At 48.1% G+C, this 71,150-nt stretch overlaps 2 protein-coding genes across 3 annotated transcripts; both read right to left on the minus strand.

Annotated features, from left to right (window-relative positions):
* Positions 1–808: 808 nt before the first annotated feature.
* CSNK2A1 (casein kinase 2 alpha 1) lies at positions 809–34,277 on the minus strand. Of its 2 annotated transcripts, XM_084646018.1 has the most exons (14): positions 34,135–34,234; positions 33,309–33,493; positions 14,263–14,474; positions 12,676–12,787; positions 11,413–11,514; positions 10,878–10,928; positions 9,626–9,685; positions 8,554–8,637; positions 7,723–7,833; positions 6,679–6,780; positions 5,590–5,690; positions 4,493–4,641; positions 2,686–2,772; positions 809–2,133 (listed from the first exon to the last, which is right to left on the minus strand). In XM_084646018.1, the coding sequence occupies exons 3-14, from the start codon at positions 14,361–14,363 to the stop codon at positions 2,018–2,020; spliced, it is 1,176 nt and encodes a 391-aa protein (XP_084502144.1). In that variant the 5' UTR covers positions 14,364–14,474; positions 33,309–33,493; positions 34,135–34,234; the 3' UTR covers positions 809–2,017. The 2 variants fall into 2 exon arrangements, with proteins under 2 accessions (XP_084502144.1, XP_084502143.1); XM_084646017.1 differs by lacking the exon at positions 33,309–33,493 and having other exon boundaries at positions 34,135–34,277.
* Positions 34,278–55,523: 21,246 nt separating this feature from the next.
* TCF15 (transcription factor 15) lies at positions 55,524–63,031 on the minus strand. The gene is made up of 2 exons (XM_084645448.1): positions 62,292–63,031; positions 55,524–56,075 (listed from the first exon to the last, which is right to left on the minus strand). Exons 1-2 carry the CDS (start codon positions 62,766–62,768, stop codon positions 56,001–56,003), a joined length of 552 nt encoding a protein of 183 aa, XP_084501574.1. The 5' UTR covers positions 62,769–63,031; the 3' UTR covers positions 55,524–56,000.
* Positions 63,032–71,150: the final 8,119 nt, after the last annotated feature.

Below are 71,150 nucleotides of genomic sequence, written 5' to 3' on the forward strand. Positions count from 1 at the left end.
AGTTACATCTTTTCCATACTTGGTGCTTTTAGCTACTGCCCATCAAGGAAACAGTCAACATGGTCCGATTTTCACATCATTCTAGGATATAAAAAGATTAAGTACAATAAATTTCCACTGGATGACATCATGGAGAAGAAAGCTACCCTGGTGTGCATTAAAAATTCATCTCCCATTTAGGTGATCCTAATGTAAAGGGGGCTATGGGTTCCATGCTGGCCAGTTTCTCTCAATTTAATCCAGCCCATGCACTCAACTGCCTTACTTTGCAGAATTAATTGAAGCACTAAGGAAATAATGGTTGAAACCCCCCACAAAAAATTAAAGTGGTAGATGCTTATAGAACAAGCAGGGGTGAAATGCCAAGGCTTCAGGACTCGTTGCAAGAACTAGAAGAGTACTCAATGCCCAGAACAAGCAGCTGATGCAATGGCATTAAAACGAGGATCCAGAAGTGATGGGTGCCATTGTGCTTAAAGTTTATCTCTCCAGTGGAGCACCTGACAAGCTTAAGTGGTTTGATTTCAGTGAACAGCAATGCACAAAAAGCTGGGAATTGTTTCCCTACCACAAATCCCAGCATGGCTGAGAAACAAAAGGAATTCTATGGCAAAAGATCCTTATCCCAGGAGATACTTTGGCTTGTGATGCTTCTATAAGGCTTCTCTGCACTGCTCACTAAAACAGATCATACAAAGGTGCATATGAATAGGAAAGCAGCTCCCTCAATACGTGCAGGCCTGCAGGCCACTCCTGTGTAAAAGTGTGCAACACCAACCCAGTGAGACCTCTACACAGGGAACTTAAATCTAACCTTGATAAATAAAACCAAAATGTTTATTTACACCAAAGAATTCCAACAGTGGATCTTTCACATATGAAGGACAAAGTATATATACACAGCAAAGGGTAGCAAGGCTGTAACAAGGGTGCTTTGTCATCAATAGTAATATCTGTCCACAATTACAGGTCTACCATTTCAGTTTAAGTTAGTCTACTCGCTCCCTCCTCTCCGTGCATATTTACAAGACTGTGAGGTAACCAGTATTCTCACCACATGGCACATGAGGGCGGGGCTGGTGGGGGATGACTCAATATGTGACTTGGTGCAGTCTGATTTTCCAGCTCTAAGTAGCCACCATTTTGAAATCTCTATAAACAATTAAAAAAAAAAACAATATACGCAGTAACAAATTAATTCCAGAATTCCAAGCCAAGGGATTGGCCGGAAGAACCTTATGTGGAAAAGGTACTGATTAGAGTATAGCTTACCCTACTGGAGCACCTTCAACAGGAGATGGCAAGAACGTCAACTGGATCGGTAACTTTATGCTTTAAGACTAAAATTACATGCAAGGGAGAGAATCAGCGCTCTGGTTAGCTCCTAGGGAGACATGATTCATACAGGACAGAATAGGGTTTTAGGCCTTATCTGCACTTATTTCTTAGAAGTTTTTACCATCTCTACAAACTGAAGTTGTCTCCTTACTGTACCCCAGTTGAGTCATATGCAGAATATGGTGTTAAAGTGACTGGTACTTTAAGAATTCCCCTCCCACTGCCTTGTGAAGACTTGGTCTGGTAGACTCCAGAGAAAAGCACAAGGCAATCCCCCCAAAGTGTGAGCTGGTGGTGGACTAATGGCGGGACTGTGAAGAGAAGAGATTTCCAGCAGGATACAACGGCCTGGAAATGTAGTTGGTTCATCTTTGTTCTCAAGTGATGAGGAGTTTGGGAAAAAAATTGTCCGAGAAATATTCCATCTGCAGTATTTTCAGGGATTCCCCTGAGTTACGAAAAGTTCAAGTAAAAAAAAAAAAAATCAGCCTATAATAATTTTTTTTATATAATGACTGAACTACTATAAATCCACAAGCAACTGTTCAGACACGGAGCCTCCGAAGTGTTCCATCCCCTCCCTTCCCCTGCCGGGTGCAAGCTGCATCCTGGGGAGAGGTAGAGGGGGAACCTCTTCCCCACCTGACTCAGCTCAGGCATTTGGAGACAAAACCCATCACTACTGCTGAGCTCCTGCAGCAGCTGGAACCGGCATCCCCAGAGTATTGGTGGCAGAAATCACGGGTGAGCCCGCTAGAGGTCCAAGGGGTGAAGGTGTTGGCACTGAAGAGATCCCTGAAACAAGACAATTCAGCATGAATTAGAGCGAGGATGGCACATCATACCTGAGGCAACCCAACATGCTTCTAAAGGCCAGCTACTTTGGGAGGCCACTTTAGTGGGAGCGTAACAAAATGCAACTACATTCTAAAGAATAAGATGTGACTAAAGAGCTTTCACTGGCCTCTGAACAATCACCACTGGTCTCAAATGGTGTGGGGAGAATCACGTTTGTACACATCTGCTTTTGGGAGCGGACACGTGACTCTGGATAACTACTATCCTCCCATCTTGACATCTTTCAAACCGGCCCCAAAGGCATTCAGAGCAGCAGAACACTTCCCTGTGAAACAAGCAGGGACTACGGCAGGTTAAGTTAGTGAAGCCATCCCAGTCTTTCCTCCTATTTCATCCCCAACTCCTTTGTAGCCCCCTTACGTAGGCCATACCCTGTACCTGACAGCTAGCAGCACTGCCTGCAGAATTCACTAGTCCTGATTGCTTTCCTCACCTCCCATCTAGCTGTTGTACAGGAAGTTTTACAGCATTTACCAAGAAGGAACTGACCTGACATCATACTGGCGCTGCTGACAGGAGTGCTGCCACCTGGCATGCTGGATGAACCCATCCGAGCCTGGTCCTTCACAATGGGATCTAAGAACAACATACGAAGGGTTAGGTTTTGTTCTGCCAGACAGCATCTCAGAAGCACAAGACCTGCATGATGGAAAATGTATTTGCACGACTACCTACTGTATAAGTATGCACTACTAAGCATTCTTATACGAAGTGTCAAATTCCGCCCTCTGGTACACAGAAGCAAGTCCCACGGACTTTGGTAGGAGATGCGCACAGGTGTAAGAGGGTTGCATTTGATCACTGATAAGCTGCAGTAATGCAGCACTCTAGTCTCAGTGAGTGTGCTTAACATGATAAAAGGCAGCTGAGGGAAATGCATCCAATTCATCTCATTCCGGCTCGAAGGAGACTTCCGTTTGGGGGGGGGGGAGGGATAGCTCAGTGGTATGAGCACTGGCCTGCTAAACCCAGGGTTGTGAGTTCAATCCTTGAGGGGGCCATTTGGGATCTCGGGCAAAAATTGGGGATTGGTCCTGCTTTGAGCAGGGGGTTGGACTAGATGACCTCCTGAGGTCCCTTCCAACCTGGTATTCTATGATTCTATGATTCAAAGTTAGTCTGGGAAGGAAAGACGACTTCTAATAAAGTTGATCTTTGAAAGTGAGTTTAGTGGATCAGAGATTTATCCCAAATTAACAGATAATTTCTAAATACAACCCTAAATTGTTCAGTGTATTGAGGGTTTAACACGATACTATAACTTCAGGGTGACAATTGCTTTTTAGGTCTTTATCTTCCAGAAAAAGCCTCTTTCATTAACTGCCCCTTTTCTTCCCAGCTGCAGACAGACAGTGCCACACCCATGGCTGATAATAAAAGACCCAGAGCCCTGCTTCTGCAGCAGCAGCACAAGGAACCATAAATGTTTCCCTGGTTGCTGCTGACTACAGCTGAGCAAATCTTGAAACCATTTTTCTGCAGATACTTGTTCATATTTGGAATCAAATTCTCTTCAGCTCTTTCTAGAAGTCTTTTGCATTCGCTCTTCATGAAAGTTCTGCACTCAAGCTTCACAATTGCTAAGAACCAAGAAAATCAATTTTTTAGCTCTAACATTTGCCAAAAACAGTTGTGTATTAAGGTGCAAAATTTTCATTGTAGACCGTGTTGGTTAATTGTATGAGTCAATCAGGGACCAAGAAAACAATGTGACTAGCGTTACTCAATAAATAATCAGATTTAACATTGTTGCAACTATTCACGAAAAATCCTCGGAACAAGAATTATTTGTGGAAGAAATCGCAAATAGGTTTGAACAAATGTGTGAGAATTTTGCCATACTATCAAACAAAATATAGGCAAAAACTAAAACAAGATATTCATTCAGTTGCACATTAATCAACAAAATGGGATGAGATACTATTCATCTGGTTTTATTAAAAGACAGGCAATAGATAAACAATTGCAGCACAGATGTCTAATTATCACCAACGCAACACCACTAGGTGTCTTCATTAACAAGGCAGCTGATTGACTGGCTTGACAGTACCATATACCACAACTCATTCTCCCTCCTGGGAGTGCCTTCCCTTCCCAGCAGGGCAAATCCAGGCTGGCTTAGGTGGTAATGGACTACCCCATCTACCACAGTCAGAGGCAAACACTCTCTCAGATGCTATGCAAGTATCTGGAGAGACAAGGCTCAGTTTACAGCCGCTTGCCCCATCTCCATCATCATTAACCAACAGAACCAGCAGCTCAAACAGTAGCAAAACATGAGACTGTTTATACGTACAGAAGTATGGGTGTTCCATGGCTTCTCTTGCTGTGAGTCGTGACTGGTGATCATACCGCAGCAATTTGTCTAAGAAATCCAGAGCTTCTGGGCTCACCAAGTGTTGGTTCTCACTGTGAACAAAGCGCTCCCATCGCTTACGGGAGTGCCTGTAGAGTTAGGAAAGTCAAATGAGCGGAATCTGCAACACCCCTGCTGAATATGGCTTTTCCTCTTTTTAAACAAGGCCTTCTGGCCAGGGGTATGCCACAAGAGATACCATCACTATTCAGTGTGGCAGCAAATATGATCAAAACTGTACTGTAGATTATAAAGTTGAAGTACACCATGCCACCGCTCGGTGGCACAGTAGTCAATGTTACTTCTTACAGCACTCTGATTCAGGCTGTGAAATTAACTCCCAGCCCACACTTCGGGCTGGTCTACACTACAGAGAGATCGATCTAAGTTACGCAACTTCAGCTATGTGAATAATGTAGCTGAAGTCAACGTACTTAGATCTACTTAGTGCGGTGTGTCGACGGGAGATGCTCTCCCATCGATTCCCCTTGCATTTCTTCTTGAGGTGGAGTACTGGAGTTGACGATAGAGCAATCGGTGGTCAATTTATCGCGTCTATACTAGACACGATAAATCGACCCCTGCTGGATTGATTGCTGCCCGTTGATCCATCCGGTAGTGTAGACAAGCCCTCTCTCTCCACCTCCCACAAGGTAGTTTTGGTGGATGTCACCGCTGAAAATGATCACTGTACTAGAAAAATCTACCTCCTCCTAAGCAGTGATTGATTTGCTATAACAAAGTCAATGGCTGCCTCAAATTCCTCTAGTCACTAACTCCAACTGTACATTTATTGCCTACAAGATCTCCCAGAATCTGTCAGCACCTGTCCTCAGCCACATCTGCAGAGAGAAGATTCTTTTCAAGGCAGCACTGCTCTACTGGATTGATATCACATAAGAACCAGGTTAGTTTTAGGAGCCCTGCAGCTGCTTTCTTCCCTAGACAGTGGTCTGTGTCTAGACAAAGCGCTGCTGCCAGGGCATTAGTCTACCTGCTCAACGATTTTGGGTAGATCTGAAAGGTTCCTGGCTCACCTGCCCAAGATGTCATTGAAGCGTGGATCCAGTTCAATGTTGTATTTGTCGATGTAGTCATATAGATCTTCTGTCCCCAGCACCTTGGCTATCCTGACCAACTGGTATCAAACAACAAAAAATAAACCACTGTGAAGGGGGAAGGATGTGATACAACCATCATGAAAGTAACACAGTATATCCCCTTATGAGCACTGAAGTGCTATTCCAGAACACAGAATCCATGTTCAGGGGTGATCTTGTGGCTCCTACTCCCAGACTGCACAGGATTGCAAATACTGCAAACATACCCGTACCGATATTCAGCTCTTCTTGTCAGTCACGGCAGTCTATTAGAGGAGGGCATGCAATATTCTAATTCAATTTGTAGAGGAAAAGCCCCAAAATAGCAACTGTGTGTGAAGGCAAGAATAAAACCGGGGAAAAAGCAGAAGCCCCAGAATGAGCCACTGAAGGGCAATGCACTATCTTAGAGGGCTCTGGAATGAAGGTCTGAACAAGAAGGCCAACATTCTTTAACTTCTCATATCAGTTTAGGCACCTGATCCACCCACAGCTCCAATGGATTTAAGGGCTTAATTTTAGACATGTTCCATTTGAAAGTTTTGACGCATGGTCCTAGAACCTATATAATTCTGGTGCATAAGTACCCAAAGAGGATAAATAAGGAACTTGGTGTGAAGTCAGTCTCTTTATTGAATAAGAGAAACCATGAAGATACTGGGTAAGTCTGAGAGCAAGACTGATGATGGTATCAGGAAGGGCTTTTCATATAATGTTACTTGTCCATGCTGTTGTTCTGAAACACCTGAAACACACTGTCTACTAGGCTAAATAGAACCATTGCTCTTGGTGAGCACAAATATCTTCAGATACACCTGCTGAGACAGGGCTCAACTGAAGTACTGTTCCTGCTATCCATACATTTCCACTGAATCAGCAGAAAATGTTACACATTGAATAGAGACTAAAACATGGCTTCAGATTGAGAAAAATAGTGATGATAAATGCTTATTCTTCAGCCCCTTGTAATGGCTGGAAATGCAAACTAGAAACCTGGACCATGGGGATTGTACCTGCCAAACTCACCTGATCATAATTGTCATGGCCATGGAAAAATGGCTCCTTTCGGAAGATCATACTGGCCAACATGCAACCCAAGCTCCACATATCCAGACTATAGTCATACATCTGAAAAAAGAAAAGACATGATTCACTCCTTCTGGAAAGCTAACTTACGTGACTCCAATGCTAAAGAGTGTTGTCCAAATGATATATAGGCCAGATGACATTGGGGATAAAGAATGAAACATGCTAACACAATACGATCCTAGAAAACCTTGTTTGGTTCTAAAATTCCAGTTGCTCAAACTGGGCTCTGGGAACGTAAAAGAACAGTGGCAGATGTCCTCAGCTCCATCTTTCTATCTGGATGGAACTGCAGCCCTCACACGCCTTGTTACATTTACTGGAGGTAGATATTATGGAACTGATCAATTGGCACGTTGTGTTGCCAGAGAAGTAATGTGGGGTAAGCAAGAAAGAACAGAAACAGGTTGTTTCTCCCCTAGGAAAAACTGGCAGGTGAGAAGTTGGCTTGGCCCTGAACCAGAACAGAATCTGGGAGTGCTGTGCCCCTTGGTCAGTCAGTAACATCTTTCCATCCCCAGCACTCAGTTTGTAACCCTTCACAATGGAAACAGCATGTAGTTAAAATGAACTACAGCAATAACCTCTCTTTTTAGGATTTTAATGGCTCCATTCAGTAATTTATACCATACATTTAGTTACCCTGAGTGTAAACATGGGTCCAGTTCAATTCTTTGTATGCTCTTCCTTAGTACAAGGCTGGTCCCCTTATCTTCCCTTGCTTCTGAAATCAAGGAAGCAGGCCTTTAAGTTGTTTGGCTCTTCTCTAGAGCCTCTTAGAAACATTTGTCTCTCCAGTACACTGATGCTGAATGCCCTCTGCTGCTTTTTTTCTGCATTGGAGGACAGGTCCTCCAAGGTTCTTGAATTCTGTCAAGTCTTCAGATGTTCTAATTCCTTAGTCTCCTATTTTGGTATGGTATTGGGCTTCTGTATAAGCCAAAGTTAAGCAACTTTGGTCTGAACCTCCCTTGTGATTCTTACCTGATAATCTACAAGGAGTTCAGGTCCTTTGAAGTATCGGGAAGCCACTCTGACATTGTACTCCTGGCCAGGATGATAGAATTCAGCCAGACCCCAGTCTATTAGCCTCAGCTAGAAATGGAAGAGGAAGAGGTAAGAAGGCCTGGTCTGGGCCTTGGCTCTCCAAATGACTCTAGACACCATGTCTCAGAAAATTTTAATTTGGTGAAATTTTAGAGTAATACTGGGTCTTTTTAATCAGCTAGAAGTGAGATAATGAACATTTGTCTAAACTCGACACCACTACCCATCTGTCTTTGTGCTGGAAATACTTAAACCCCACCACACACTTGAGACTATTTGAGCAAGCCAGAGCATTGTATTTCAGTTCCAAGATCTAAGGTAGCGGCAAGGAAACATTTCTTAGCACAAGCTGCTTCTGTCTGGGTTAACAGGGTAGGGATGTCTCATTAAAGATCAGTTTCTGAGGGACAAAGGAACCATTATAATCACTAGCATAGCTAGACTTGCAAGTAAAAGCAGTGGCCACATTCCAACCACACAGAGGAATCACATGTACATGTAATCACCCCGAGCTGTACATGTTACAGTATGAACTACAACACGTGAGGAAGAGCCATCACTTAAACAGTTGTAATTCTGTATAAAGTTTAACTGTAGCTATTTAGTTAAAGGCTTTTTACAGATTTTCATTTTAGATTTATTCACATGATGGAAAAGCTGCCACTTTGAGCCTTGATTTCTGGCAGCACAACAGCACAGCGATGGCATGATGGAGGTGCTGTAGATCTGAAGAAAAAAGTGAAACCCACCCAGCATTCTGCTCCTTACCTTTCTGTGCTCATGGTCAATCATGACGTTGTGGGGTTTGACATCTCTGTGCATGATTCCCATGCTATGACAGTAATCCAAAGCCTGTATATAGAACAGAGGAAAGGAAGAAGTCATTCAACACAAGTTAGCAGCTTTCTTTTACACCCACTCTGACCAAAGCAGGGGTCACAAAGGAACTCCATCATTTTGTGTTCCTTGAGATCTACTCCCTTGACAAGGCTCCCATGCATAGGAAAGAAGGAAGCTGTATGAGAAGGGATTCCAAAAATAGATAACTGCCCTACTTCCGACAGATTTATGAACCGAACCATTTGTAAAGTTAATACTGGTTACAGGACTAATGTCTGAGATACAGTTTTTTTCAAATGCAGCAGATGGGGAAGCATTTTCATGCATACCCCAATCTCACCACACAGCAGACCTGACTATGTTCTACTCAGACTCATACTAAAAAGAAAACCTATAGAACATGCCTTTCAATACCTTCTCCCCAGGAGTAGGTCCACCAACATGTTTTGGGGAGAGCAATGCTTCTAGCTTCACCTCAGATGCCTCCTAATGTAAGTGGAATTTCAATAACATCCATAAAAGCAGAGCTATAAGGCACCATGGACCAAACAGGTCTAGCTTCCTTCAAACTCTGATGAAAGGAGGAAAAAAAGGACACCCCCAATGTGCATAAGAAAGGGGATTTTGTGCTGCAAATGCACTCAGTTCACAGACTATATTAAGGCAGGAAGCCAGCAGCTTCCGGTCCAAGTTTTCCCCTTTTGCAGGCTGTACACAAATCTGATTAGTATTTCTACTTGTCTCAGTGTACCCAAAAACTCAAAGGCAGCACCAGTCTATACCCAGCAGGGCTAGAATATGTGGGAACAAGATAGGCCAGTTCCTGTAAACTTGATATCAGCCCTCATTTCTGTCATTCAGAGACCTGATCCTTCTCCCACCTGCATTTGTTTTCTATCACTGACTAGTCACGCCAACCACTGTAGGACTGTATCGGGGCAAATCCCAGATCCACACAAAACTGATAAAAAAATTAATGAACTGGAGATCGTCCACTTACCTTCAAAATCTCATACATGTAGAATCTAATATCATAGTCTGTTAATGTCTGGTACAATTGCTGTGGGAGACAAAGACATCACTTCAGTGTTAACACAGCAGGAAATCACATCCATGCCAATACAGAACAAAACAACCAGATTCCCTGCAACTCTGTTTTTCCAACTGCACTGATGGTGGTAGCAACATTTCCTCAATCCACCAGCCATTCAGCACTGCCCCCTTCCTCACATAATTCAGCTGTATTGTTCACCTCCAATTCTGGCCAATGTAAAGCTAACTTCCAAGGAGTACAGTTCTGATTCCATTTCCCACAGACACCCTCAACCCTCCAATGCAGTGTCATAAAAAGCAGTGGCTTGCAGGCTGGCTCTCAGAGGCTGAAGATTTCTGCAGAATTAAGACAACTATTCCAGATGGTGTTAACAAAAGAATAGCCATAACGGGTCAGATCAATTGTCCATCTAGGCCAGTATCCTGTCTTCCGACAGTGGTGAGTGCTAAATGCTTCAGAGGGAATAAATAGACCATGGCAAGTATTGTCTGATCCATCCCCTGTCGTACAGTCCCAGCTTCTGGAAGTCAGAGGTTTAGGGACACCCAGAGCATAGGTTTCATTATTGACCATCTTCAATACCCATTGATGGATCTATCCTCCATGAACCTATCTAAATCTTTTTGCAATCCAGTTAACTTTTGGCCTTCACAAAGTCCCCTGGCAACAAGTTCCACGGGATGACTGTGCATTGTGTGAAGAAGTACTTCCTTTATGTTTGTTTTAAACATGCTGCTTATTAATTTCTTTGGGTGACCCCTGGTTCTTGTGTTATGTGAAGGGGTAAATAACTCCAGAAGTAGGCCAAAAGAGTTCACAGCAAGCAGCACTTAACTCTCTCGCCACAGAACTGAAGCCACAGAAACACGCATTTTCACATTTCAAAATTGGAAAAAGACCAATGAATGTTCAGGAGATTCACCTGATGTACAAGAAGTGTTTAACAGAATGGGACTTGGGATCAGGATTCCTGGGTTCTATTCAGTGCTCTACTACTGAGTCATTATGAATGAGCAAGTTACAAACCTCTGCCCCAGAATTAGCCATCTTTAATGTCAGGATAACATGTCAGAAGGAAACAGCTATTGAATAACCTGCCCAAGACCCCGGTACTAGTCCCTCTCCATAAATAAAAGTTAAGGGAGGTGGCTTTCAAATGGAAAAGAACACAATTACAAGCAGAAAACTCAAACTGTACCTTAAAGTCTGTGTTGTTTACATGTTCAAAAACCAAAGCAGGGGTCCGGGACTAGGAAGAGAGAAAAGTATTTAGCTATGTTAAATCTTTGATAAGCAATCTTTGTAAACACTTATGAATGAATCTGGTGATTTTCTATGATTATGACTAAAATCCCTTTCCCCTGGACAATTTACATGCTTCAGTTGTTTTCCGGTATTGATAAAGAGATGGCAGAGCTGAAGCCATCACTACTTTGCATTGGCCCTGTGTTTGCAGAATGAATTCACACATTTCAGTCCAGTGTTACTGCCCCTTAGTCAAGAAGGGTAAGGGCTGGTTTACACTGAAAACTTACATCGGCACAGGGCACAGCTGTGCCGGGCTAGGGTCAGGGGGGCTGGCTCTGAAAGAAGCTAAACTGATTAGAAAGCTGATCTGATTAAGCAATTTAAAGACAGGATTTAAGAGCAGAGGGGAAAGCGGAGTGAGGACAAGTCAACACTGAAGTCAAACCCAGCAATTTGAGCACCATCTCTAAGCCATTTATACTCACCACAGGGTCTTTTACTATATCTGCAAGGGTGATTATATTGGGACCACCTCGCAAGTTCTCCAAGATCTTGATTTCACGCTTGATTTTCTTCTTTTTTACTGGCTGAAAGAAAAAAACCCAAAGCATTGGTAAAATAAAATATTCCGGTGAGTAAGACTAATGGAAAAGCTTCAGCTCAGCAGCTGTCCCTCTCTTAAAAGTGGCTGTAGGAGCTCTTATGGAATTAGGTTAAAAAGCCAAACTTTCCAGTTTCATTATCTGATTTTGCATGCATTAGAAGGAGGGGAGTCTCAAACATTTGTGATACCAAACCATCTCTCCTTCCACTCTCAGTTGTACAAGCATCTGATGAGGGCAACAGCTAAAGCCACTCATTACCTGGAAAGATAGCCAAAAATACAAAATGATTCCGATACTATCCATATGATCAGACAGCTGGAAATGAGAAGTAGCACCATGTGAACAGCAAGCTCTGAGTGGAACACGAGCAATACAACCAGTTTGAGAAACACTGGATTACAATAGTTCACCAATTAAGACTGTAAAATGCGTGTTCCAGTGCTAGTGACCTTTTATTAGCTAGAGACAACATGCCAGAGTCTTGAGCCTACCTCTTGAATCCGCATTTTAGATGTAAATCTTAACTATGGGGACATTCTGTAGAGCAGAAAAGCAATGCTCTAAGGTTAGTAGTCACTAAAGTTTAGCTAATCCGTGGTCTTAAAGAGGAACAATTCCAGCTTGACTCTTGAGTGTTTTGCCTCTCTGTTCGAAAGGGAAAAATAGCCAGAGTGCTCATGGGGGAGGGAGCTCATGGCTTCCACAGGCAAGAGAATTTTCTAATCATCCCTTTGGTGTCAACAAATTAAGAGCTCAGCTCTAAAAGCTAATGTCTGGTGTACTGGCATTGATCTCACAGAAAACCTAGTTTCCTAATGTAGTGGGGAGAAAGCCATGGCAGCACACCGTGATACAGAGCAGCACCTTGGAAGGATGGATAGGCACAGAAGCGGATGCTGCTAGAAGCAGCAATATCCGATAGACAGATTTGACATGGTAAGCAAGCATGGGGCTTGCCCGGATGGACTGCGAATAGTGCTGAGTTACAGGAAACTCCAAGGGGTTCCAAGTGCCACTGAGTGACATTTCCCACAACAGAATTATTTCAGGAGGCTCAGATGTTCTATACCAAAGCGCTGCACTTTATATCCACCTAAACAGCCCAGGGACAGATTTCCATCTTCCACATGGTCCCTTGCTCACCTTGAGGATTTTAACTACTACTTTTTCATTATTTGTGATGTTGATGGCTTCAAACACTTCGCTGTATTTGCCCCGGCCTAATTTCCGAACTAGTTGGTAGTCATCTTGATTTCTGTGGAGAGAGAAAGGTACAGAGTCCCAAAGAGCTCAGTCAGTCCTTTTTCATTCACAAAATTGTCCCTCTACAAACATCAGCTCTCTGCCTTGTCTTCTATACAAGCTAGGTAGAATGGCTGACTGGACTCCTCTTTCTAAAATAAAAGATCAAAGACTGGTAGAGAAATGTGGAACCTCACCTTTCCACCTCAATACAAATCCAACCCAGGTGAGTAACGACGAAGAGTAGCTGCCATTCGATAACTGCCTATTTGTAATGACCTGGTCTCCATGTAGTTCCTCCTCAACATGAGTTCATCACAAAAAAAAACCACCTTCAGACCTGGAGACCTTGAAGCATTCTCAGTAAGAGAGGTCAAGGACTGAAGGGGCCATGTAGACAGTTACCCTCACACACACACAGAGGTGACCCCTCCTGTTCAGGGCTGAAGAACATTGGGAGAGGAGTGTAGGAAACCTTTCATTGTCATTGCCTGTTTTACACCTTTTCTTGGATAGGGGATTTATTTCCTGGGCTGTCACAAGAACCATGTTCACTTAAACTGATCAGTTTCTCCTCCAACAAGCGACAAAATAAGCCTCCTACCCAATCTTTTCCTTGAGTGAAGGGCTGGGAAAAATGGTGTGTTTCAATTGAGACCACCCCAATACATTTGTTCAGTCCTTCCAGCATAGACTTGATGTGTATGACTTCCATGCACATCACAAAATCAAATGTAGACTGTTAACATCAATTAAAATTACTAAGGGAGACAGTGCTATAAAACCTGTTTAAAATGGACTGAGTCTGGGACACTGCTTATGCTCAGAAGACAACGTATATTTCAGAGTCAGGCACAGGAAGGGCCTACACAGCCGAGACACTGCTATATCAGAGCAGAAATGCTGCAATATCAGCTAGCACCAATGCGGTCTTAATCTTGGGAGGTTTCAGTTCTAAGCTCAATTTAAACACTCCATTCCTTTGAATGAAAGGTACAAAACTTCTCCAGAGCCTTGAAGAGAGCTCAGCAATGAGACTGTTACAAAGTGATAGATACAGAGACACTTAAAAAAAAGTCTATTACGTAAGTCCCTTCAATTGTCACCCAGTTTACAGAGGTACCTTGACGCCTTTTCAAATTATTCACCCAAGCCTAAGATCTTAGTTTCTCCATCACCACTGAAAAGCAACTAGACTAAAGGAAGGAGGGGGCTGCTCAAAGTTTTCTTATACTGCAGTAGTTTTAAAATAATGACACAAGAAAATCTTTTAGACACCGTGAAGGGGCACTGTGCTATTTCTACAATTGATGGTAACAAAGTTTACAACCCTAATGTACACCATTCACACTAGAATACTGGCAAAACGCAAGAAAAACCTTAAGCATTATAGAAGCTTGAACTGATAGCTTCCCACACATCACTCAGCCAGATACAACAAGGATCAACCCCCACTCAGCACAGTCAATATGAAGTGCAGACACTTACCCCCATTCAACAACATGTGACTCATAGTCCCAGTACTCTCGGGGTCTGTGTGTATTTACATCAGTGTAAACTCTGGCCCTGCTTGGCACGGGTCCTGACATGTCGGACAGCTTGCTGGGTGGAGTTATATTAGGCGTTTAGAGTTCTGATAGCCTCCGATCTTGAAGCCGGACACAGGGTGAAAGCCTTGGATGGGCCTTTGGTTTTTCCAACTACAGAAACAAAATGAACAAAGGTTAAAATCTCAAGGTAATATTAAAATGTTTAAGTTAATCATTAAAAGCTGTCCAGCAGAACTGGAAACTGGCCATGTGCCTGAGACCATTCCTCAGGGCTTGAAAAATGGTATTTGCTTGCTCATCCTGAGTAAGTGGGAAGGAGCACTACCCCATGAATTTTGGCAGATTCAAAATTTCACTTTAAAAAAAAGTTCTCTAACTTTCATAGTTGCAAATTGGAATCAATGCAGTGTGGTCTGAATCTGCAGACAGACTCCTAGTTCAACCGTATTCTGAAAGCAACACAACATCCAACTTCCTAACCCTCCAGTACAGAAACAATGCCCAAGTCACCGTATGTTGAAGGGCCCAATCTACTATATCCACATTACAAGATGACATATGATGCTGCATAATACAGGGGGATGATGGGTAGATTGACACGTTTTCTGGAGTAGACTTTTTATAAAAATATCAATATTTTGTATTTAAATATTTCAATCTTTACTTATAATCGTGTGTCTAAGAACTATAAATGCATCAGGGCAAAAGTAGCCTATGATTTCACTACTTTGTAGTGCATCAAATATGCCTGAAAGAAGAGGCTTAAACATTTATTTTTATTCTCCCTTGTCCCTATTGCTTGCTTTTTATTAAACTCAAGCCCAAGAGTTTCAAACCAATTCCAGAAAAGTAGTTTTCCATCTACAGCCAACATACCAGGGAAAACTGTAAAAAAGTAAAGTTTAGAAATGAAAGGCCTTTGCGGTGTCTAGAAACGCTTTCTTGCTTTGGCCTCTGCCAATGGCCCAAGACATTGATATTCAGAACAGAGATCCACAAAGAGGTCTTCTGTGGATGGGGCATTTCAAAGTGGTGAGAGACTTTCCCAGCATATATTTAGTAAATAGCGTCTCGTCTTATCGCAGCTATTGAGAGTACAACCACTCAACCAAGAGCAGACAAACCTTGCCCAAAGGGATCCCTACCCTAATTTAAAATAGTTTGCTACTGATTTTTCCACATCCAACAAATCCTAAGTCTGCAAAACGCAAAGAAAAAAGGCACAGAACATCAAGACGTGTGCACATTTCACTGATCATTCAACAAACTTTTATACTATCTAGAGTGAGAACTCAGGGCAGAGATTGTCGCTTTTTTTTACCTCTAAAGCATCTAGAACACTGTGGATGCTATGTTAATGAACAAAAATATTGATGCTTAGTGTCCCAGCCAACAATCCTGCAGTAAAACAAATCCTTCTCTACTGCTCCCCAGTGCTTGTCATCTGTAATTTATCCCATCTCATCCACAGAGAACAGACATAAATCCAAGCATTTTATCTAGGCTAACATGCAGAAGCTGTGCTTTTATGACCACATATATTCATTTGGTGGAATGAAAGGAATCACTGGCCCTGAGTCACTGCTGTGGCTTCTCCATGCCACTTAAGAAATTAGCTAGTACCTAGATAAACAACTTCTCTCCCATTATGTATTTAGATAAAGGTTAGTCACCTCCATAAGACCTCCCATAACTTGCGTAAAAAACCCTTGAAACTTGCTTCAGAGCAAGGATCCTTCTTCCATAACTAAGCAGGAAAGTTCATACTGACCACAAATCTCTTTGAAAAGGCTTGTGTCAAACAGAAATAACCAGACTTTTTAATATAGCTTACTTACTCTCTCAAGAAATAAAAGTCTAAGTTTAGTAGATTCAAAACAGGTCTAGGATCTCAAATGCAACCTAACAGCAACAAAGTTACTGAAGTCAACCGAACACTCCTTTGAACATTTTTGTGGTGTAAAACTTTTCCAACTTCCTCTTGTTCTGAGAAATAGCAGAGAAGGGTCTATGTTCATATTCTTCTCCCAACACTGACACCCTCTACACACAGAAGCCAGCTTTGACACATTAACTTAAGATCAAACAAGACAGTAACAACAGCCAGTCTCTTGGTCCTCATACTTTTAAGGGCTCGGCATGTACCTTAGGGCTTGCCTACACACAAAAGTTGTACTGCTTTAACTTTACTGGTATAGTTAAAGCAGGACATCCCCAGTGTGCATGTTGTTATACCAGTATAAAGGTGCTTATACCTGTAGAGCTATTCCCATATGGGAACAGGAATAAGCTATACCTGTATAGAACACTTTTATACTGACGTAACTGTGTCCATACTAAGTGTTGCATCAGTAAAAAAGCCGCACCTAGTTGACAGGTTTCATAGTAGTATTCCAGTACAAGAACTGTGTAGACATGGCCTAAGTAAGACTGATCATTGTGAGACATCCAGAGTTTCAAGCATTGGTTTGAAACTATTCTCAATAGCTTGTGACTCCTCACCAGGGCCTGCTGCATTAACCAGGGGAAATTCTACAGTCAGAGGAAAATAATTTTGATCATTTGACCATAAAAAGTTAAGACTTCAAATCTGATTGTCCTACATGAAGCTGTGGTTCTCAAAGCTGTGGTCTCACATTCAAATGAAAATGAAGTGCCATGGCCAACGACACTGCTCTGCGTCTTGCTTATTAGGAGTATTGTAAACAGTTTATCATTTTCTTGTTTTTAGTGTGACTCTCACTCAGTGTTCAGTTAAGCTTTGCCTTTGCTTTAACGTAAATTAAATGCCACTGTCATAATCAGTCAGAACAGACTAACTTCAATTCCAAGGAAAAATTTTAATATTTAAATATTATGGGTTTCAGAGTAACAGCTGTGTTAGTCTGTATTCGCAAAAAGAAAAGGAATACTTGTGGCACCTTAGAGACTAACCAATTTATTTGAGCATGAGCTTTCGTGAGCTACAGCTCACTTCATCGGATGCATACTGTGGAAACTGCAGCAGTCTGAAATCTAGACCTGAACACATAACATAACTAGTCTACTCCTCCACAAGGGCAGCCTATTATTGTTAAATGCTCATGCAATGGTCTCAGCCCGGAGCACTTAAAATATCACCTAAAACTGGGCTGGGGATCACGGTTGACTACTCTGATCCTCAGGCAAAATGGAATTGTCCATTGTAAGGGTAAAGCTCATTTGTGCAGAAGACAGCTCTCTCAGGAGCTGGTCCAATATAGTGGAATGAACTTCAGCACCACCTAACCCACCACAAACCTCACCACCTTTTGCTCCAAATGCAAGGCATACTTTAAACTTGCCTTTGGTAATACAAACACAGCAAAGTGTACATATAATCCATTAAAAAATCCTATACAATATCTCCTTGGTAGGAGGAAGGGAGAAAGTCATGCAGGAGAGATACTAGTCACACTGCTGAATGCACTTTTGGAAAGCGCATAGCTCCTATGGTATTGAGCATAGTATACAAACCTAAAGAGACTAGAGTCATAACGACTTCTAGAACAGATACCAGTGCTCATGATCTCATTATTAGTATCCATAAATTGAGAATAGCTATCTCACAAGGTTGTTGTGAAGCTCATTTAGAGACCATAAAGCACCTACAGCTCCTCAGATGGAAGGCTCTATAGAAGTGACTAGTATTTATATTGCACCACGGGTGTGCATAATAGGACACTCACCCTTGAGAGCCATAAGTGAATCCTGGGGTTTGCAATCTTACATTTCTTCCCTCCTAAAGAGGGAGATATTTCCTGTATCCTTGCATACCCTCACCCCTTCAACTTAAGGGGCAGCACACTTGTTTAAATGAAAGGTTCTCAAACTGGGGGTTGTGACCCCTCAGGGGGCTGGGCGGTTATTACATAGGAGTCATGAGCTGTCAGCCTCCACCCCGAAACACTCTCACACAGCAGGCCTCTGAGTGCAAGTAGTCACCAATACAAAAGTTTGAGAACCACCAGTTTAAATGGCTCCAAATAACGATCTTTGCTAGCTTTAGAAAAGAGTTTTGGAAAAGACGACAGCTGTATTTCAGAATGGTCCACAAAAATCCCCCCCAAACAAACAAACAAACCCTTACAAGTGTTCTATTTAGATTGTACAGTCAAGTGTAGGGGTTGTGTCTTCCTTTGTGTGGAGGGCACCTAGATCACAGTGGGCACAATCTAAATAATTCAACCATGTATGTGCTGCACTTTACACCTTGCCGCCTTACAAAAAAACACAGGCCTCTATTAATATTTTGTAGTCTAAGTAATAGCTCCACTGGTCAATTAGCGACCTATAAAAAAAAGGGAACAAAGAATACCTGAGAAATTACAGGTCTGTCAGCCTAAGTTTGATACTTGGAAAGACACTGGAACAAATTATTAAACAATCAATTTGTAAACACCTAGAGGATAACAGGGTGGTAAGGAATAGCCATAATGGATTTGTCAAGAACAAATCATGCCAAACCAACCTAATTTCCTTCTTTGACCGGGCTGGGAACAGAGCCCTAAGCACAGGGCCAGGAGCTGGGGATGGGACCGGGACCAGGGCCAGGAGCTGAGCGGTGCTCCCTTCCTGCCCACCGCGGGTCCCAGCCGCACATCCCCTGAATGTTCCTCAGCGCCCCCCTAGGGGGCACAGCCCATAGATTGGGGACCTCTGGCCTAGTGGATGGGAAGGAGCAGATGATATGATATCTTGATTTTAGTAAGGCTTTTGACACAGTCCCACATGACAGTCTCAAACCACCTAGAAAATGTGATCTACATGAAGTAACTATAAGTTGGGTGCAAAACTGGTTGAAAGACCATATTCAAAAAGTAGTTAATGGTTTGCTGTCAAACTGGGAGGGTGTATCTAATGGAGGCCCACAAGGGTCAGTACTAGTCAATATTTTTATGAATGACTCAGATAATGGAATGGACATATGCTTATAAAATAGGTGGATGACACCAAAAGGGGAAGAGCTGCTATCATTTTGCAGGAAAAGATTAGAATTCAAGACAACCGCGACAAATTGGAGAACTTGTCTGAAATCAACAAGGTGAAATTCAACAGAGAAGTGCAAAGTACTACACTTCGAAAGGAAGACTCAAATACATAAATGGAATAATTGGCTAGGTGGCAGCACTGCTGAAGAGGATCGGGGGGGATGGTAGTGGATCACAAATTGAATATGAGTCAATAGTAGGATGCAGCTGTGAAAAAGGCTAATATTCTGGATTGTATTAATAGGAATGTCATATGTTAGATATCGAAGGTAACCGTCCCACTCTACTCAGCAATGGAAAGGCCTCAGCTGGAGAAATATCCAGTTCTGGGTGCCAAACTTTAGGAAAAAAGTTGATAAATTGGAAAGAGTCCAGAGAAGTGCAACAAAAATGATGAAAGGTTTAGAAAACCTGACCTATAAAGAAAGGGTAAAAAACTGGACATGTTTAGTCTTGAGAAAAGACGACTGAGGGGAGCTCTGATGAGAGTCTTCAAACATGTGAAGGGCTGTTATAAAGAAGATGGTGATCACCTGTACTCCGTGACCACTGAAGGTAGGACAGGCAGTAATCAGCTCAATCTGCAATAAGGGAGATTTAGGTTAGATATTAGGAAAAACTTTTAAACTGTAAGGATAGTTATGCACTAGAACAGGTTACAAAGGAAGCTGTGGAAGCCCTATCATCATTGAAGGTTTTTAAGAACAGGTTAGACAAACTCCTGTCAGGGATGGCCTATGTATACTTGGTTTTGCCTAAGCTCAGGAAGTTGAACTACATAACCTCTTGAGAGCCACTCCAGCTCTACATTTCTATGGCTTTACCAACAAGCCTTGCACAGCACCCTGAAGCAGGCTAAATTTAGGATGTGCCACACAACCAGAGGGACAAGTCCCGGAGGTATAAACCCTCCACCAAGCACGTTTCATCCCCTGCCCTTAATAGATGACAAGCCAACGGCAGGAAGCAATTTACTGGCTCATAATCCCTATGTAAGGACAAAGGGAGAGGTAATTTCTCAGGTGACCATAATCTGAGACTTTTTTGGACTTTGTAGAATGTAACCAACATCTTGAGGTATAACAAGCAAGTAGAATCTGTTCTCTGCACTGGTTAGGTCCTCGTAGTGGCTCATATCTATGGCCCTACCAAATTCATGGACATGAAAAACAGGTCACGGACTGTGAAATCTGGTCTCCCGCCTCATGAAATCTGGTCTTTTGTGTGCTTTGACCCCATACTATACATATTTAATGGGGAAGACCAGCATTTCTCAGGCCAGGGGTCCTGACCCAAAAGGGAGTTGCAGCGGGGGTTGCAAGGTCACTTTAGGGGGGTTGCGGTATTGCCACCCTTACTTCTGTGCTGCCTTCAGAGCTGGACGGCTGGAGTGCGGCGGCTGTTGGCCGGGCACCCAGCTCGGAAGGCAGCGCCCCGCCAGCAGCAGCAGCACAGAAGTAAGGGTGGCAACACCATGCCATGCCACCCTCACTTCCGCGTTGCTGCCTTCAGAGCTGGGTGGCCGGAGAGTGGCTGGTGCTGACTAAAGGCCCAGCTCTGCAGGAAGCAAGGCAAAGGGAAGGGTGGCAATACTACACCAGGCCATCCTCACTTCAGAGCTGGGATCCCGGCCAGCAGCCGCCACGCTCCAGCTGCCCAGCTCTGAAGGCAGTGCCGCTGCCAGCAGCAGTGCAGAAGTAAGGGTAGCAATATTGCAACCCCCCCCTACAATATCCTTGCGACCCCCACACAAGTCCTTTTTGGGTCAGGACCCCGACAATTACAACACTGTGAAATTTCATATTTAAATAGCTGAAATCATGAAATTTATGATTTTTACAATCCTATGACTGTGAAATTGACCAAAATGGACCCTGAATTTGGTAAGGCCCTACTCATATCATGGGCTGCAGCATTTTGCAGTAACTGACACATGCAGGTGCTTTTTAAGTGTAACTTCAAGTAGAAGTCATTGTGATAATGCAGCCTCAAGGTTACAAAGGTGTGCATCCTCATGACAGTCTGAATCAGAGATATGATTGAAGCCTCCAATAAAATGTAGACTAAAGACTCATTTACTGGTGCATTTCAGAGCAGCTCAGAGGAGTGGGCCGGGAGCACCAACTGAAAATCTCTAGCAGGAGAGAGTATTATGCCTTTGCAACACACTAATATTACTGTAGAAAACCATGTAGCAATCATCTAAGGCCTAAGGCCATGAGTGTCGTTCTGCATGACTTACACAACTAGAAATTAGGAGTGCAGATAGATGGAAAAGCCCCTGAAGTGTAATTATACACTGCAAGAATCCACAAGTTTACTAAAATGCACTTAGTATACTGCAATCCATTAGGATCGTACATTTCAAGTGAAAACTTTCATTTTTATTCATTTCCTGACTCTGCTCCCTCCCAGCAGAGTGACAGTGACTTTCAATTTAAGCAACTAAAGAGCTAAAGTTAGAAACCTAGCTGGTTGGATGCACAGAGACCATGCAAGACTAATTTGCAATGTTTCAGCTGGTTAATTTTCTAATTTGAGATTATTTATATTATCCAAGTGCCTACTGTGAACCCCACTGTGCTCGGCATTGTACAAACAGAACAAAAAGACAGTCTCTCCCAAAGAATTTACAATCCAAGTATAAGACAAGACAGATGGAGACAGACAGATTTGGGGTGGGGTGGGGGAAGAGACAAGGAAACAATGAGAAAATATTGGTCAGCATGATATGCAGTGGTCTCAACACACCAGCTATCTAGCCATTGTCAAGTTTTGTAGACATAACAGCAAAGGAGAGTTTTCTAGTAATACTCTGTAGAACTAGCTGATTCTAGACTAGTCTAAACTGACTTGGCTGTTTTAGTTTGAACACTTACAAGGATTTAAATATCAATAAGAATTCTAGCGTGCTCCATCTGGTCTAGCTTCTTCTAGAAGACCAATTTCATCATTTTGTTGAAAAAAAGTGAGTCATAGTAGTCAACAACAGGGCAAATTTCACAGTAGATGGCTTCCTAAGTCATGTAGTTATAGGCTGACACAGGATGTACAGTATGAAAACTCCTCCAAAAAGGCACCTCAGAAAACCACCATCCACTGGAGCTTCCCCAACAATTCCACAAAAACTTCAGGGACTAGAAGGATAAATAGGTATTTACCTCCACAGTTCTATATGAGGAAGAACGAGAGAAATGACAGTAGTGGTAATTTTTGGTTTTAAAGTAAATGTAACATTACTTGCATATCTTCCTCCATTTCCTTTAAAACCAAAAGTGATCAGCACTGTCAATTCTCTCATCCCTTCCAATAAGAAATGTGTTGGAGGGAGGAGGGGGTGTTTAATGCAAGAGGGCAAAATAAGATGATTTAAATTCCTGGCCAAAACGTACTGATACCAACACAGCTAGGCAGTAACATGCAAAATACAGTTCAGCCCATAGCTGAGAGGAAGAAAAGCTGCACTATGGACAACTCAAACAGCTGAGCTGTACCTAGGTCAAATGAGTGTAATGAACTGATTACAAAACCACAGTTACACTTGTAGGGTGGACAGAGTCTATATGTAGCATGTGACTTGTTTATTTCTGCATGAACACTATCATCTCCACTCCCCGCTTCCATCATTTATGCTTTCAAATCTGGGTGGATACTTCCCTTCAAACCAAACAGCAATGAAGCCAACAAAACGTTCAGTATGTCAAACAACAAAAAGGATGGGAAAAAGCACAAGACAGAACAGAGGCCCCTGTCCACACTATTTCTGACCTGTGATTTTGTAACAGATTAAAAGGCATTGTCAAAGTGTTTACAAGCAATAAAGTAAAGTTTGTTTCCACACAGCAACTTTCTAGCCTTCATAATATTGTTTGTGCATCTGCACATACCAAACAGCCTGACAATACCTGTTCATTGAGGGAAAATTTCGAGAGCTATCCTAGTGTATCTCCAGAGGCTAGAGTACATGGAGGAAATGCACTGTGGCATCAAGAAGAGTGCATTGTTCCATGTCCAGCATGTCTTATTGCACACAGAGCTAGGAGAAAGAAGGAATCACCAAACTAGTCACATAAATGTGTTGGGTGGAAGGGGTGGGGAGAGACTGGGCTGTGTCCACATTGCAAAATAGTTTTGTGCTGAGCTGGTTACAGGAAGGCAATCATGTGCCAGAGCCAACCATGCCAGTTAACTGATTCAATACAAGCTGTAGCATGAACAGGGCCTAAAAGCAACAATGGTCACTGCTCCTGGTTGCAACAGGTATTTGATTGCCCTAATCTTCAGCAGAAGCACATGTAATACTGAAAACAGTGCACTTCTTATCAGAAAGGCAGACACATGGAGACAAGTGCCAGCAGCTGGATTACTCTAACCTACAGTTCACATTACTATCCTCACCAGATACTAAAACAAAACTGTTATCCTGCCCACAGAAACAAAAAGCATCCTGGGGCACTAAGCACTACAAAGCAAGGAAGCCAAGTACCATAGTGATGCAGTACAGCTCTGAAGAAATCTCAGCATCTCCTCTTAAGTGATGGATGTAACCAATAATTTCTAAAGACTTGGAGAGGGCTCACTTCTACCACAAACATGGTTTAAGTGAGAATCACAGTTTTGGGTTTCTAGTCAATGCTATACTGGAGATCAGACAAAATGGGGCTAAAAGAGGGGTGAAGGAGGAAAAAAGTCTGGCTTTAGAAAGATTAAAGATTGTTCAACACTAAGGATTTGTCTACATGGGGAAACTGACCAGCATAGCTATAGCAGGATAATTCAGAAAAATTCTGGAACAGCTGTAACCACTAGAATGATGAGAAAGCTGAGACTGAGAAGCTTAAAATTCTATTTAAAAAAAAACATTTTGATTAGTTTAAGCCACAGTTAAATTAGCCATATTTTTTTTAAAAAAAGAGAAAGATCCCGACAGCTTTTAAAAACTGCTCTCATTAATTTAAATAGTAAGCCCCTCATATCACAGAACTTGTGTTTTCTAAGGGGTGGTATACATTTACAGCACAAAAAAAGTAATATTAATCAATAAAATGTGTGTCAATTTACTGCTCAGTGGAAGTATCCCATGCAAAAGGTCAGCAAACTGTAGCTGCCTATGAGATAGATACCAGCACCCTTCACAGTTCTGGACACAGGTATTTCTGAAATCTGTTTTGAAAAGGCACTTTGTGTAGTTTATTGAGAGCGTAGCTAAGTTATGGGAATGCATTTGCCCTTTCCATGGAAGTTCTTCTGGCACCAAGCTCTCCTTGCAGAAAATTCTGAGTGTGGGATTCTTCAGGGCACTATACCCAAAACAAGTGTCACACTGAGTCTAAGTGCTTACGTTGATACTAATGGAACTGGAAGCCAAGAACTTCCCAGAAGACTGGTGTCCTGAGGAATGTTGCAACAGCTATCTAACCCCTGACCTTTCTGAGTAAGTGTATAAATAAGACATCCCTGGATACAAACATTACTAAAGAGTAACAATCCATAGAGTGGGTAGGAGAAGCACTGCTTCACTACTTCCACCAGCAGCAGAATATTACCAGAAAGCTATGAGTTTATCTAGACAGAGCACCGCTGAACTCTTTTCAATAGTATGTAATGTGACCATTACAGAAGATGACCCAGTTATAAGAGTCAGACTAAGCTGGAAGAAAATGTCTCCAGAGGAACAAGATGAGAAATGACAAGATTACCCAATTTTTTCAAAATTGTTTCTTGTGGCTGCCTGTTGCCCCCAGAGATCCAGGGACATCTTCCCCTCTCTTCATCAGCCCTAGAAAGAGCATATACCAAACAGGTTTCTCCAAGAACTAGAGCAAAGGCTGATTGCTCAGATGGGTCCAAAGGCTTTCCACTCACTCCTACTTTCCTCACATAAGCTTGTTAACAGCTGCAATTGTAGCAGTGTTCATGTGGCTAGGAAAGAAAACAGCCGGCTCATTCTGAAATATCACTTTTTACCAGGTATCTGAGAGGTGCAAAATTATAATGAATCACCCTTCTCCCCCAAAGTGGCCTAAAGAACAAGAATAAAAAAAGAATTCTTTCCAAACCTGCATCTATTGGTCTACTGCACCACTGGGGGGAAAATACCACCTTTCAGAATTAAGGCTTGGGTCCATCTCTGACATAACCAATGTTTAAAGACGTCCAATGTAGTTACTGGAAACATTCTAAAAGCAGATCTAGTTGACTTACATACATACTGCCTGTCATCATTCCCTTTCCTCTAACCTCTACCTCCTTGTCTGACTAACTGTGGGCTCCCTGGAGTAGGGACTGTCCTTGTGTCTAGAAATGACTTAGCACAAAGTGCATGTTACTCTAAATAAAATATCTAGACACACTGTAGATGACTACAGTGAAGCCTATCTGGTCAAACAGAAGGTAGTCTTTCTTCACTCAGAACTCAAAAATCCCATTCTTAACCCTAACACAGAAGAATTAGTGACTGCTGTGGTATACAGTAAAAACAAATTCAATTTGGCAACAGGGACTTGGTTTGCATACCTACAGGGATACAGGAACTCCAGCAATCTGAATTTTTCATAATCCAACTAGAAATAGAAATTGGTTTGGATTTACGAGGACTGGTGTTTTGTATCTTTTTTTCCAGGAATCCATTTGCCCGTTAAAGGGACAACGTCAACTTAAAAATAAAATAAAATTTTAAAATCCAAACAAAGCATTCTATTGAAATTCAGAGATTAAAAAGTCCAACTCCAACAGACAATTTTTAAATTTAATCCAGCGGTGGCCAAACCGTGGCTCATGAGCTGCATGCAGCTCTTTTACAGTTCAAGTGTGGCTCATGGAGCCCCACAATGCCTCCCTCCCATTCTCCACCTACCAGACTTGTGGGGGGAGCTCTGTACCTGTGCCTGGTAGCGGGGTGGTGGGGTAGGAGCTTCAGCCCCATAGGACGTGCCTGCTGGAGATCGGGGCTTCAGCAGGAGCAGGGCTGAAGCCCCAAGCCCTGGCAGGCATGCCCCGGCTCTCGAACTTCTGAAGGTTGTCATATGCAGCTCAGAGAGTTAGTAAGTTTGGCTACCCCGGTCTTGTTCTCCCATCATTGTTGCCTCCTGAGCTACATTTTGAGCCAGCTATCCTTCCCGTTTCCTTTTAAATGGGTGGTGATGCTCAGCTGTGGAGAAATAAGGAGTCAGATTTTATAAAGCCTGAGACCCTCTCTGTCAACTCAGGCAACAAAGGAAGAGTTTGCAACTTAAACTTAAAAGAAAATTTGATCAACCCTTTATAACTGGAAATGGCAGGAAAGTTTAGTTCAGAAATTGGCAGTAAGTCTCCCAGAGTAATTCCTGCATTAGCACACACTCTAAACTGACACTGAAGGCACTAAAGATGCCATAAACTCCCTAACAGCTTAGTTGGCTCTTCTGCTGAGGGGCTAAAGCTGTATTTGGCCATAAGAGAGGCATCCCATTAGAATGGAGCAGCACAGTTTAGTGGACAAGGCACACAACTGAGAACAAGGAACACCTGCACTGTAATCCCACACTTGATGCTAGCTTCCTCAGTAGTCTCAGGCAAAACAAGTTTTCTGCTTTTGTTCAGCCATCTGTAAAATGGCAAAAGTACCACACCTGTCTGATAGGGGTGCTCACTGAAGCAATGAATCTGCTGATGTTTGCAGACAACTTTATAAGGGCTAAATTTCAAAGGAATACACAAAAATCCCTCCAATGGTCCCCAATTTATCTGAGCAACTATCGCATGCAAAACTTGTGTAAGTGTTGTAACCTGGCCCCAACAGCAGTGAACTAGTCCTGCAACAGGAGGCTGCTAGTAACCAGGAGGTTTCCTTCCACTCTCTCCCACTCCACTCCCAACAAATGCTTTATGTAGTCTGTTGACTTTGGGAAGCTCCCCCCCAGGAAAGTCTCTCTGATCCTCCCTTAAATATTAAGGCTAGTTCTGTGCATTGTAGTGTGATCACAGAAGTCAGTTACATTAGAGCAGTGATACTCAAACCTCAGTGGTTCAGGAACCAAATTAGCGATCAACATTACCCAGAGGAATCACAGTAGCGTGAATGCATTGTTTCATTTACCATTTTATCTAATTCTCTCAGCAAAATGACTGACCAAGTATTCTACAACTGGTTAACATCATAAAAGCATCTTGATTGGTTAATAATTAAATTGCAGTGTTTTAATATCATGTGCTGCAAAGAGCCATAGGAGACACACATTAAAGAGCCACTTGTGGCTCCTGAGCCTCCGTCTGAGTATCACTGCATTAGAGGAAGGAAAACTGTCTGGATTTGTTTCCTAGACCCAAAAACTCTAAGACTTGTTCTAGATTAAGTCTACTGAATTATCTCAGGTCACCAAATTCTATTGAGGCATCTATATCAACTAAAAGTCCAACCCCAAGTATTCTCATTAAAGCACAGGCTCTTTCATCCCCACTTCTGAACTGGGCCGAAGGAGCTTTCATCCTATCATTCCAAGATATCCTCAAAGCATGGCAGGTGTTAGTGCTACATGTTACCTAAGAGACTGGCAGAAGAGAAACTCAATCCAATTTTAAAAGCTTTATTAACGTACCAGAGTAAACAAGTGTTGCCAAACGAATACATCTAGTATAAGACAGTGGTACACGTTAGCGTCCTTTTCCCCACACATGCCACATTGTACCAGTTGGTGCTGTGCCACTAGAATACCATAGTATACAGGATAATTGAAGGGTGCAAGTCATGCACCAAAGGCTGAAAGTTATGGAATGCATTTAAAAAAAGCATTTACCTCTGCAAATTTGTAATAGACACCACACAAAGCAACAGCGCTTGCAAGAATCCCAGTGCAAAGCCAATCTCTCTCTCTCTCTCACACCACTCTGCCAAATATAAATCTTGTTCTGCTGGGGCTTTGGCCAACCATCGCCAAACTATAACCCTTTATCAAGCTTGCAGCTGCTGGACTTCTCCACTTGGCAACAGTAAATAACTGTTCCTTCAAGTCAGAAAGGGAGATTTTAGCACCACTATATATGTGCAGATGTGGCTGCCCCATCTCGAAACAGATATTGGAATTGGAAAAGGTTCAGAAAAGGGCAACAAAAATGATCAGGGGTATGGAACTGCTTCCGCAACAGGGAAGATTAATAACACTGGGACTTTTCAGTTTGGAAAAGAGACTACTTGGGAGAGATATGATAGAGGTCTATAAAATCATGACTGGCGTGGAGAAAGTAAATAAAGAAGTGTTATTTACTCCTTCTCATAACAAGAACTAGGGGTCACCCAATGAAATTAACAGGCAGCAGATTTAAAACAAACAAAAGGAAGTATTTCTTCGCACAATGCAGTCAACCTATGGAACTCTTTGCCAGAGGATGTTGTGAAGGCCAAGACTATAACAGGGTTGAAAAAAGAACTAGGTAAATTCATGGACAATAGGTCCATCAACGGCTATTAGCCAGGATGGGCAGGGATGGTGTCCCTAGCCTCTGTTTGCCAGAGGCTGGGAACGGGTGATAGGGAAGGGATCACTTGATGATTACCTGTTCCGTTCATTGCCTCTGGGGCACCTGGCATTGGCCACTGTTGGAAGACAGGATACTGGGCTAGATGGACCTTTGGTCTGACTCAGTATGGCCGTTCTTATGTTCTATATTCACTTTGCAACTGATCTCAGACTGGATTAACATAGGCCTCCCATCCACTTGAGTTCTGGAAAATCATACCCTACCTAGAAACTGCTGCTTTGAAGGGTGGTCTTTTCTTGTCATTAATTAGTAAGCAGGCTCTAAGAGAGAGCACTGATATGCAATCTCCTACATGGTTTCCCTCATGGATTATTTAAGGAGAGTGCTTTCTCTGGAGTTCAGACAGCAAAGCCACAGCTATTTTAACTCTTTTTTTTTTTTTGGTTTGTTTTTAAAGTTTTTAAGCAGCCCATGTATTGGCAGAGTTGGAAAGTACCACCACCACCAAAAGGAAAAAAGATCTCACTATTTGGATGTTTCTCCTCAGGAAATCCTCATGGCTGTCTGGTCCTGTCAAGCAGGTAACATTTGTAAACTTTGTGCAACAGAAAATTTATCATCAGAAATTGACAGAACTGGACTGCAAGACAAGTGACTGCAAGTTATTTTCAATAACATTCAGGCAGCATCAGGAAAGAAACTAAGGCAGGAAAAGTCTGTGCCACTCCCAGATGCTAAAGCAGGAGATGCAATACATAAAAATATTTTCCCCTAAAAAATCTGCACCCATACAAATATGATACTTGAACTTCAGAGAAGTTTATATATAAATACTACAAGGGGAGAAAAACAGTCATGGTCCGCATAAATCAGAGATTGTTAAATGCCAGCTATTGTGTCACTAATACAGTATAGGGAAAGGTTGCCCTGTATAAAAATTATTGTTAGACAGGGCAGCTCTCAGACAGAGCGGGCAATTGAAATGTATCCACGAAGGAATGCGTCACATGATAATTCTGCATTTCATACCAGCACTTTTGAAGACAACTAAATCCACAAGACTAGCAGTATTCAACAGTCATTACAACTCAGTAGGGATATGAACGCTGAAGTCCATCCTTAGCATACAAAATATTAAAACGAAAATAAAAGTCACACAACTGTCAATTGCTGTTCTAAGGAGAATCTGTCCTCCATCTTGGCAACATTCTTCATACCTACTAACTGTAAGTGAATCCAAATGCCTCATGTTCATTCATTCTGAAAACAGTACAAATGTATATGCCTCTGTCAAGACGGACATACCCAAATACCCTAAAAATGTAGACTATAGTGGAGATCACACTGCTGTTAGCAATGACCAACCTCATAAGTCAACTTGTTCTGACACCTAGGTGTCTCACTAAAGTGGAAGTTGAAATCCCCTTTGTCAAGATTCCCATATTCTGCAGCAAACAACCTAAAATCTGAGAGAAACATGGTGGGTGAGGTAGTATGTTTTATTGGACCAACTTCTGTTGTTGGAAGAGCTTAAAAAGTGATCTTTTTCAGGACTAAAGAAGAACTCTGTGTAAGCTCGAAAGCTTGTTTCTTTCAGCAACAGAAGTTGGTCCAAGAGAAGATATTACCTCACCTGCTTTGTTTCTCTCACATCCTGGGACCAAGATGGCTACTATCACTCTAAAATCTGTGGCACTCTTGTGATTGCCAAAATTTCCTCTTTTTTTAAATAAGGTTTTTGTTGAAAGAAAGTTAAAATAATCAGTACAGTGGCTCCCATTTTTTATATTAAACTCAATTTGTTCTACAGTGTCCCCACTTTTAGTTGTCAATATAAACTAAAGAATTTTGTACCAACAACTCATAACTACACTGTAGAAGTCATCAAGGAAGAAGACCAAGGTTTTGGCAACTATGTATGGTGCATCTGGCACCAAGGGAGTTCATAGGAGGCAGTTTCCTTGTAATCAAAACTAGCTGATCATTGTGATGAGACTAGATGATCATAACGGTCCTTTCTGGACTTAAAAATCTAGGAGTTACTTCTCACTAGAAAGAGCTCAACCCCACCCCAAGAGCCCCACAAGGGACACACGTTAATATAAGCAATCCACTATCACTGGATAAAAAGAATGACACATTTGATAACCCAGAAATAGATCCCCAGGCCTCCCTACAGATAACACGAGACATGGAAACTAATCACACCTCCACTCTGTCACCTACTCTTACTCCTTTCACATCATTTGGTTAACACACTTGTTCTCTCAGAAACTAATCTCAGTGCACCCCTTCTATCACACCCTTCACACTCAAAGTAATTTCTTCTTCTACCCTGAGAAAGTACCTTTACTACAATTTTTTCCTGCACCCCAGCCCCAGGAGCTCATCTTCATTCTCAACTCACAGACCTCCTGACTATGAAGTGGCAACCCTTCCCCTTCACTACTATAGCATTCATCTCCATTGCCCCAGCTCCATCCTACAATCTAATTCCCCCACTTTGACCACAACACCTACTGCTGACGTTCTAATCCCTTTTCCACAATCCATGTTCCCCCAGGATCTACTCCTCCCCTCATTTTTATTATATAACCTCCACCTTATGTTTCACCCCAGCCAAAATGTATTTCCCAGTTTTCTCCAGAAGATACTTCCCCTCCACATGAGCAATTACACCACCCTTTCTCGGTCCAGGACCTAGTTTCCTTCAGTTTACAACATCTAATCCTGGCCGTACTAGATCACCTGGTTCTCCATTGATGTCAATTCCCCCCTCTTTTTACTACAGCCATTGCCAGGACACATTCCACCCCCGCAGATTTACCCCCTTGTTTTGGAATTCTCTTTATAACTTCCCTCAAATCATTTTTAGGATTAATACCTTCCCAGTACATTCCACCCACTCCATTATGGGATTATACTTGCAAGAAAGTGATTCCTCTTCAGAGAACACAACCTACTTAGAAAAACACAGCCACGAGAAGTTTATACTATCAGCACCCCAACAGCTTTGTACCTCCCCATGACAAGATTTTGGAGGATGTAGTTTCTACTAATATGTAGAAAATATTAAAACCTATATCCACCCCAAACATACCCTACTTAACTCCTCACCTCTGAGTTGCAAGGCAACAGACCCCTGACCCCCACCCCTCAAAGGCCTACACCCCCACCTCAGAGCTGGGAAGAACTCCATCCTCACACCTTAGGCAATACTGTACATCCCCCTCTCTGCTACAGATGTGAAAAGAGGTTGACACCTAACTGTCCAAGAAACGGGTAGGCCCTCCATCACCACAGGGGGATGTAAACCCACCCTCCTCACAGATGCATCTACCCCCAAGAGAACTATGAAATGAAGTTTACCTCTGTCAGATGTGTGTGTCTCAACAGAAGAGGGGGAACAGATGTTTGATATCTACCTATTACAGATGTCCATGATTTGCGCCACTAGAGCCAAACACCCAACCCACGGGCTAATCTTGCCTGTCTCAGGTATTACATGGCCCCATGAATATCTGACTCTGCATACTTCAAGTGGTTTTTTGGGTTTTTTTAAAGAGTATATTTCTAGCACCTATGTCTACAAAGACAGTCTTCTAAACATGAACTTGGGCTTGTCTACACTTGAAATGCTACAGCAACACAGCTGCAGCTGGGCCACTGTGGTGCTCCAGTGTAGACACTACCTACGGTGAAGGGAGGGGTTCCCCTGTTGGTGCAAGTAATCCACCTCCCTGGGCAGCAAGAACTAGGCTGACAGAAGAGTTCTTCCATCCACCTAGAACTATGTACACCAGGGTTTGGTCACCTTAACTATGCCACTCAGGGGTGTGGATTTTTCCCACCCTTGAGCAATGTAGCTGAGTCGATACAATTTTTTAGTCTAGATCAGGCCTGAGTATAAACACATGCAAAGCTGATGTGTTGCGTCCAGGTGTCTGTAAGAAGCCTGAAACAGCAACTCTAGGAGAGGTGTGAACTGCCCCCCAGCCATCGCAATGAGTTGTTGACTCTTAAGCCTGATTATGACACTTTATGGGCCACTTTTTCCAAATAATTTAGGTAGTGTTGTGAACCAAATTTGTACAATTACCATATTTATGTGCACAAATCTGGTAACTACATATGAAAAGAGCATAACAAAAGAGAATAGGAGTAGTGTGGTCCTAGCAGTGCCCTCCACCACTTACTTCCCACTAAAAGATGCGGATTACAACAGTAACTTTCTTGAGCCTCTCAAACCTACATCAGGTCCTAATAGTGCAAACCTCTGCATCATTGCAGAGTTCCACTGCAGTCAATGGGACTCCACATGGACACAGAGGATTGCACTACTGGACCCTGGCACAAGATCACGGCCGAAAAGTTTCGCTAACATATAAGGAGCATACTCCATCCTCAGTTTTTGTATAAATCTCCCACTGTTCCCAGTGAAAGACTGGCTAGAAAAATGTAGATGGCCTAAACATTCTTACCCAATTGGTCCTCTTTAAAAAATAAAAATAAAACTCACATGCTTGAGCAATAGTGATAGAACTTGCTATTCCAATAAAAGTATTTTGAACCAATTTTCAGCTGGGGTGAGAAGAGCAGTGATAAGTGGAGCTTTCCTCGGGACATAAACCCCCTGCCATCCACAGAGCTGAGAAGAGCCTGACAAACCACAGCTTCAGGGGCAAGAGCGCCCTCCCAATGAAGCTAAAAGAAGAAACATCCTATTTCACATGTGGAAAGGACATACTCCCCTGGTAGAAAGAGATGGACCCTTCTTCTTCCCACCCCTCACCCTGGTGGGGCAAGACAGATCCTCTCAGCCAGGGGAACAGTCCTGCCCCACCCCAAAGGGAGTGGGGCAGGATACTGCCTCTCTCAGGGGCACACACCTTGCCAACAGGGCTGGGATGGGGAGGGGCTCCTCTTCTCCAGAAGGCTATAGACCCCCCCCACCCACTTCCACCCCCCAGAGAAGCGAGAGGGGGTGGGACCCTGGGACCCTCCCTCCTCCTTCCCCCCGGAGAGAACTAAGAAGGGGCCCACCCCCGCAGAGCTGGCCCCCTCTCCCCGGCACCCCCCCTCCCTATCCCCTAGCGGGGCCCCCTCCTCTGTAGAGTTACAGCCCTGAGGCCGGGAAGGAGGATGAGCCCCCCCCCCCGCAGGGCACCCCTCCCCGGCCGGGCCCCACACACAGCGGGGAGGGGCCCCCTCCCCTGCAGGGCCCCCCCTCCCCTCTCATGGACCCCTCCGCCGTGGCCCCATCCTTGCCCCCGCCATGCCTCGGGGTGGCCCCCGCCCCGCCGGGCCCCGGGAGGAGGGGTCGGGTCCGCCCCGCCCGCCGGTACCTGAAGCGGCCGCCGCTCTCGCCTCCCTCCCCACCGGCCTCACACAGACAATATGGCGGAGGCACAAGGCTCGGCAGCCAGCCGCAGGGACCAGAGCGAGGCTGGCCGGAATCGGAAACCCGGCCTCTCCCCAAGCTCGCGACGTGCTGCGGCGGCAGCGGAAGCTGGGCACGCGGGGCGGGGCAACGGGGCAGGCCGAGCGCACGCGAGGAAGGCACGCATGCGCCGTATGAGACGCTACGGCACTGCCTTCTGGGAATTGTAGTTCTCTGTCTTTCACGGGCGCCCCTCAGGAGCTGGGGCCTAGAGCGGGCTCAGCTCCTCTGTTGAGCCCGACTCGGGTGTCACGACTTCATGACACTGAAGTGCCAACATGGGCATCCTGACAGCGCAACGGCGGGAAGGCATTCACCGTCGGGGATGTGATTCTGACACATGAACTCGCTGCGTCAGATCAGAAGACGGCGTCGACACAACGGTCTGATGATGTCATATCACCATATGATGTCAGCACCACAAAGCATGGTGATGTCATGTCAAGCACACCACAAAGTGGTGTGTGCCACTTCAGAATGTTCCGATGGCACGTGCGCAAGGTCCGGAGTCCCATGCGATGTCGCTTTGAAACCACGTTGTAAGTGAGAGGTGCTGCCCTGAAGCAAGGTGGGGCAGTGCTGAAACGGGATGTCGACTGGAATGGTGCGTTGTCATGAAAAGCATCATGTCACACCGATCGTTTCCGCGGCCCCAGCGTTCTGTCAGGATGTGTCAGTGGAGAGCAAGCTGGTACCACAGAACTTGCCCTATAAAACATGACAGTCTGTTTACAAATTTCTGTTCTTCAGAACTACTTTTGGCTCCGGTCCTGCAAAGACTTATGCATGTGCTTAATTTTATGCACAGTGACCAGGCTCCTAAAACTGCAGGCCCAGGCATAACTCCTTGCAGGATCAGGACCTTTCCTGGTACGTTTTTGTATCATTATCTTTTGCAAAGTGTGTGGAGGGGAGAGGTGTTTTTTTGTCTCTGTTCCAACTGTAAAAAAATGCAAGTGTATTGATGTCAGTCACCATGTTTTGATTTTATTTCCTCCCCCTCCCCACATTTGGATAACCTCAAAAAGCAGCTTGGATTGAAACTTTCCAATATGGCCTGGTCCTAGATCTCTAGGAGGAGAGTGTCGTCTTAAGATAGTCCTTTGTCCCAGTGCCAGAAGCTAACTCCCACACAAGTTCCATCATGATATTGATCATTATTTTTAAGGCTTTTTCCAATTGTTTCAGATTTTTATGTATTTATTTGTAAATTGCAAACAAGCTTTGTCTAATTTGTCACTCTTCCTGGATTTCCAGGGCTATTTGATGCGTAATTAACAGTCTCAGCAGCCAAAACTCAGAGGTAGACTTGTATATTCCACACTGGTTGATGAAACCCTTGAAAGGAATTAGAGATCTGTTTCAGTGATTGTCCATCTCTTGCCCAAATACGCGGCTGCTGCTGTAAAATAGGAGACAGCCTTTAAGTCTCATGAGATCAGCCCAGTCATTCCCTCAGTCTTGCCCTTGTTGGGAGAACAGGGCTCTGTGCAGAAACGGGGTGAGACATTCCGTAGGATATGGGAAGCACAGAGGGTTCTTTAAAAGTTTCTTTTTAAAACTGCCCTCATCTCATGGGGCAATGGCCATGAGAGCAAAATATTCTGTTCACAGAGTCTGCCACCAGGTGGCACGTTTGAGCTACGGTTCAGAAGCTTTCACTAATCCAAGCTGTACATTCTTCCCAAATATTTTTTCTCTGGATGGATGTTCAGAGAGCTGTCAGGTCTCTGCAGATGCTTTTATTGCAGCAGGGGGACACTCCCAAGCATTTGGGGAAAATACATGGCCCAGCAGAGTCAGCACACACTTGCCTTTCACCTCAAAAGGGGAACTGAAATTTAAAGTGAAGATTCCTATAAACACCCAAGCCTGTGCATAATTTACTGATGTGAGCAGAACTATTGAAGTCAAACATGGTTTTTTGTTTGCAGGATCAGGGCCCGAATCTCCTTTCCTCGTTGCAAAAGCTATCATACAGCTGGCATTCTCTGCTTAGCAGGAATCCACTATGGGCATAGCGGAAGGGCTGAAAGTCAAGATAAAGGTACATTGACTCAGACTGGGGATGGGGGCAGACTTGAAGAGTAGAGGTGCTGTGGGCCTGTTTGATGTAGATTGGCAGAAGAGTGAGGAAAGCAGAACTGGACTAGTGGAACTCTTGTAGGCCAGGATTGAGAGATACTGGTGCTGGTTGGGGGCTGTGACGGTTCTCGGGGTATCCTGTACTGTAAATCAGCTTGTTACCCCATGATTCTAGCGAGGCAAGCGTAGGCTTGCCTGTGGTGACTGGGTGTCTGCTCCCTACACCCCCAGCCACCCCTACACCTGTTAGCCACTCAAGCACTCTCCCCTGGGAAATGCAGGTTTGCAAGAGGTGCACCCCAGTCCCCAAGTCCCTTTCTCCTGTGATATCCAGCCCCTGACACTGATTACAAACAGGCATCCCAGAGCCTCTGCCCTTCAAGGAGCAGTGTACCGCAGTTACTAGTTTTACCTTAAATCACTGCTCCTATGTAATGCACACCACTTGTGAGCACTCATAATAAAACAAAAGTAGGTTTATTTAAGAAGGACTAGAGCTTCAACTAGAAACAAGAGAGATTGGTGGAAACAAATGGTTACAATACAAAAAAAACCCCATAGAATGCGAACTAGGGCCTACACTTATGAATAGTGCTTTCCTATCTAATAAAGTAGGTTGCAGAGCCGGTTGGTGTCATAGGAACCAGGAACTAAACTTTGATTAAAACACCCCCATTCTGTAAGATGTTTCCTCAGTGAATGTATCCAGGGTGCCTGTCTCCACGCAGGGTTATGTTGAAACAGTCTTGTGAATGTTCATAGACAGGGCGAGCTCTCTAATCTGTTGTAATGTTCCCTTTTTATCTCCAAGTGGTTTTGGCTGTTTGCAGCTGTCTCTGATGGTTTTCCACTGATAGTCTTGGGATGGAGCAAGGCTGGACAACTGAGCCTTGCATTACATCACCGGCTAAACAGGAAGGGTGACAACTCCCTCCTGCTTGAATGGGCCATCACTGAGATATGAGCGCCCCAGTGACTAACTTGGACTCTAACTAACTATAACGCAGACTTTCCACATACTTACATTGTCCTTAAATATCACCTGTACACACACCTCGCAGTGATTCTGAGTCTTGCCAACTTATGAACTTTCAGCAGCTACCTTACATGTTACTCTTTATGGATAAAGGCCCTGCAAGAAGTGTGTTTGGTTGAGTGAGTTTGTCAGGTCTGAGACCAGAGTTGCTTGCAAAGAGCTGGGGACCTTTTGCCCAGGTGCCAGTGTGTCACAGAGGCCCAGGGCTGGAGTAACACTGCTGGATTGGCTGAGCTGTGTATGGTGTGCTTGTAAAGTGCCTGGCCACACTGGGTATATCTAGACTGCACACTAAGCCTGAGTCTGTGCGAACCGGTTGAGCATCCAAGCTCGTGTTGAGCATCCAAGCTCGTGTTGAGCATCCACACTGCATTGTAAATCTGGGTTTATAGCTGCTGGACCAAGGTCTCACAGCCAGGCTAACTCATCCATACTGCATTACGCTGCCCTTCTGACTTGGGTCTGCTGCTTGACCTGTGTCCACACTGCAAAATGACAGGGCTTCGACCCGAGTCTCAGCTCTAACCCACTCCCTAGAAGGGTCCTAGGACCAGGATCCTGAATGTTTGCTGACCTGAGTCGGACTGATTTGTGTGCAAACAGAAGCGGCCCTTGGATACAAACCCGAGTCAGAGCCTGGGCTTAGTGTGTGGTGTAGACATGCTCTCTGGGTCTGGCTGCATCCACCATGACCAGTGCTGCTCAGAAGGAGCCCAGAATAGGGCTTGTGGGGCTGAGCTGCAGAGGCAGAGCTGTGTGGGCTGTCACAGAGCCCACCTGCTGCCTCCACCCCTTGCAGTCAGCCTCCGGTTTGCAGGACCAAGTTCAGTAGCGGCAGCACTGAAGGAGAAGAGGGAAAAGCTGTGACAGACTCTGCAGCTGCTCCTGTTGTTCTCTTTTCTCACAAACCGTAATTTCCAGACGTGCCTTGTATGAAATGACTAGGTGGCAAGGATGCGAGCTCTGGCCTTCTCCTGTGGGTGCAGTGCTGCTTCCTCTCAAGGAAAGCCCCTTGAGACCTTGTTTCACTCTGTTCCCATTCCCACCCAGCCCCACTCCTGGAGCCTGGGCCAACCTTCACTGCTCTGCCTCTAAAGCACCATGGGAATGCTGCAAAAGTGCAGGTTTCCTGGAGTGCTTCGTGTCCGTAAGGGACATATTCTGGCCATGAATTCAGGCAACTGGCTCCAGCAGGGGACCTGCCCTATGGAAGAAGCAGTATTGGGGCACTGTGGGGATGGGGGAAATGCAATCGGGAAGCCAGGGAATTATGTGGACAAGGACCATGGGCTCAGTCCTGGACGGGTCAGAAATCTTGGGAGTTTATGCAGGGCTTAATTTGTAATGAAAGAAGGCCCGGGGCTCAAGCAATTTTTTTTACATTCAGAACTGATGCAGCAAGCCCAGAGGTGCTGGGGCTGTGAACTGCCAAGCCCAGAGGTGCCGGGGCTCAGCCCTGACAAGCCCAGGTACATATTAAGCACTGGGTTTATGTCCGTACACTGGAAATGTCCTGCAGAATCCTGAGCCTGCTTCCCACCATGGAGCTAAACAAAGCTCCACCTCGGGAGGTGGTGGAATCTCCTTCCTTTGAGGTTTTTAAGTCCTGGCTTGACAAAGCCCTGGCTGGGATGAGTTAGTTGGGGTTGGTCCTGCTTTGAGCAGGGGGTTGGACTAGATGACTTCCTGAGGTCCTTTCCAACCCTGATATTCTATGATTCTATGAAAGCCAGATAAGCCAGCCTGGCTGGCCATGGAAGGGGTTAGAAAAGGCCAGGGGAGAAGGGCTGTCTCAGCAGGGAAGAGGAGCTGTGCTTTCTGCATCAGTTACCAGCTCCAGATTGCCCTGGATGGAACTTGAATGAAACACATGGGTTAAGGAGGCAGGTAAGACACGGGTCAATAATGGGGTAAGAATCCAGAAACAACACTTCCTGGGTAGTGCAAAGAGGGTCACTTCGCAGTATGGCGAGACCCTCTTACGCGGAGACCTGATGATATTTCTGGATAATGTTCACTAGCCAAAGTTCCCAGCTGCAAGGCTTATGGCTTTGTCTTTGATCTTCACATGCTGATGGTTTGTAAACCTGCTAGAACTTCCTAAATAAGTAAATAGATACATCCATAAAGGTGTAAATCTTTCTCAAAGGGGGAGTAAACAGTTTCCTCTCCCTCACCAAACTCCAGGCCTTGGATCATTGAGATACTTGGCAAAGGGCAGAGGAGATGGGACAGAGAGAGCCACCTGAATTCCAGTGGAATAGTTTCATCGGGTTTCTACTGGTTCCAGTTGGCCAGCTAGGAACAGAACAATGGGTCTGTTGGTCGGCTGGATACTGGTTCCTCAGTTGGAACCAACAGAAACCAGTAGAAACCAAGGAGATTAACTGCAGGATTCTTGTGGTGTCTACTGGAATTTGAACTATGGGGGGAGGGGACCAAAGGAGGAAGGGAAAGAGACCACATCCCTGTTGATGGGAGGACGGTGTCTGTGCGGGAATGATTTTCTGGCAATGCTTCCAGACAGCATCTGATTTCCCAGAATATTCCCAGGGGGAATCCAGGGCCCCATCACTCACCTGACCAGATTTCAGACCCAGGCCACCTGTTACCAGTAAACTCAACCTTCATCCTTTTTACCCTTCTCTCCCTACTCCTACGGGTTAACTTGAATCAGCTGCAGTACCATGCCCTGCAGAGACAGCTTTGTCCCTGGACCTCAGCATGTCACGGAGTCCCTGGGCGATGCTCTGGAACTGCTCCCCATGAAGCCAGTCAGGACTCTGGGGCAGTCGCCTTTCTGTGAGCAGCCTGTCTTCAGGACACACAGCTTCCACCTTCCTGGGTCTGACCTCGGAGCATTCAGCATCCTCTGCCCCTCCGTGCGCTTCCCCCCAGCGAGTCCGCTCAGGCGGGGCTCCTGGGGAAGCCAGAGGGTCCTGCACCCCAACTTCGCAGTCAGACATGACTCTCAGCCAGCCAGTAAAACAGAAGGTTTATTAGACGACAGGAACATGGTCTAAAACAGAGCTTGCAGGTGCAGAGAACGGGACCCCTCAGCTGGGTCCATTTTGGGGGGCAGTGAGCCAGACAACCACGTCTGCACTTCACTCCATGTCCCAGCCAGCCCCAAACTGAAAACCCCCTCCAGCCCCTCCTCCTTTGGGCTTTGTTCCTTTCCCGGGCCAGGTGGTCACCTGATTCCTTTGTTCTCCAACTCTTCAGCTCTCACCTTGCAGGGGGGGGAGGGCCCAGGCCATCAGTTGCCAGGAAACAGGGTGTTGGCCATTCTCTGTGTCCAGACTCCTGCACACACATGCCCTCTAGGGCTCTGCAATGATCATACACCCTTACTCCACCCCCTAGATACTTAAGAACTGCCTAGGGGAAACTGAGGCACCCCCACACTATTCAGAGGAAACATTAAGAACAGTCCCACTTCGTCACACAGCAGCTGTGAAGAAGACTGAATCCCATGCCCTTTTCCAGAGGCTCTTGCAAATCCAATCCTCCTTGCATGTGGCCCTGGGACTTTGCCCTGTGCTATCTCCTTAGAATCCCTATTGAGACCCGATTTGGGAGTTAAATTACTCTCTGAGCTTTGGCATGTTAAAATCATTGTGATGGAAACACATGAGCAGTGCCTCTTTCTGTAGGGTCAGACTGAGGTGCAGTCTCAGCACAGGGTGTAGGAGATCCCAAGTGTTAGACCCAATACTGTTCAGGCTGATCTGATTCCCCCAGGGCCTCCTGGGATTGGATTATCCTTGGCATTGCCCAGTGTCTGCATTCTCTCTGCCTCCAGCAGCAGGCCTTTGGTCCCCCAATAATACCTATTACCACGACTGCCCTCTCATCTTCTCCTTAGCAAACCTCACGCAGCAAGCCCTTTGGTGACCTTTACAAACTATTTTTCGAGTTTGTGAACCTTTATTTCCTGTAGACTCCTAGACTTTAAGCCCAGAAGGGACCATTTTGATAATCTAGTCTGACGTCCGGTGCAGTGCAGGCCACAGACCCTCACTTATAACTTCTGTAATAGACCCCTGACCTCTGGCTGAGTCACTGAAGGCCTCAAATCATGATTTAAAGACTTCAAGTTACAGAGAACCCACCATTTACACTAGTTTAAACCTGCAAGTGGCCTGTGCCCCATGCTGCAGAAGAAGACGAAAACCTCCCAGGGTCTCTGTCAATCTGACCTGGGGAAAATTCCTTCCCAACCCAAAATATGGCCATCAGTTGGACCCTGAGCATGTGGGCAAGACCTCCCCGGCAGACACCTGGGAAAGAATTCTCTGTAGTAACTCAGAGCCCTCCCCACCTAGTGTCCCATCACTGGCTTTTGGTGATATTTGCTGCTAGCTGTCGCAGAGTGGCTGTATGCCATTGTAGGCAGTCTCAGCACACCATCCCCTCCATAAATGTATCAATTTAAACCCCATCATTCCCCCCCGGCCCCCAACATTGATTCAGCTTGGGAAAGAAAGTTATCAACCAACTGGCTGTCAGGTCCAGCTGTGAGGGTTTCTGGAGGAATTCAAATGGAACTGGACTTGGGCTGCAACTTCCTTCCTCCTCAATACCCCCCCCCCCAACCCCCTCTGGGTGTGTGCAAGGTGGCTCATGCTGTATGGTGGGCTTCTTAGGCAAGGGCAGGGACACAGCATGTTTAGTGGTCAGCGCGAGCTTGCCCTTCTGAAATAGGGCACCGTCTGTCCATAACAAGCTGATCCATGCACACCCCTGGGCTCAGCAGCCACAAGGAGCATGGGGTGAGTTTTCAAATGCACTTACTGCTTGCCTAACTCTACTCCCATTGACCACCAGTATGCGTGCGAGTGTCCAATGGATGGAGGCTCTGTAGGAAAAGGCAGCGCTGTTTGCTCAGCCTTCTTCTGAAGCTGCCCCTGCGATACCAGCCAGAAGAGGCCCCTGGAGCTGCACAGGCCCCTGGAGCTGCACAGCAGATGGAATCCTCCTGGCCCTGACGCTGGGTGAAGGCACGCTTGGTTCCTCTCTGCAAGGCAGATTGGTTCATGGGGACCAAGTGCCACAGGGCACTGGCAGGGAGATAGAAGCCTTCCACTGCTAGGCCACTGGTTTCCATTTGGCTCAAGAGGCTGGTAACCAAAACCTGTGGCCATCTGGAAGCTGTTCAGCAGCCTGTGTGCAATGAGTGGGTGTCTGCCTGGCCAGTTCCAAGCAGGCACAAGTCCCCATAATACCCACCATTCTGGGTCCTCAGTGGGGAGAACATGAGCCTCTGCCCCTTGTGCTGAAGAGACAACACCTTTGGTTAGGAGCTGGAGTAGACTCTTATCCTCTGTGGACCAGCCAAGAGCAGATGTGTAACACACTGCAAGTGGTTCACATCCACGTCAGCTGGCTTTGGCTGCCTCCTTGCTGGCATCCTCAGCAGAGAGGCCAAAGACCAAACAGGCCACAACTGAACTCCCCTCTCCCCTTCCCAAGGTTGAGTCACTCTGAAGGGGCAGGGTGACCAACAGCCCCACTACTCCTCCACTCCTGCACATGTCCAGAAGTGGGTGACCCACTCCTTCAGCTTCCTAGCCTTCTCCACTGCCTTTGTGCATGGAGCCCCCGTTCCCCACAGAACTGAGGTTATGGCTCTAGACTGTTCTCAATGGTAGCAGATGACAGAACGAGGAGTAATGGTCTCAAGTTGCAGTGGGGGAGGTTTAGATTGGATATTAGGCAAAACTTTTTCACTAAGAGGGTGGTGAAACACTGGAATGCGTTACCTAGGGAGGTGGTAGAATCTCCTTCCTTAGAGGTTTTTAAGGTCAGGCTTGACAAAGCCCTGGCTGGGATGATTTAACTGGGAATTGGTCCTGCTTTGAGCAGGGGGTTGGACTAGATGACCTTCTGGGGTCCCTTCCAACCCTGATATTCTATGATTCTATGATTCTATGTTGCTAAGTCTCTGCAGAATTCTTGCACGGTCTAGCAGACAGGCAGGAGCCAGGCCAGGGGCCCCTGCAAACTGCCGCATGTGAGGCTCCACCAAACCTTTGCCCAGCCCTGGAACTACCTCATGGAAACCCTGCTGCACTTCACCCTGTTTTCCCACTTGTGTGGGAGCCTCACCCACGGGAGGAGCTGGGAGAGCTCCTGCTTTCCCTGCTTGCCTGGGCTCTCCCAGCCCCTCACCCGGGGTCATTCCCATTAGGTAAAGGAGCAGATCGTCTTGGCTTGGGTATGTCCCTGTTTTGCTTTCCTTGTATTGTATGGACCTGGGTCATCGAGGAAACCTTACAGGTCCTTCTGCTGCCCAATGGTCACTGGGGAAGCCCAGCCCCCTTCCCCCCATTGTCAGAGTGCTGGCCGAAGCCTCGCTCCTGACTCCGGCAGCTAAAAATAACTCTTTGTCAGGCAATTGTTCCAACACCTAAGCTGCAGCATTGACGTGGGGGCTAGGGTGGGACAGAGACAGAGACAGGGTAGGTGGAGATGGAAGGGGCTGAGGAGCCCTCTGGGAATTGCTACAAAACATTCAGCACTGATAGCAGCTCAGCGGCTTGTCAGTATCGGACCCTGAGATGGTTAAATAGTGAGAAGGGCATGTCAGAGCCCCCTCCATTCTGTCTCTCCTCCCCCCCCAGTGCTGCCCCACTCCCCGCTTTCAGCTCTCCCTTCCATTGTCCTCCACCCCCACTCCTGTCTGCCTCTGCCCCAAGTCTGCCCCCTTGCACGTAGTCCCGACACCATTTCTCTGGTTGGTTGCAGCATGGAGCCTGTGCCGCGTGGCCGACATGGGGGAGAAGGGGAATGAGTCTCTGTCGCTCTGCTTCGCCTGTTAAAGTAGCTGCAAAGCTCTGGCCCCTTTGTTTCCTCTCCGTGCGGCTGGCACGCTGTTCTGTGAGCTGGGTTGGAACCAAGCCCCTGGATCTGAACCCCACTGAACTTCATCTGGGAGATGGAGAGGATTGGAATCCAAAGCTGGATCCAGATCCAGATTTCACCACTGGTCTGAACTCAACCCCGGAACGTAGCCCTGGGTCCAAGCTTAGCAGGTCAGGCCCCTCTGTGATGGAGAGCAGAACTTGGGGCTTCTTGCCATGCCCTGCTTCTCCGCTGATCCTTCTTGACTATTGACTGCCGATGGCTCCCTGGGGCTGGAGGGGGTTAGGCTTTCTTAAGGAAGTCCGGAACTGATTCCTCCAGGCTGAGTTTTGGACAGATTTAATCCCTACACCCCGGAGAGGTGTTACTGATCTCCACGACACACTCAGTCAAGCTGCCTTCCACTCCCACTCCCACACACATGCAGAAATAAATGGGGGAGCGGTAGATCTTTCATCAGCCAGCCTGTTGCTCCTGCTGGGAGGGCTTGAGCCTTCACTGGCACGGTCCCGGGGGAGGGGGTTCCAATGTCTAATCCACTCTTTTAAACTCGATCTGTGGGACCAAATGGGCTCTGCAGGGAGGCTCAGGAGAATCCAGCTCAGATTGTGCAGGAGCAGATTTCTATGTCTAGTCTGCCAAGTGCCCAGTGCAGCAACAAGGGCTGGATTCAGGCTATCTTGGGGGCCATCTTCTAAAATAAACAAACCCTTATGCTCAAATAAATTTGTTAGTCTCGAAGGTGCCACAAGTACTCATTTTCTTTTTGCGAATACAGACTAACACAGCTGTTACTCTGAAACCCCAAGCCGGGCTCCCACTTCTGACTCCAGGAAATTAGAATAAATAAATAAACCTGCCCTGGTCCCCTTTGCAGCAGGTGCTTCCCCTCCTGCCAGCACCCCGAATCCTTGGGAACACAAGGACCTTGTTATTTGGGGAAGAGAGAAAATATAAAGAGACATGAAAACTCTCTCTGCCGAATGACATAGAAGAAAATGAGCCTTGCAAACCCCGGGCATCCAGAGTTTGGTCAACTCCACCATTCTGAAGAGTAACTGTCTGATTTAGTGAGGCCCAGAATGCTTAATCTTGCCACAAAACCCCCAATCTTAAAACCCCCACTCAGGGGTCCAGCAGGAGTCATTGGTCGTCAAGGGGCAGGTCTTTTCCACCTGTCTGCACCAGTCCAGAGAGAACACTCTGCCAGGTCGTGCTCCCATATACAGCTTCCCGGTCCAGTTCTGATATCAGCTCTGCTGCCAGTAGCCTGGAAGGTGGGAGCGTGGTGTAACCAGCTCCAAACTGCTGCCAGATCCAGTCCAGTCCAGTCAATGCTATTTGCTCTACATTGGGTGCAAAACATCCAAATGGGAAACCCAGACATTGCCCACAATCCCTGCCCCTTGGGATAGCATTCCTGATCTCGAAGGGAAAGCCCTTCTCCCTCCTAGCTTGGGTTTTGATACCAAACCAAAGTTCACTCCCATAACTTAGGGTGACCCACTGAGCCACTCAGGATATTTTTGCACAATTCCTGTTCCCTTTCAAGAGTCCAGCCGTCATCATCATCATCATCATCATCTAGCATTACTTTTACAATCAGAACATAAACAGATTCCAACTAAAGCAACAAAACTCAGTAGATGAAATTATGGGTAAACAACATTATAATTAGGGCCCTACCAAATTCACGACCATGAAAAATGCATCATGGACCATGAAATCTGGTCTCCCCCATGAAATCTTGTCTTTTGTGCGCTTTTACCCTGGACTGAATAGATTTCACGGGGGAGACCAGTGTCTCCCAAACTGGGGGTCCTGACTCAAAAGGAGGCTGCAGGGGGGTCGCAAGGTTTTGGAGGGGGCTCGCAGTATTGCCACCCTTACTTCTGTGCGGCTGCCTTCAGAGCTGGGTGGCCAGAGAGTGGCAGCTGCTAGCCGGGTGACCAGCTCTGAAGGCAGCAGTGCAGAAATAAAGGTGGCAATACCGTACCAGGCCATCCTTACTCCTGTGTGGCTGCTGGCGGTGGCTCTGCCTTCAGAGCTGGGATCCCGGCCAGCAGCTGCCGCTCTCTGGCCGCCAGCTCACCAGCAACAGCACAGAAGTAAGGGTGGCAAGACCACAACCCCCCTCCAATAACCTTGCGATCCCCCCAACTGCCGCCTTTGGGTCAGGACCCCAATAATTACAACACCGTGACATTTCAGATTTAAATATCTAAAATAATGAAATTTACGATTTTTAAAATCCTTTGACTGTGAAATTGACCAAAATGGACTGTGAATTTGGTAGGGCCCTAATTATAATTAATGTAAATGAAGATGGCCAGACTTGCCTTTTCCCCAGAATTCCATCCCTGGAAAGTCTTCTGGCCCCAGGACCTATACAAGAGACACACCTGTTCCCAGCCTGCAATGGGTGGGAAGGGAATCCCTTTGCTTGGGCTGGTACTCTGGGTCTGGGCACCATGGCTGGTCTGCTCGCTTGCTGAGTATTGTGAGAGACCCTGCAAGTTCTTGCATCCCAAGTCTTCGTTCCAGTGCAATGTCCCAAACCCTGCCACACCCACACTGCATTAGCTGTGAGCTCTACTGACAGCTCTGGTCTGGGAATGCACCAGACATGCTCTGCCCTCATCAGCTCAGGGGCATAGCAGCCCTGGTCTCAGAGACTGCGTGGTGGTGGTCATGCCTAGTGGTTACAGCAGGAGTCAGTAGCCAGGGCTCAGAGTCAAAGTCAGGAATTGGAGCCACAGGTCAGGGCCAGGTTATCTGAAGTTTGGCAAGGCAGGAGCAGGGCTAGGCCAAGGGCAGGAGTAAGGGAGGAGCAGAATTAGAACATGGCAGCAGCAAGGCTGGGAACAGCAGGTGCAGGAGCTGTCAGAGTCCTGGGCAAATGCTTTGAGCAGCCACCAAACTGCTGCTGCTGGGCTTAAAAGCTGTTCTCTGGACTCTTCCCATCAGTCAGGCAGTGCAGCCAGTCAGGCAGCCTGCCACAGGCCAGCAGTGCTCATTAGGGTGTTTGGAGACAGGCTTTGCTGCAGGCCCTGATTCCTAACAGCTGGTGTGGGAATGCACCGGACGTGCCCTGCCCTTGCACACTTGGGGACACTGCAGCCCTGGTGTGGGAATGCAACGGACATGCCCTGCCCTTTGCATGCTCAGGGAGGTTGCATTGCTCTAGCTTAGGGCTGAGGTGAATCATCCACTAATGTCTGTCTCCCTCCCAGCTGTGTATGCAATCCACAGGCTACAACCATTGGCTCTGGTTCACCCAGAAACATTCCTGTCCAGGCATTCTGGACAGGTTCTTTGGAAATGCTGAGTCTTTCTCAGTGGACACTCTGGGCTGCACCCCAGCAGAAAAAAAACAGACTGGAATTCCTGAAGCGTTCAGACCGGGACGCTGAGCTCCAAAGAGGCAGGCCAGAGATTGCAGAGGGAAGGCCATAGGGAAGTCTGAATCCAGGCCTTGTGAATCCCACCAGCAAAGTACAGAGGGAACCAGAAGCCCATGGTGGTGTGGGCGAGAAAGGGAGCCCCCCCCACCCTTTGCACATCCAGATGCACTCCACGGTAATGGCTGGAATTCCCTGCAGTTCTCTGGCCTAGAGCACAAGTGTGGCAACAGGCCCCCAAGTGCAATCGAGAAGGGAATCGGATGGGGCAAATGAATGAAAAGCTGCAGAGCAGAGGGAGCTGTCCCTGGGGTCCAGGCCAGGCTGACGTGGCAATCCCAACAGATGGGTTGATGTCAGCTCCAGTAAATAAGGGAAGCCAGTTCCCTGCACTTTTCCATGTGTATCTTTAAGTTCAGGGGAGCGCCACCCTAAGTCCTTTTCTGCAGAAGGACATTTGAGGGCAACAGGCCGCTCCAGTCAAGGCAGACCCACTTTCTACCCCCTGTGGTCTTGTGTGCAGAGCTGTTGCCAGCCGGCATGGCAGCCAGACTGTAAAACTGGGGTTGGCTATGGATAAGCAATAACAACAACCAGGAATTGCTTCAGGGCATCAGCTGGTCAGCATGGGGGTCAGGAAGGAACCTTTCCTTCACAGCCGCATGTGCAGCATTGCTCGCTGGCTATGTCCCTGGGGGAGTCTGTTTTCTTACACCATCCCCTGCAGCAGCAGCAGCATGTATCGGTCCGTGCTGGAGGCAGGACGCTGGAGTTGATGAGGCACCTGTCGGATCCAGTATGACTATCTCCAGTTTACTCTCCTGGGGTCAGTCTCCTTCGCTGAACTCAGTGGAGTGACATTGATGTATGCCAGCTGGGGCTGGCGCCTGAAGGAGCATGGGAAATTTACCACCTGCATATCACAGCTTGTGGCGTATCCCTGGGCTGCCAGAGAATGATCACACAGGCAGGGAAAGGGTTAAGGTGCAGGACCCCTTCCCCCATTTCCCTCCCACCTCCACTTTCACATGAGCTTTCCCCAAGCCAGGGCTATTCTGTTTCTAGCAGGACTTGTTCATAACCGTAGATCCTGGGGCCCGGACTCTGGCCAGTTCTGGAGCTGACTCTGGAATCCCCTTTCTAGGCTGACGCTCCAGGGAGAGAGCCTGGGTTGTGGAGAGCTCAGGGAAGGACTGCAGCCTCCTCTCCTTGTTTTCTTTGTTCTGCACTGAGGTTTGTTGCTTGTTTGGAATAAGTGCAGCTCAGGTGACCTTCAGGCAGGGCTTGAGTGGCCCCAGGGGTCCCTCCTGGACAGCCCTGGAAGGAACAGGGCCAGGAATGGCTCTAATTGCCTTGAGGGGGTTTTTTTCTTCAATTTACTGACTGCTAAATACAAATATTACAACTTCCCCTCCTTGGGGCTGGTTTACGCAGGCAGCCCCCGGCCGGGCATTGTCTTATTGTTTTCAGAGGGAAGCTCCATTTGGAAATTAACCTGCTTTTCACCCCGCGCAGTAAGTTTCACACCCTGTCCCTACTGGGGATTAAGGGAGAGAGATGAAGGAAATAAGGGGGAGGCAAATATCAGGAGGGAAAGAGGGGCCAGCGAGAAGGAGTGAGAGATAAAGGGGCCTGGGAAGCAGAGTGGCTGTGACTGTGGGATGCAGAATACAGATCTACTCGAAATATACAGAGTCAGTCATAGAGACAGTATAGACACGTAGTCGGTGCACTGTACACGCACTCACAAGGAGACAGGAAAAAACCAAACTTTAATTTCCCCATCTTGAAAACAATAATAGTAATTTACACCTACCCCCCCGATGCAAAGCATTTTAGGACCCTTAGATGAAAAGCCCTTTCTCAGTGCAAAAAAATGTAGAGATACAAAGAAATATAGGACCAGCCTGGCCAGGAACTGTGCGTGCGGATGGGGGAGATCAAGCCTCCCATGGGCCAGGCCTAAACGTGGGACATGATATGAGATAAATACTCACAATGAAGGAAACCCGTCCAGGAAACCCACTTCAGCGAGTCTGTCCCGCTAGGGGAATTTATTCCATAGGCTCTATAGGTTCAGTTTCAGGATTAATTTTTCTGCGGCAAACTACAGAGTAATGCGACAGAACTACAGCCTTTGGGGCTAAAATCACCCTTGGGGGATAGAGGAGTTACAGTGCTAGGGAGGCAAGGGGGGCATAAAGGATGGAAGGGAAGATGGGGCGATGCCAGAGAGAGCGCCAGATGGACAGAGCACATTGGTGAGAGTTGCACGAGTTGCCAGGGTGAATGCACCAGAAATATGAACCCCGGTCTTTCCCTGTCCCTGCAGCACTCCATTGTCCGCCCTAAGCCTGCGGGGGAAGGGACAGCACAGGCTTGTTTTCCTTTGCGGGGAGCCAGGAGCGGGACACACGAAGTGGGGATCAGGGAAAAAGGCGATGCGAGGGGGCTGTGGGCCGGAATGGAGCCTGGCGTGGGGCGGTGAAGATGGGGCACGTGACAGTAACGGACAAGGGAGAGTGTGAGGTCATTGATCTACTTAGAGGTCTCAACCGCCATTTAAAAACACCCGTCCAAGGCTCCAGGCACTTACGACATAGATTGGAGCCACCAATCACCTTAATGACCAAAGGCACCACAGCCAGACTGTTCCCAGCCCACACAGACCCAGCCCGGAGGCCAGGGGCAAGAGGGGAGCACCGACGAAGGGGACTTCATGGAGGGTAAAGAGATGGCACTGTCTGTGCTGATAGGAGACTGGCAAGGAATGGAGATCAGGGCCCAGCAAAGCCACACTCAGGGCATGAGGAGGGAAGGCAGGGCCCTTCTAACCTGGAGAGCAGAGAGCTGTAATGCCCTCTGCTTGGGGCTGCAGCTGAGATCTGCGGAGAGGGCAGCTAGTGCAAATGGCAGCGGGTCCCTCTCACTCCGAGTGGAGTCTCCCGCTGTGGGCCCATGAGGCTGGGGCCCCGTGATTTGCACTGGCTGCCTGTGGGCTTTTTGCAGAGGCTTACTTTCCCAGGGGCAGATCAGGAGTTAAGGTTAAAGTCGAACCCCGTGAGGCAGGTTCAGCTGGTGTGATGAATGCAGTCCCTTGATGAGTTAAACCTACCTGAAGAAGAGACTGGCTGTGGCTGATCTGCTGCTAGATGGAGTCTTGGCTTGCTGCCTAGGAAAACGTGAAATTGCAACCCTTCTGGCTTTTGTTTCTGGATGACTCCCAGACAGTACTCTGCACTTATCAGCTGCCTTGGTGTGGGGCAGGGCGGGGGATGGGGGGTGTCCTTGCAGTGTCATTCTGCCTTCAGCTTGTAAACTGGGCTTTTGTCCCTCTGCACTTTGGGATGGGTTGTGACTCCAGGACGGGCTGTGACTCTGGGGTGATCTGTGGCGGGTTGTGACTCCAGGACGGGCTGTGACTCTGGGGTGATCTGTGGCGGGTTGTGACTCCAGGACAGGCATTGACTCTGGGGTGATCTGTGGCGGGTTGTGACTCCGGGACAGGCATTGACTCTGGGGTGATCTGTGGCGGGTTGTGACTCCGGGACGGGCTGTGACTCTGGGGTGATCTGTGGCGGGTTGTGACTCCGGGACGGGCATTGACTCTGGGGTGATCTGTGGCGGGTTGTGACTCCGGGATGGGCATTGACTCTGGGGTGATCTGTGGCGAGTTGTGACTCCGGGATGGGCTGTGACTCTGGGGTGATCTGTGGCGGGTTGTGACTCCGGGACGGGCTGTGACTCTGGGGTGATCTGTGGCGGGTTGTGACTCCGGGACGGGCTGTGATTCTGGGGTGATCTGTGGCGGGTTGTGACTCCGGGACGGGCTGTGATTCTGGGGTGATCTGTGGCGGGTTGTGACTCCGGGACAGGCATTGACTCTGGGGTGATCTGTGGCGGGTTGTGACTCCAGGACGGGCTGTGACTCTGGGGTGATCTGTGACTGGTTGTGACTCCAGGACGGGCTGTGACTCTGGGGTGATCTGTGGCGGGTTGTGACTCCAGGACAGGCTGTGACTCTGGGGTGATCTGGGGCGAGTTGTGACTCCGGGACAGGCATTGACTCTGGGGTGATCTGTGGCGGGTTGTGACTCCGGGACGGGCTGTGACTCTGGGGTGATCTGTGGCGGGTTGTGACTCCGGGACGGGCATTGACTCTGGGGTGATCTGTGGCGGGTTGTGACTCCGGGATGGGCATTGACTCTGGGGTGATCTGTGGCGAGTTGTGACTCCGGGATGGGCTGTGACTCTGGGGTGATCTGTGGCGGGTTGTGACTCCGGGATGGGCTGTGACTCTGGGGTGATCTGTGGCGGGTTGTGACTCCGGGACGGGCTGTGATTCTGGGGTGATCTGTGGCGGGTTGTGACTCCGGGACGGGCTGTGATTCTGGGGTGATCTGTGGCGGGTTGTGACTCCGGGACAGGCATTGACTCTGGGGTGATCTGTGGCGGGTTGTGACTCCAGGACGGGCTGTGACTCTGGGGTGATCTGTGACTGGTTGTGACTCCAGGACGGGCTGTGACTCTGGGGTGATCTGTGGCGGGTTGTGACTCCAGGACAGGCTGTGACTCTGGGGTGATCTGGGGCGAGTTGTGACTCTGGGATGGGCTGTGACTCTGGGGTTTTTACACAAGAAAAGGGGCATTTCTGGATACATTTTCCATATACCTATCGATTGCAGAACTGCTGCTCTGATAAGTGACCTCATGGTATGTTCTGTGTGTTCATTATCACAGAGCCATGCTCTGACAAGGAGCCAAGGGACAATAGGTACTAGGAAACAGCAGCCAAGTGTTAAAACAAAGGGCACCTTGTAAATCAGTCTAGTGTCATAGGCCTGAACCTCCTTTCACTTACCCTGATTATATCCAAGGGTAACTGTTGACTCCTGATTTGCACCATTGTAAGTGAGCACAGAATCAGGCCCCTGGTCTTCAGTTCACAGACAGAGGCGGCACAAACTCAAGGGTCTAGTTCAACACCCACAGTCCTGGGTTTTGCAGAGTTGCTCATCCAGATCAGATTTAGTCACTTCCTCCTGCTCTGGAGCCCTGTCTCTTCCCCCCTGCCCCGCCCCCATAACACCGAGTTTCGCTTTGACTCCGGTCCCCCTGTTCCAGGCACTCTCCCCCTGTGAGCGATCCCGTCACAGTCTGGGGCTCGGTTTCTGCACTGACTCCCCACATGGCACCAGGCTGAACTCGTCCCTGGAGTTCAGGCCCCACGACCATGACGTTGCACTAGGACGAGTCGGGCCCAAAGGGACTGCAGCAAGGGGCACGTGGCAGTGGAGAACCCAGCCCATGCCATGTTTGTTTCCCCCTGTATGTTGGGTCAATGCTGAGTCCAGCATCAAACGCTGTATCTTTGCCACACTGTGCTGCCCTCCTGAGGGGCAGCCCAGCTGGGAACCTCCTGCCAAGCCCAGTAGGTTGAGCAAATCTCTGTTGTGCTGCTGGACCCTGGTGTGACCTGCTTGGCTACCGTCCCCCTTACGTTCATGCAGCGCTTACCCACCATTCTCCCTGCTGGAACAAACCCCTCTGCGTATCATCCCGGCTTCCTCTGGTGCCCACAGTGTAACAGGGGATTTGACAGAGCCATGGCCCCTGTGGGAAAAGACAACGCCCCAGCCCCTCTGCATTCCAGAGTCTTTGGCCCTTCAGGGTTAAAATCTCAGAAACTCTGAAGTATTTGGGAGGGGAGTTGGGAGGGAAAAGAGAAGCGCTATAAAAAGAATGCTTAAAAACACAAGTTACAGGGGAAAAAAAAAAAACCAGAGGAGCAAAGTGCAGCTGCAGTTCGGGTTCCAGTTCCCAGGTGATGTCAGGCTTGGAGCCCATCCAGCCTCAGCCCCTCAGAGACGGTCTTTGTGGGTTCAGCACTGAGTGTTTTTCCTTCCTGAGACTCGGGGACACCTTCCTGTCTCAGAGAAAGCAGCCATGAGCCATTCCAAGGGTGTCCAAGATCGGGGAGAGGGCAAGGGAGAGTGAGGGCGAGATAGGCAGGCAGAGAGAGTGGCATCTCCCGGCAGCACCGAGCTGGGATGAGAAGGACACGCCCGGGGTTTGGGAGGAAGAGACTATTATGGGCCTGCACAGAAAGCATGCTCGGCCAGATCCCCTTTCCACGGCAAGGTTTGCGTGGGCCTGGTTTAACCCCTTCCCTGCTGGACGCCCCTGCACCAGCGGCATGTTGCGGTCTTGCGCTTGCCATGTTAGCAGCACTGGGAGGGGCGTGTGCCCAGTTCGGGCTCCCAGCCGTGGCGCGCACCAGGAGCCATGCACTAGCAGCCATGCACTAGACCCACACTCCCAGCGCTGGAGCCAGCGAGCAGCAAAGCAGCAACACCCCTAGCCCAGGGCGTGTAGCAGCGAATCCAGCAGCACAGCTGGGATGCGAACTCCCAGGCTGCAGCCAGTAGCTGTGACTCCTCTAGGAAGCTGCGATACCAGCTCTGGGCTTGGCCCTGAGCTGCAGACCTCAGTCCTTCCAAGGAAAACGAGATCTTCCTTTAACTGTCTAGCTATGGCTGGTTAGAGAACACAAGCCCCCCGCCTCCCTGGCCCCCCAATAAACCCAAGGCCGGGGATTCTGTGTCCCAGAAATGTTTAGAGAATCTCACGGCTGTTTATTGGGGTCTGGTACAGATTAGATACGCTGAGAACAAGCATCTCCCCACCCACCCTGTCCCTGGCGGGGACTTGCTCTCACAGCTGTGCTGGGCTGTCACTACATAAATCAAATCCTGGGGGAAGGGAGCTGGGAGGGAGACGTCTCTAGAGAGCAGGCAGCCAGGAGGGTGCTGCATCTGGACCAGTCCAAGCTCCCCACTTTCTCTGGCTCTAGGAGATGGAGGCAGGGAGGAGGGGGATGCTGCTATTTCGCCTGCTCTCCCTGGCATTGCACCTTAGGTGGGCTTCGAGGTGGCAAAGGTGCAGCTGCATTTACAGAGGTTATCGGGGAGGGAAAATGCATGAGCCAGAGTGAGTGAAACATCAACATGGCAGGACTATGTGTATGAACTGGGGGGTCTCCGCAACCCTCCGCCCCTTGGGGTGTGTACAGGGAGGAAATGCCTTCCTCATCCCAGTGGTGAAAGAAAGGGATCTGTCCATTCTAAGGTGAATGGGGCTCAGTGCCTGGGGCCTTCCTCACACTGCTTTGCCTGTGGACCCTTGAGGAACCACTGTCTCCTGGCATCCCCTTAGCTCCAGCTCTCGTCGATCATCCCCAGTGACTCTGAGCCAGCTGACCAGCTCCTGCATCTGTCCAACCGGAGAGACCTTGCATCTCTCTTGCTGGGGACTGAGCTGGGCTGGAGGATCCCAGAGGTCAGAGCTGTCCCTGGTGTGGGAACCCTTGAAGTGTCTGTTCTATAAAAGGGAATCCTGTGTGCTTGGGAAGTGACTCCCAGGCTGCCCTACTCCACAGCTGTGTCCGACTGCAAATGAGTCATGAACTCACTGGACTCAGTGAGCTACCCCTGTATCTTCGTACCTTTCCCATGATCCTCCTTCCTCCCACACTCCAGCAGTGCTGAGCCGGGGCCATCAGCTACTAACTGAAGCCCATGTGACATGGTGATTCATGGCAGCACATGGAATGACTTCTGTAGTACCAGGGTTTCTGCATTACCACAGCCAGCCGCGGTTCTCAGCAGACACACACTGCTGACCAGACCAGTTTGGGCCAGTAAGGCACCAGATCAAGACCTCCAGAGCAGAAGCAAAAGGCCCCTGGGGAAAGCACAGCCAGTCTGCTGTCAGCCCCGTCAACGGAGAGACTCCCAGCCCTCTACCTCCGACTGGAGCTGTGTGTCCTAAGCATAACTTAGGGGGAAACAATGAAAAAAGAGCCACCAAATGATCAAAAAAATAACTTTATTTTCAAACCTGCTGAATATGAAAAAAAAAAATAGTGACCATGGAGACCTGCAATAATCTTAACTCTCATAAAGCTCTGTATCGAAACTAACCATTGAACAATATTTTACACTCTCGCCCTTGCCCGCTCCTCTGTCCTGCAGCCACTGGGCCAACATCCCCTTCCAGGGGTCAGTGAGCCCTGCTGCCCCGGGCTCCTGCTGGCCGCGAGGGACAGGCACAGTGGATGGCAGAGGAGCGGTCACACTCTCTCTTCCCTTATTTGCATCTAGAGCATTGTCCTGCCTTTCAGTCCAAGTCGGTGCAGCCCCAGCCCCCTGTGTCTCCGTGTAGTCCTTTGAGTGTGGGCTCATTTCACATAGGCTTTCCTTTCCTTGAGCTCCAGGGGTCCCGTGCTCCTTCCCCCACCCTGGTCTTGAATATCAAGCTCATGTGCTCTGGGGTTCGGCCACCTGGCCTGGCTCCTCAGGCAGATGCTCCCGCAGCTCAGGCTCATCTCCGCGGCACCCGCATTGGGTTCACCCCTCGTGCCTTCAGGCAGTTGCCTGCAAGCTCCCTCCGGTTGCCCTGCAAGAAAGGAAGGGGAAAGCTGGAGACACAATGCCCACACCGCATTCCTGTGCCCCCAGACAGCTGGACTGTGCCCTGAGCCACTGTTTTAGCAGGAGGCAGAGAAAAGCCCAGAGATGGTTGCATCTTGGGGTGGGGGTTAGAAACACTCAGCGGAACAGGAAAATCCTCCCACAGAGTTTGTTGTGGGCTGCGGTAGCTGGTGTTGCTGCCTTGTTAACTCTTCATAGGAGCACAATGGACCAGAGTAGGAAGTCCTCACTCATTTCTATATGACTTTGCTGCGGACTTCGCCTGACGAAAACCCTACTAATGCGCTTAGGGGATGGCACGGTCATGGTGGGATCCACCCCTTTCTCGGAGCTCCTTCCACTCATCTAGGCTCTTGCAACAGACAGAGCTGTGCAGCCATGGCCTCACAGATTGTTTTGGAGGAGGCAAGATACACCACACTCCATCTGGGATGGCTGTGCGACCGTCCCACGTGACTCTGCTAACAAGACCTGTGCTAGTGTCACTCAGGGATAGGCCTCCTTTGGGGCTATTCCACCACTTGGAATAGGTTATGCCTCTCCATAGTTCATCTGGGGCAGTCCTGGAGAGCCCAGACTAGAGGTGTGCGTCCCCACCTCCCTGTAACGGGAGGGGGGTGTTTGCAAAGGAAGGGTGTGGTGGAAAGTCCATGCCCCAAGCACTAGAGCCCTGAGGGTGACGGGCTGAACTTGGCCATGTCGTCTTGTCGTGTTTCCAAGCTCCAGAGGGAGGTCTGACTGCAATATGGTGCTGTGACTTTCGTAGTACTCTGCCTTGTGATTGGATGACAGAAGAGCAGGTGGCAGAATGGCCAAATAGCCAGGGCAGGGAAGACTGGGAAGATAGATTTGCAAGTTCTGTAACTGAGATGAAGGGGTGGGTCTGAGAGACAGGGAAAGGCTAGGAGACCGAGCTGGGCTGGAGCGGGCATGCTGACGTCTCGCTTGTTCTAGGTATGGCCAGGAGGACGGGATCCAGTGTGATGTTCTGCAGATGCCCAGGGATTAGCTATCAAGGTCAACGTGACATCTAAACTCTAGAGGTGGAACCTTACGAAGCACAGTTGTCTCTCAAAACTCCCTGGCTACTGACTGTCTCCTGATGAGTCCCTACATTGGAAAGTGAGGAAATTCCCGGTCTCCTTCCTGGGGACTCACTGGCTGGGAATTTAGCTCTTAAATCTTTTTGGAGTTACGTTTATTCCCTCGTCTTTTGAAGTGAAGCCCCTTGGGGAAAACCAACCTGGGACTGACCCACGGGTACGGGGATCGGGGAGGTTTATCCTGACTAGTACGTGCCAGAGCAGGCTGCAGGAGAGAGAGCCACTCACCAGGAAAACAGCCCCTTGAGAGCCTCTCCTCACAAGGGTGCCCAGAGCACGTCACAAGCCACCATGCAGCCTAGGGCGGCAGGAGGGGACACTTTGGCTAAGGAACAAATTTCTGCTCTTCTTGAAAGTGCAATGGGATCTTCCCATCTGACTGTGCCCTGGCCCTTGGCCCCCAGGGAGCCACTACAACCCCCCATGGCGTCCCCACGGCCCATTTAGAGAGGCCTGGAATCTCTGGGGACAATGACCCCGGAGCAGCTCCTGCCCTCCCAGAGGAGCTCTTTGCACTAACCAGAATGCGGTGTCCTACTCTGCCACCCCTAGCGGGTACAGTCCCAGCCCAGACCCTCTCATCTGGGGCTTGCAGATACTTTGTGTTCCTTAGCCTGTCTCAGGAGCGTGAGAATGGGGGGCAGGGCCTGCGACAGGCAGAAGTCCCAGCAGGTACCACAAGTAGATGCCAATGTCCAGGAAAGTAACCCCCGGGACTGAACTTCCACCCACAACGCCATGCAGAGAGGGACCTGGGTTGGCTCTAGGCAGGGGCCTTGCCCTCAAAGGAATCCTAATTACCATGGTAACACATGACTTACCCTGGGGTCCCCGTGTGCTGTGGGAATCGGCTAGGAACACTCCACGGAGATGTGACAACAGGTTCTGCCTTCCCCTGTGCAGGGCATTTGGTGCCCATTACACTGAGGCTGATCCCCTCTGCCAGGCTCAAGCTGGCGCTGACGGTGTTGTACCAACTCCTCCCACCCCAGTCACTCCCCAGCCCCAGGCTTAACCTGTGCACCTCAGCTGGGCCCTGCAGCTCTCCCGGCTCATCCAGCCCTGCCCCAATCCTGATCTGTAGCCGCCCTCCTTTTGGGCCAGGGCCCCTCAAAGCTCTGGTGATGCAGCCTCCCGGTGCTCCCGCAGCCTCTCAGCCACCCTCGCGTGTCAGGGGGACTTTGCCATGAAGAGAGCGGGCTCGGTGGAGGCCAGAAGAGTCATTTTCACTGGTTACCTGAGCCAGGATTTGAGTCCAGGTCTCTGGGGCAAAGGGTCAGCACACGAAGCCTCTGTACTCCTGAGCCCATACAACCCCAGGTCACTGCTGGTCTCTGTTTGGATCTACAGTACATTCAATAACCCCCCACACTCCAGAGTCCGCTGACGGCACCCCCAACAAAGACCTGGCCCTGACCAGCATGGCTAGCGAGAGGTAGCAGTGAAGTCCTGTGGCTAGGGCATATGGGAATCCCACAGCCTGGGCTCTAGTCCCAGCTTTCCCAGTGACCTGCTGAACAAGTCCCTTCCTCTGCATCTTTGCTGTGGGAAAGAAACCCCAACTGCTGCAGATGCTTGTTTCCCATTTAGAGACAGTGCCCTTGTTCCCACAGGCTGGTGCTTAGGCCTTGCTGCGACTCTCCGTGCCAGAGCTCATGGATCAGCTCTTAGAGCACTAAAATCTCCTTCCTCAGGGCTCGAAGCAGCGGGAGGAAGTGCAGATAGGGAGGAAGCTTCCTGACGGGGGAGGTCTATCTGGCTATAGACGTGGTGGAAGCTCCATTGCTTGGGACGTTTAAAGCTAGGCTTGCCCCAGCGCTAGTAAATGTTCTGTGGGGAACAATCCTGCCTTGGGAGGGAGAGATGGTCCTAAAGGTGGCTTCCATCGATAGCTGAATAGTTATCTCCGGCCTGCCCCCTCCCTGCCAGCTGCGCAAGGGGGTGAGAGGGCTTTTTGGTTATCGTCTCGGGCCTCAGAGGTTATGGGCAAGCTTCCAAAAGGATTGAGGCCTGGTCTCCCTTTTTCTCATGCCTGAGTCCTGGGCCACTGAGAGCAGCTGAGGAGCAGAGCACCGACAAGGGTGCCGGGCCTGGGTCTGCCATTCAGGTACAGGCCCAAGTGTTGGGGGTGCACAGTGCACGGGCAGGTGGGAAGTGGCCTCTCCTCAGCATCTGTTGTGTTTTTTAAACCCATCAGCTCAAATACTTCAATAGCCAGAGAGATGGACAAGGAGATGGGGGAAGAGACAGGAGGTGGGAAATAAAGGGAGAGAAACTGGAGACAAATCTCAGGGAGGATTGTGGGTGTGAGAGTGCCTGGTCAGTGTGTAGGTCAGGAGAAGCCTGCTGCAGCCCGTGGAGTCACACCGGGGTAAAGCTGGGATAAGCAGGAGGAGGCTCCAGCCCCATGTGTCCAGTTTGATGTACAGAAGGGCTGTCTGACCGGGAGACTACGTGTAGGGACGGGGCAGTGTGTGAGCGCTGGGATCAGCGTGTGCATGCCGGGCAGAGTGCAGATGGTTATCGAGTGCATCCAGAGAGCTTGCCCAGATGAGCGTTGCATTTAGGCACTCTGGACTCCCAGTCCCAGCCAGCACCGGCTCGAACCACACGGCAGCCTTCCCAGGAGACAGTCTACAGAGGGTGGAGACAATGAAGCGGCTACTCTCCTAGCTCGGTGTTTCTCTCCTCTCCTTCTGCACCATTCAGGACAGAGCTGCAGCAGGGGCCAGATCTTGAGGGCCTGACTGCAGTGACCTCCCTCTGATTTCTGGGAGCTGGGACTGAGTGGAAACTACGGGTTAGGCCCAAGATTTCTGTCTCTTTCCAGTTTATCTCGTCCTGCTCTTTATTCCCCACATTATGCCACCATCCTGTTTGTGACCTCACAGCTGGTTGCCGTGCCGAAGGTTATGATGTCACAGGCAGAAGATTATGATTAGGGCCCTACCATGAAAAATGCATCACAGACTGTGAAATCTGGTCTTCCCCCGTGAAATCTAGTCTTTTGTGTGCTTTTACCCTATACTCTACAGATTTCACAGGGGGGACACCAGCGTTTCTCAAATTGGGGGTCCTGAGCCAAAAGGGAGTTGGATCACGGTGGGGGTCACAAGGTTATTTTAGGGGGGTTGCAGTATTGCCACCTTTACTTCTGTGCTGCCTTCAGAGCTGGGCGGCCGGAGAGGGGCGGGTGCTGACTGCGGGCCCAGCTCTGCAGGCAGCAGCGCAGAAGTCAGGGTGGCAATGCCATACTGTGCCATCCTTCCTTCTGAGCTGCTGCTGGCGGTGGCTCTGCCTTCAGAGCCGGGATCCCGGCCCGCAGCCACCGCTCTCCGGCTGCCCAGCTCTGAAGGCAGAGCCACCGCCAGCCGCAGCGCAGAAATACTGCAGCCCCCCCTACAATAACCTTGTGACCCCCGCACAAGTCCTTTTTGGGTCAGGACCCCGACAATTACAACACCGTGAAATTTCATATTTAAATAGCTGAAATCATGAGATTTATGATTTTTAAAATCCCAGGACCATGAAATTGACCAAAACGGACCGTGAATTTGGTAGGGTCCTCATTATGATATTAGTGGAGGAAGGCTGGGCCCTAGGGTAAAGCCCGAATGTACGTAGCCAGGAACAAACATTTGGGAAGTATCCAGATCTGCCTTTCCAAAGGTGTTAGCTCCCTCGAGCTAAATGGCAATGGGGTAACTCCTGCTGAAAGAGAACTTAGAATGTGAGATGCAGTGAAATTAGAGCCCTGCAAGCATCACCCCCACAGCTTGGGGCGAGGGGGCAGCTGGGAATCAAGCTGCATCCAGACACAATATTGGCATCTCTATTTTATTCCTGCAAAGGGCTGGTCTGATCCCAGGGCCCAGACACCCTCAGGCTCTGAAGGGGGTTCAATATAATGCATCCACAGTTTGGTCTCAGGCCTGGCTCTACCTTAAATCTAAACCAAACACATGGAAACTAGAACAAGTTACGTGATAGCGGCACAGAAGGTGTCTGCAGGAGGCCTCACCCAGCAGGGGCCTGTGCTACTTTAGAGTCTCTCTGCTCGGCTTCTCTGTCCAGGGGCAGGAGTTCGGTGTTTCCATGAAGAGTGAGACAGCCAAGGAGTCAAGGCAAAGCTCCTGAGACGCCCCCTAATACAACCACCGGAGCAGGTGTGCTGTGCAAGGTTGCAGCTTGTAGAAAAGACAGGTGGAAGACAGAGCGAGAACACTTCCAATTAAGAGCCCTAAATTCTTTTGACTATGCATTTAAACTAGCGTTAATGGGCCAGCTAGTGCATGTTACGTATATGCTCAGTATACAGGAGCTATTTAGTATGTTGGATCTGCCTGCGGAGGCAGCCTGGTCTTGCAGCTCAGGAGTAGGTTCCAATCCTCAGTGACTCGCTGTCTGTGAGCTAGGATGAACCACTGCACCCCTCCATGCCTCAGTTTCCCCATTTGAAAAAGGGCACTAATGAGATTTGCTCACTTTTGAGACCTTCAGCTGAAAGGCACGACACAAGCACAGGTACCCAGGGCATTATTTCATTGGGCCAGATGTTGCTCTCACAGGTACCCCTGTGAATCTGGAGTGCCACGGATAACTCCAGCTGAGTTCCTCTGGATTTACCCCGAGCATAGAGTTTGACCTGGGGACTTGCACAGGAGTTGTGTGCGTGTAGCGAAGGCAGAATTTGGCCGAAAGCAGCTACCCCTCAGTGAAGGCCCGCACACCCCAACCCACACAAGCATCCTGCTCGGTCTGAACTACAGCCAGTCCTGATTGCAGACAGTCTGTGCCAGCTGTCACCTCTTCCCCTTCGCCCTTCATATCCTCCTGCCACTCGGCCATGCACTCTCCACAGAGTCCCCCTGACACCTCTGCTTACATTCATCCCAACACCTGAAACCCAGCACCCTCCCCTCCCACACGCACCCCAGCGACATCCCTCTGTACCTACGTAGGGCCTTTGCCAGTCCAAATGCAGAGCTCCCTTTCCAGCCTCCCTTCTCAAAGGGATCCTGTTTGCCGGTGGCTGGCCAAGCAGGGGCAGCACCGCTCAGCTGGGAGGATGGACTTACCCCTTTCCTCTGGTTGCTGAGGCAGAAGGTGCAGATGCTGCGGGGCTGTTTGTTGTCCAGCTCCCCCTTGGAGCCATAGATGGTGCTGAAGCAGGGCTGCCCGTCCTCGCAGCCCTCTCCGAGCAGCAGCATGTTGGCCAGGTGGGAGATGTAGCTAGAGGCCAGGCGGAGGGTCTCAATCTTGGACAGCTTCCTATCCATGGGCTCGGTGGGGATGAGGGTCCGCAGGGCGGTGAAGGCCGTGTTGACGCTCTGCGTCCGGTCCCTCTCCCGGGCGTTAGCTGCCTGCCTCTGCTTCACCATCACCACCTGGCCTGGCTTCCTGGCCACCTTCCTCCTGGTCTCCAGGTCCTCATAGCAGCCGTAGGACTGGTCTGAGGCGTCGCTCTCGCTCCGGTTCTCCTCGTCCTCAGAGAGCATGCTGAGGTCTGGGTACAGCATATGAGCTGCCACGGGTCTCAGCATGGTGAACGCCATGGTGGGGTTTGCCCCCAGACCCAGGGCCCCTCTGCTCTCTGGGAGCCTTCAGCAGCAAGACACCTCTGCGCTCCAGGCTGGAAGGGCTCTGAGAGGCAGCCTGGCTCCTCGCTGGAGCACCAGGGGCTCACTCCAGAGGCTCACCCTGGTGGTGTTCAAGGGCTCGCAATGCACGGACACAAGCAGGAAGCCCTCCCCACCCCCGCTGCAGGTCCTGACGTCTTCCCAGCTGTTGCTCCAGCTTCTCCCCTTTCCAGTCGGAGAGGGTGGTACAGTTTGCTCTAGTGGGATTCACAAGAATCTCTCTATATAAGTCCTGGGAGGGGCTAGGAACTAGGAGCAGATTCCTGGCCAGCCAATGGGGCTGCCTTGGACTTTTCCATCCAGCCAACAGGACTGTGGTGCTCTCCCAGCCCCCAGAATTTAAAGCCAGCAGACGCTGCTTGTGTTCTGTACTTTACAAGGATCAGGATGGGGGCCCTTTTACTGTGCGCAGACACCTTGCAAACAGAGCCCTGCGGGGGCGGCACACCGCAATGAATCTAAACAGGCTGCAGCTGGACACAGGCTGTGCTGGGAAGTGCAACTGCACATCAGAGATCTGCTGCCCGCTGGGGAGCTGCTGCAAATGCTGCTTCCGTTCTAACTTCTCCTGACACAGACAGACCAGGCAGCTCCAGCCGACTTCACAGCCCACCCTGCCCCCTCTGCAGGCTGCAAAGCCCCCCACAGCCAGCACCTGTCTAGCACCCCCCAGAAGAGCTTCCACAGAGCCAGCACCCATGCACTGCTCCCTGCTGCACGTTCCCCAAGTGTGGGGCATGCAGGGTTGAAGGACTAGCTTGTGGAGGGCACAGAAGATGTAGACATTAAGATGGGCAAGGCGCTTTAGTAGCACATGGTGGGGATGGTTTCATTTTCCTGAAGAGGAGCTGAGCTTTCAAACGCTGCCCTGGGTCACCTCCTGGAGGGGCTGGGCCTTCTTTACCCTTGACCTCCGCCGGGCCAGCAGCCCTGTATTTCTGCCTATCGCTGGGCTTGGTATTCACTTTCTATTTTGTAATGATTCTGACGGATAATATCCATGTTTATGTTTAAGCGTTTTTTCCCTATTTCGATTGCTTTAAATTTTCACAGTTGCGAGAAATTATGGAGGGTGGGGTGGGGGGGAGGGTCAGACAGAAATGATTTAACGACAGCAGATGTTGAGGTTCCAAAAGTGCAAGCTTCAGAGCCGTTAACACACACACTGTCGGCATCACATGTCAAAACATACCGAGTCGAGAGCCTCAAATCAGCTTACGATAAGTTCTCAACAGCAGGTTTCTTCTGGGGCCGAGCTGCACATTTCAATGACCATCAAGGCACATACTGTTTGTTGGTGTGTGTGTGCCTGGTGAAACTGACGATTATCGCCCTTTCCTGATAAAAATGCAATCCTTCAGCGCCTACCTCTAGTGATTCCTCTTGGGGGAATCTTGCACACTGTGAATGCAGAAGCTAAAGATCCTCTATGGACAGTGCTCGTCTCCCATTCCCGTAAAGCCAGCTGCTGGGAGAGGCTGTGATGGAGTCGCTTTCAGTCCCCCATAGGGGCTCATTCCCTGGCGTGCACTCTGCAGGGACAGCTTGAGAGCGGAGTAGCTGGGAGCTGCTCACACCACCAGTCCTCCTACACCATCCCCTCCAGCGATACCTGCTGGCTGAGGCAGGGATTGGAGGAGCGGTGAGTTGCTCCCCTAGATCTGGGTTTTCCATTAAGCATATAAATCATCCTAGTTAAAAAACAGCTTTTGCTAAGATAAAGCTCTCTGAATGCTAGGTTGGAGCATGGCTGAGTAGGAGCATTTCCTCTCACCCCAGGAGGAAGGTGTGTGCCGGCAGTGGAAAAAATGAAGTTTTTTTTCCTGAAGTGGAGAGATCTGAGCAGCAAAAGCCTCTGAATTCACTTGGGGTTCAGCAATTCCGCTCCTCTCAGACCCTCTGCAAACCAGCGGCCTAGCAGAGAAGAAACCCTCCCGCTAGGGTTAGCCAAAGCCTTCTGCAGCTCTGAAAGATCAGAACAGCCCCTTAGACACACAGGGAGTGTTTGCCCATCGCTGGCTTCCTGAGCCAATGAATTATTGCCGGGAGATTTCCTTTCCTGTCTGCTCCTCTTTGGCGGAGCTATTCACTCCTGTCACACTCTCCCTTTCTCTTTTCCCACCGCCACCCCAGTGTCCCTCCTCTCATCCTCTGCCTGCAAGCACAGAGCCCCAGAGAGCGAAGGCAGGAGGGGAAGCCAGCCAAATAAAGCAGGCAGAAGGCTTCCTGTGCTTCCCTTCCTCAGAGGCCCGAGGCTGAGCGGAGATCACCAGGGCCTGGGGTGCCATGAGCTCTGCAGGTCAAAGCGGGAAGGCAGCTTAAACAAACAGAGGGGGAACCTGCTCCCCAAACAGAGAGAATCGTATATTTACACAGACGGGTCTTGATACCAACAAGTGGCCTGTTGCATTTATTAAAGGAGAATCCTCTGATTACTCAAGAATTTCCTCACCAAAGGCTCCTTAGCAAAGCAAGTGTGATGTACAGACCCCCTTAAATGGGGCAGAGTGTCCCTGTGCAGCAGGCAGATTTCCAGCCGTCCGGTTAGCGAGAGGGGCAGCGTGGCTGGAGCAGGTTAGAGAAACAAATGAAATGATGCAGAAACCGCCTCCAGTTTTGTTTTTTGGTTGGTTGGTTTTCTCAGCTGGAAACTCCAGGCTGTGATTTTAGAATGAAAGGGTGCGTGGAGGCCCCCATCTGCCACCCTGAGATGCTGTCCCAAGAGGGGTGTGGCCTGCCTGGGGCCTGTGTCTGAGACGTCACATAGAGGTTGCCAAGCGCCCCTGAGCACTACCCCATGCTGCTCATCCGTGTGGGCAGTAATGATACTGTCAGGTCTGAGCCTGAGCAGCTCAGCAGTGACTTCAGGGCTCTGGGACTGAGGGTGAAGGGGCCAGGGGCTCAGGTTCTGTTCTCATCCATCCTTCCAGTGGAGGGTAAGGGCACAGGCAGGGACATGGGCATTCTGGAGATGAATACACAGCTGCACGGGTGGTGTCAGTGGGAGGAGGGATTTAAACTAGGTTCAAAGGCGGGCCTAGGTAAACATAGAAAAGACAACTTGAATAGAAAGCTAGATGTTGGGAGGGCACGGAAAAGTACAATCTGGTCATAGGAACAAGAAGAGGGAACTCAGTCGGGGAATTTGCTCAACATCTTCTGTGTCTACACACAAATGGAGAGTAAACAGGAAGTACGAGCCCTGAAGCTAAATTATGACTTGGTGGGATAAATCTCAGGACTAGGATATTGTCATAGAGGAGTAGAACTTGTTCAGGAAGGACAGGGAGGGTAAAAAGTGAGCAGACACTGCATTATACATCAAGAATGCATACACTTGTCCTGAGCTCCACCAGGAAGTGAGAGACAGACCAGTTGAAAGTCTCTGGGTAAAACTAAAAGGGGAAAAACAGGGGTGACGTCATGGTAGAGGTCTAATGCAGACCATCAGATCAGGAAGTGAAGGTGGATGAGGCTTTTCTAAAACAAGTAACAGAAATATCCAAAACACAAGCCCGAGTAGTAACGGGGGGGCTTTAACTACCCCGACATCTGCTAGAAGAGTAATATGGCAAGACACACAATGTCCCATAGTTCTTGGAATGCAGTGGGGCGAGGTAGTAACTGGGGGACAGCCATCTGAGACTTGATTCTGACCAACGGGGAGGAACTGGTTGAGAACCTGAAGAAGGAAGACAACCTGGGTGAAAACCATCATTAAATGATAGATTTCAAGATTTTAAGGAAAGGAAGGAGTGAGGGCAGCAGAATAAGGACAATGGACTTCAAAAAAAGCAGACTTCAACAGAGAATTGGTAGGTAAGGTCCCATGGGACAAAAACCTAAGGGAAAAAGGAGCTCAGGAGAGCCGGCAGTTTCTCAAGATGGCAATATTAAAGGCACAACTGCAAAGTACTGTATTCTGATGCGAAGGAAAGATAGGAAGAAAAGTGAGGCCAATATGGCTCCATCAGGAGCTCTTTAATGACCTGAAAACCAAAAAGGAATCCTACAAAAAGTGAAAACATGGACATATTGCTAAGGAGGAGTAATTAGGGACAACGTCAGAAAAGCTAAGGCACAAAATGGGTTGCACCTAGCAAGGGACATAAAAGGAAATAAGAGGTTCTTTACATACATTAGGAGTTACAGAAAAACAAAGGAAACTGTAGGCCGTCTACTTAGTGAGGAAAGAGAGCTAATAATGGATGACGTCAAGAAGGCTGAGATGTTTAATGCCTATTTTGCTTCAGTCTTCATTAAAGAGGTTTGTTGGTGGCCAGAGACTCAACACAATTAGTATTAACAAGAAGGGGGAAGGAACATGAGCCAAAATAGGGAAAGAACAGGCTAAAGAACATTTAGATAAGTTAGATGTATTCAAGTCCGCAGGGCCTGATGAAATTCATTCTAGGGTACTTATGAACTAGCTGAAGCAATCTTGGAACTGTTAGCAATTATCTTCGAGAATTCCTGGAGGATGGGTGAGTCCCACAGGACTGGAGAAGGGCAAACATAGTTCCTATCTTTAAAAAGGGGAACAAAGAGGACCAGATATTGTTCAATATCTTCATAAATGATCTTGAGGATGGTGTGGTTTGCACTCTCAGCAAATTTGCGGATGATACTAAACTGGGAGGAGTGGTAGATACGCTGGAGGGCAGGGATAGGATACAGAAAGACCTAGACAAATTGGAGGATTGGGCCAAAAGAAATCTGATGAGGTTCAATAAGGATAAGTGCAGGGTCCTGCACTTAGGACGGAAGAACCCAATGCACAGCTACAGACTAGGGACCGAATGGCTAGGCAGCAGTTCTGCGGAAAAGGACCTAGGGGTGACAGTGGACGAGAAGCTGGATATGAGTCAGCAGTGTGCCCTTGTTGCCAGGAAGGCCAATGGCATTTTGGGATGTATAAGTAGGGGCATAGCGAGCAGATCGAGGGACGTGATCGTTCCCCTCTATTTGACATTGGTGAGGCCTCATCTGGAGTACTGTGTCCAGTTTTGGGCCCCACACTTCAAGAAGGATGTGGATAAATTGGAGAGAGTCCAGCGAAGGGCAACAAAAATGATTAGGGGACTGGAACACATGAGTTATGAGGAGATGCTGAGGGAGCTGGGATTGTTTAGCCTGCAGAAGAGAAGAATGAGGGGGGATTTGATAGCTGCTTTCAACTACCTGAAAGGGGGTTCCAAAGAGGATGGCTCTAGACTGTTCTCAATGGTAGCAGATGACAGAACGAGGAGTAATGGTCTCAAGTTGCAGTGGGGGAGGTTTAGATTGGATATTAGGCAAAACTTTTTCACTAAGAGGGTGGTGAAACACTGGAATGCGTTACCTAGGGAGGTGGTAGAATCTCCTTCCTTAGAGGTTTTTAAGGTCAGGCTTGACAAAGCCCTGGCTGGGATGATTTAACTGGGAATTGGTCCTGCTTTGAGCAGGGGGTTGGACTAGATGACCTTCTGGGGTCCCTTCCAACCCTGATATTCTATGATAGGGGAATTATAGACCAGTCAGCCTAAGTTCAACACCAGGAAAGATACTGGACCAAATTATTAAACAATCACTTTGTAAGCACCCAGAGGATAATAAGGTTATAAGGAATAACCAGCATGGGGTGTATTTGCGCTTGTCAAGAACAAATCATGTCAAATCAACCTAATTTCCTTCTTTGATAAGGTTACTAGTGGATGAGGGGAACAGGAAGCAGTAGACGAGATATATCTTGATTTTTGTAAGGCTTTCAATACAGCCTCACATGCCATTCTCACAAACAAACTAGGGAAATGTGGTCTAGATTAAATGACTATAAGGTGGGTGCAAAACTGGCTGAAAGATTGTACTCAAAAAGTAGTTATCAATGGTTCATTGTCAGACTGGGAGGGCATATCTAATGGTGTCCTTCAGGGGTCAATCCCGGGTCTAGTACTATTCAATATTTTCATGAATGACGTGGCTAATGGAGTGGAGAGCATGCTTATAAAATTTGAAGACGACACCAAGATGGGAGGGTTTGCTAGCATTTTGGAGGGCAGGATTAGAATACAAAATGACCGTGACAAATTGGAGAATTAGTCTGAAATCAACAAGGAGAAAAATCAATAAAGACAAGTGCAAAGGACTACACTTAGGAAGGAAAAATCAAATGCACAACTACAAAATGGGGAATAATTGACTAGATGGTCGTACTGTGAGAAAGATCTGGGGGTTACAGTCACTCACAAATTGAATGAATCAGCACAGTGATGCAGTTGTGAAAAAAAACTAATATCATTCTGAGATGTATTAATAGGAGTGTCATATGTAAGACATGGGAGGTAACTGTCCTGTTCTACTCGGCCCTGGTGAGGCCTAAGCTGGAGAACTGTGTCCAATTCTGGGTGCCACGCTTTAGAAAAAGATGTGGACAGATTGGAGAGAGTCTAGAGAGCGACAAAAATGACAAAAGGTTTAGAAAACCTGATGTAGAAAGGAAAAGTTACAAAAACTGGGGATGTTTAATCCTGAGAAAAGAAGACCAAGGGGGTGCCTGATAACAGTTTTCAAACCTATTAAGGGCTGGTGTAAAGAGGACAGGGATCAGTTGTTCTCCACTTCCACTGAAGGCAGGACAAGAAGTAATGGGCTTAATCTGCAGCCAGGGAGATTTTGGTTAGATATTAGGAAAGCTTTCTAACTCTTAGGGTGGTTAAGTTCTGGAACAGGCTTCCAAGGGAGGTTGTGGAAGCCCTGTCATCACTGCAGGTTTTTAAGAACAGGTTGGACAAACGCCTGTCAGGGATGGTCTAGATTTACTTGGTCCTGCCTCAGCACAGGGGGCTGAACTTGATGACCTCTTGAGGTCCCTTCCAGTCCTACATTTCTATGATTCTGTGAACTGCAGAAGAAAGACCTGGCAAATCACTGGAGCAGAGCAGCGGGCATGGTTGTGCCAGGGGACTCGACCTGGGGGCATGGTGGGTAGAAGGCAGAGAAGCCTTGCCCCAGAAGGGTGGGCCAGCATGTATGTTTTCTTGCTCTGGATTAACCAACCACAATGATCTTTAGGCTTCTTTGTGACTGGACTTCTCCAGGAAGGAGGTGCTCACCGAGCTGCTGGGTGCTGCTGCTGGGGGGATTACCTTATTCCTGGCTTTGGTGTGTGTCCGGTGGAAAGGGGTGGCTGTTGTTACAGGCTGAGCTGGGGCACCCCTCAGTCTCTCTGCAGAGCTGAGGTGGGATCTTTCCAGGGTAGGGGGGATGCAGAGGGATGTTTTCCTCTTCCATTTGTCTGCCTGCCCGGAGCCCATAAACTGAAGTGGAATTCACACTGTAGGTCAGAGGGGTCCCAGCAGCCTTGAGATCAGCATCGCTGGACAGAAAGGGGTGTCTGGGGGGTGACCACACAGGCAGAATGGGGAGTTACACAGACTATCTGTGGAGCTGGGTTCAGCACGGGTCACTCCTCCTGCTATCCTGTCCGCACTACGGCTGGGCCAGTCCCCATTCACTTTAGTGGGGTTACTCTAGATTTGTCTCCGTATCACTGAGAGAAGAATCTGGCTTATTGTGTTTAAACAGAACCAGACCCCAGCAGGTTTCCAGAGATGCCCCGTGGCATTGGCCACTTTCCCTTGCCCTCCCTGTGAGGACGTACAATCCCCTGCACCCGGGGCAGCTGGGACTGCACCTTTTTTCAAGGACGAGAAACATTCCAACAAGCGGAGCCCTTCCCTTTCCCCCGGAGCCGAGCTGCTTGCCCTGCTTTGGAAGCACTTCATGATGCATCGTTAAAATGTCCCGAGACACCAGTCACAGCTTCCTCTCCCTTATTATTTGCATTGCAGTGCTGCCTGGGTCTGAAGTCAGGGAGGGAGGCTGCGTTGAGCTAGGCCCTGCAGACACACACGTATATAACAGGAAGATGGTCCCTGCCGCATGCAGCTTCCAATCTAAGTAATGACTCCGACATGAATTAGGGCCCCGCCTGTCCCTCCCCATGGGTGCAGCACCCTATCCTAGGTGACTGTGTAGATGCTGCCAGGACTCCCAGTCTGTCCCTTGCCGCCCCTATAATCCAGTAACCCCCAAAGGCCGCCATCATCCAGCTAGTGCATCTTCCCACCACAGCATGGCCAGAGACAGCTTGTTAGCACTTTGGCTTCCCCAGAGTCTCTCCGGGAATGGAGCCTTCCTGGGGCGGGGAAGAGCCTCTGCCTGTCAGACCACACTGTGCCCACTGCCAAGTGAAACCTCACTGCAAGTGTCCAGGGTTCCTGGCCCAGCTCCCTCCCTCCCCTTCTGCCTGTGACAGTT

This window comes from Lepidochelys olivacea, assembly GCF_965140295.1.
Source record: "Lepidochelys olivacea isolate rLepOli2 genome assembly, chromosome: 13".
NCBI lineage: Eukaryota > Metazoa > Chordata > Testudines > Cheloniidae > Lepidochelys > Lepidochelys olivacea.

Coding starts and splice junctions, on each gene's coding strand:
- CSNK2A1 (XM_084646017.1), bottom strand. CDS start 14,363: ATGTCAGGACCCGTGCCAAGCAGGGCCAGAGTTTACACTGATGTAAAT. Junction 10,929..11,412: donor ATATAGTAAAAGACCCTGTG/GTGAGTATAAAT, acceptor CTCTCTTCCTAG/TCCCGGACCCCTGCTTTGGT. Junction 5,691..6,678: donor GCCATGACAATTATGATCAG/GTGAGTTTGGCA, acceptor GTTTGATACCAG/TTGGTCAGGATAGCCAAGGT.
- TCF15 (XM_084645448.1), bottom strand. CDS start 62,768: ATGGCGTTCACCATGCTGAGACCCGTGGCAGCTCATATGCTGTACCCA. Junction 56,076..62,291: donor TCAGCAACCAGAGGAAAGGG/GTAAGTCCATCC, acceptor CCTTTCTTGCAG/GGCAACCGGAGGGAGCTTGC.